Genomic DNA, 64,150 nt, shown 5'->3' with positions numbered 1-64,150 from the left:
TCCCTACTTCAACAAATTTCGCTGAAGTCTTTGTAGGATCGGTACGTAACAGATGACATCACAGGATGCAAATAAACGTGATAGATCTACAGATCTCATCCTCGAGCAGGACACTCCTCTCTGACTCCAAATCTCACCATTTGTTTAACACTTAGTATGACATTATAACATAATCAACCCCCAAAGACTTCCCAGTGCCGTTGGGAGCACTGGTGTAACATATTGAGGACTTCAGAAACAGCTTTGCTGCCCTCCAGCAACTCAGGAAAGGGTGGATTAAAACCTGAAAAAGTGATAGAGGGCTCTGATTCCCCCTACAAATGAACACTAGAAGAACTTCTGCACTCCCAAAGAGCAAGACAAAAAGCCAGTTTCCTGTTAGGTAGGCAGGAAAGGAAAATCTACATGTGCTTTGCTCTCTAAGGACACAGTGTTTTCTGGGAGTTCTTTGGATAAGACAGACAAGAAGCTGAGTAACACAACTGTATTGCAATGGCAGGCTTTGCAGGACAGCTTTAACAAATAGGAGCTTTGCTTTGTTTAGTGTTATATTATTTTGGTTATACACAGGTATCACTAGAGGTTCCCTTTTCTTTCCTTGATTTTTAACAATTGCAAAACTCCATCAGTTTTACTAGCTGTTTCTCAGTTTTGAGCAAATAACTGCTGGGAAGATGAGTACTAGCTGTGCAGGCAGAGTAACACAGGAATCTCTCCCATATCGCATAAGCAGAGGGACAGTTGGCACACTTAATGACATCAACAAATACTCCAGCTTACTTTGACTCATTCTCCCCAAGAAAATGTATCCCCAGCCTCCCATCTTAGCTTCCTCCAAAGCGTGCACAGGTTTTCTACCACACAAAATCCAGCATAGCATTTCCTCTGCTGCTATGGAACCAAGCTTGGCTCCTTCCATGGAAGCTGGTCACTTCGAGGTTAGCTGCCCCTGCTCCTTGATATCAAACTAGAAGCTACTCCAATCTACTGAATACCAATACACATCCCACATCTCCTGAGACATTTCTTTAGGGATCTGTAGCTAAAGGATCACAAGATCTGGTTCTTCCCCCATCCCTGTCTTCCATCCATCTTTGAAAACAAACGGGGGAGTTCGCCTTGCTGAGGCTTTGGACTTTTCTTCCTCATATATATATATATATATATACATGAATATAACAGGATTTGTAGAATTACATCAACAGAAACACAGATAAATGTGAAGTTGTGCTGAGCCTTGCTGTAGCCAGCAACCACATTAATACATTGCTTGCTCCAACATGCCCAAACTCCCCACAGGGTTTCTATACTGGACAACTAGTAGTGAGAGGAAGAGTAGTCAAAAGGCTAATGGGAATAAATAAATAAGAGATAGCAGCTTTAAGAAATTAAAGCCTAAATAAGAAGGCAGAGCATCCTCCTGTATGGTCCATAGGAACAGAGTGGAAGCTGAATATACCAGGGTTTTAAAGTTTCCACATGAGTATTTCTAAATAGCCATGCCAGGACTTTCGAAAATTTCTTTTCACCACTGTACAGACAGAACTGCACTTATTTTCCATACTGGAGGGAACATCACCTCTCTTTCTATACCTAGAGGTTACATGCATCTATGGGAAGACTCTGAGATGTTAACTCAGATATGGAGTTTACTTGGAACAAGGAAATAAAAATTAAACAACCTCTCCATCCCCACACATATCTCCGTATGTCTGTTCCCAGTGCAGAGACAGGTCCTTTGTCAGGAGTTTCCGTCTCTTTGAAGCATAATACTAAGCAGTCATTACTTTTTTAAATAGAACTGGGAGTTTTCAATTTATTACGCTGGTATCCAAAGAACTGAAATCCAGGGGGAAAGAGAACGGGACACCCCACAATCACTCCAAGGCCCAAAAGAAATCTTATGCCTGTTTAAGTATTCAACCATCGTTTGAATAAAACCAGTCTGCTTTCTGCTCAGTGTATGCCAAATGGGTTGCTGTCATTTCCAGTAGGATTTTTTTCTTCCAGTTCACAACTGCCTTCTATTGTCAATGCAGTGAATAGCCAACAACAATTTAAAGTAGTGAGCTCCTATCAGCATTGTTCTCCTGTTCAGAGGCACAGAGAACAAGAATACATCTATGTTTTCCATACAGTGTAGAAAAATGTAATTCTCTGTTTAGTGTCATATCAACAACTCGTGTCCCAGCTCACCGCCATGGGAAATGAATGACAGACTGAGCTGTCCATCCTAACAATGTGACCAAGATATCTGTGGTCGAGCCTGCTATATCATTCCCTCCCCGACCCCCAAAAGAATGTTGCTGGAGAAATCTATTCCTATATTTGTTTTTTTACCTCCATACAAAGTGCAGATAAAAATGAAATTGAGTTCATTAAACAAGCTGCAAATAATGTCTTGATAGCACAGGAGATGTTACATTCCCTCACATTGCAGCATGTGCTCTCAATGGAGTACAGATTTCTTTATAATACTAATAAAAAATAGCTCTAGTTCCCTTATTTCAACAAAGGCTTCCCCCCACCCCAGCAATTCAGTAGAATATATCTTATTTTCTAGTATAAAAAGAAGCCCTTTCCTCCTTTATAGGTAGCTGGCACATCACAGTTAAAAATATGTAGCTGAAGGGCGATTAACTCCAGGTAACATAGGCCCGGAACAGGCAATAAAGTGGTAGCTTGGAGCCATGCACTGAAAACAACATTTATTCAAGGGAAGGGAAGAACTGAAACAAAACTTTGACAATGTTAGAAAATATGAAGAAATAGGTTGAGGTAGCTATAGCACAGCAATGATTTACATGCCGTTAATGTACAGTGTCTGTATGTTGTGTTCAGGATAATATTTAAATAAAAGCAGTGTTAGGCTTGGCAGCCTGTGTATTAACACACTGAATTTATGTTGCCTCCAAGGTAAAGAGCATCTTCTTATTGTAACAAATACAGGAATTACAACTTGTTGAGAGCATTTTGGGCTCTATCTTCTTCCTTAAGCATAGCTTACTGGATTTGTTTCAGTTTATTGCTATTTTGCCATAATATTTTTAATGTTTTTGTTTGTTCACAATTTGTTGAGGATGATGGTAATTTTTTTTTTCTATTGTTTCAAACTTAAAAACCTCTCCAGCAGAGGAAAAAAGTAAATTTATACAAGACAATGGAAAGGGGAAGTTTCAGCTTAACAGGCAATTGGAGTTGGTGGAGTATAGGAATATGGGCTGCAGGCTTGTGGCACAAGAGTATTCCTATCCTTCAATGGTTAAATTTATATGAGCTGTGGACAGGTGCTGTGGAGAACAGAAAAAATGGTGGAGTCTCCGAAAAGGTCCTTTGACACTCTGCCAGCATCGGTGTCATCGTCTTGATCCTCCTTTGCTTCTTATGGGCCCTCCCCAAACTATCTGAGCTGCTGAGTAATGTTGGTCATAGGGGGATCTTAGCAGCTGGTTGTTTTGTGACAAATGACACAGAATCAGCAATAGTACATGACCTTTATGGATTCTGGCTGTCTCTTAGAAGTATGTGAAATATTCACAACGAAATACAAAACCTACTTGAAATTCAAGTTGCTCCTTAGACAATTACTATGGAACCAAAAGACCTAACTGCCCTGTATTGGTAAGATATTTATATTTCTATTGCCCCCATAAAGTTCTCTGCCTTGTGCATTGTTGTAGAAAATAACAAGAAGTCAGAGCTTTTTTAAGTGCAAGGCCCGTCCTAGATGACTTCCTGAAGTGCAGATGAATGACAGTGGAAGAAAAGTAATCCCACTGGCAGCAATGTGATCAGTAGGCATAGCCTTGGAGCCCAGGTGTGAAACCATTCAGACTCAGCCAGAATAAGCCACTTGCTACTGAAGGGTGGGGGGGGAAGCATGTAGAATTCAGGCATTACTTTAGAAAAGCAACCACAGTGTTTGCTACAAATTTCTAAACAAAGCACACTGAATCAACAATGCAAGAGATCATAACACATTCTTCTGCCTCCCAGAGCAAAAACGCTAATCATGTTAGGTCCCTCTGAATATCTGTCATCCTCCACAGTGTATAGAAAAAGGTGAAGTTTAGATCAACGGCCACAAATTCTGTCAGACCAAGCATAAGGAAGTCAGTGTCATACTTCAAGGGCTGACTCTTTCATGTGTTATGTCCCTTTCCAATTTAATTTAGGTTGAATTTTCCTGCCTAAATTCCTTATACTGTGATTTAGCAACACACTCTGAGGATAAAGTTTTAGGCATTAAAACGCTGTTGTTGGGAAATGAACATGTAGCTACCTTTATAAATGAAAAGCAGAAACAAGGTACAAGTATCGGAAGCAACCAGATACTGAAGTATCTTGCCTTGGGGCAGGTTTTCTTATCACCTATAATCCTTAAATCAAGATTAACCATGCAGTTTCACTAAAAGGTATTCTTTGGCTCAGGACTCACCCAAGAAAGTTCTGCAACCAGAGTTGTGTGTGACTAGAGCTATGTAGGATGTTAGACTAAGTTGTTACAATAGTCCCTCCTAGACTTAAATTCTGTAAGAATTCTGAGTTATCACATCAAACATCCTCCTCTCTCCACCTGATAAATTTCTGTAGGAGAACAACATAACATACAGTTCTAAGAGTCACCACAAACTATTGCTAGGTCACAGAAGTCTATGAAAAGGTGTAAGGTCAGGAAGAATTTGTGTAGATAAAGCAACATCTAGAGTGAAACACAAAAGTTAAGTATTTTCAGATAAACTGATGAAAGAGCACATAAAGTTAGTACATAAACACAAAGCCCATGCTGATTATAATATGATCTGATTTAAAATATTCCTTGAGGCGAGGTTTTAGTAATACTTGAAAAGACCTGACAGCTCCCTGTCATGGTAGGTCCATGTTACTAAGTTGTAAAGCAACTGTCTTGATCATAAAATAATCCAAACTTGAAAACACATGGTGGACAAAGCCAAGGACAATAGCAGAAATCAGTGTTGAACTTTGGTTTGATTATGTGTTGAGATGTGCCTCCTAAGAACCTGCATTAGCTTTGACAAGTCACATATTAATGCAATTCATCTTCATCTGGCTGAAACATGAAGAAATAAACACCAGGCAAATGGAAGCTAGGCAAGGAGCAGGTAACACTGACAAAAGCATCACTAGGACAAATTTCCCAAGTCACTCCCAGAGCTGCAGTAAGTGACAGACAAGACAACGATCTGTGAAAACCTTCTGTTGCTATGTCAAGTGAATGCTGGAGGATCATTTTATGCCTGCATTCCAGCAGTTTTCAGGGTTTTCTCCACCCTTCTCTGAGGCAAATTCTGGGTTCTGCAATTCATTTGCTGTCCTCCTCACCCATACATTAATTACATCCCCTCATTTGATCTTAGCCTGCTACTATTCTCCTACTACTTATTCTCCAGGAACTTCACCGTAGTCGTGGATTGATTTTTTTGTACTTCACAATTCAGTTCTCCATTCTTCTGTTGATTCTGTTCTTTCACACATTTCCCATCTCATTACTATTAACTCCCAGTCTTCTGGTTTTGCTCCTTGCACTTGAGCTCTATAGTGCACATATAACAGATTTTGCTTTCCATTATCTTTTCTTAGAATCATTATGATATTTGCTAAATAATTTTACTTTTCCTACTTGGTATTGTCAAAAATCTTGCATTATGCAATTTTCCATTTTCCCTAGCAAACTGGCCAAGCTTCTTAAGGTTTTACTAAATTTGGCCCGGCCAGTCATAACAAAATCCTGACTTGCTCCTTCTGTTACCTCAGCTATTGCTGGTTTACCTGAATTTAAGAGCATCATTCATCAGTAATCCATCAATCTGGTTCTTTTCTGAAGTTTCACATCTATTCTGATGGGTTGGTGTAATGTTTGAGACCCTGCAATGTGCTTAACCTTAAAGTTTTACATGAAAATACATCTTATTCACAAGTACTTAGCACCTGCACCAGCTTTCAGTCACAATGTGTTTTATAAAAAACAAATCAAAAAAAAAATCCATGGACCTTAAGCAATAACCCATTTTTAAATGCATCAGAGGTTGAAGGAACACACTGCCAGAACTCAAGACAGCTTGAATCAATTCACTAAGCCCTCCATGCTGTTATACCCAGATAGATAGGACATGTTTAAACCCAATGTTTTGCTTAGCCTGAGATGAGAGAGGGGAATCCCTTAACCTATCCTAAAAAAAAGGTGAAGAATCATTTCAGTATTCAAAGTGACTGAAGCATGTAAATTTTCCTTTATGTTCCCATCAAAGTTTGTCTTTTGTCTTGAAAATTCTGGCAAGTTCCAAGCCCCATTGAACCAAGGGCTTCATAGAGATATGGCATGTGACTCCCTCAAGGACAACTGGCAGGCAGGTAAAACCCAGCTCATTTTAAAAATCCTGTATTAAATGAACAAGACAACTTCTGGGTGCATTGCTGACTGCACAGCCATAACCTCTCAATACAGTACAATGTCTCAAGCTTCCAGGATGCTTTCTCACACATCTTTATTTTTTCCTTCCCAGTCTCCAGGATAGTACAGACCAAGATGCTGGGTACTTTTGAGAACTAGGGACAGGCTATACAGTACATACTATACTTGTACTCTGCCAATGGCTGCCAGTAGTAGTAAGAGAGTAAAGAGAGCCAAGATGATAAAAGGTTAGCCAAAATTTCTGCACATAGAAAAGGTAAACTACTTACTTTTGAAGGTCAACAAGAAAAAAAATTACACTAAAGGAATAAAACTAGGAAGATGAATATAAGCCTTCAATAATACATGGACTGGCATGACCCTGGCAACATCAACCTCCCTATAGTAGCTCTTTATCCTCTTGGATATCACTTATTTTAATAACACATTTACTGATGAGAGTAAAGCTAATGTAGCATGAAGAGAAGGATGGAACAGAAGGCATCTTATTTGTCAATACATCGTCACTGTCACTCAGCTTTGGTAATGAGGTGCAATATGAACGGCAGTCTGATTTTCAAAAACAGAAGCGTGTCTTTCCATTTTCATATGAAAGTGTGGGAGTTCAGAACTACTGAAAAATAGTTTTCATTGTTGCCATTGTTGCTTTTTTTTCCTCCTCAAACTTGTACAGGTTTTGTCAATAACTTTATCTATCTGAGATGAGCTTTAGAACCTATTAGAATAAAAGATTTCTGTAGAAACATCAAATTTTCGTGATTCTACCATTATATTTGTATTGTTGGGTTCTTTCCTTATAGTACAGCTCATGCTAACACCTCTGCTTTCATTTTTTCAGAAAGTATAAACTCTCCAATTGTAAAAAAGAGTTTGAAAGAAATGATTCCCATAAAGCTTAAGCAGGGGAAGACAGGCAGGGCAATATTTTCTTCATCTCTTGAGAGAAAAGAGATTTGATTCATGATTTTTTAAAATCTGAGGTCAGGAACAATTTGCAGATTGTTTTACTAAACCATAAAGTACTAATAACAATAATCAAAATCTTAGACGAAAGCTATTCCGTTGCTGCTACTGAAGAGAGATTTACCTCCATTTCCAAGGGATTACCAATTTAATAGTCTTTAATAACCTGAAATTGCCAGGCAAGCATGTTTTATTCCTTCACTTCAACAATACCCTAAAAGTGCCAAAACCATTATCTAACAATAGCACTGGTGTCTTACAATTGTCTTAAATATTTCAACAAAGAGATAGCTCAGTGTATGTCTCTGGCTACCAATGAGCTGCCTAAGGTCAATAACTTTACCTTTAAAACCAGACTGATATCTAACCTTTTCTTGCAGTTGAGAGATTAAGGCAGACTTTTATAAACATATTTATGAAATAAGAGCAAGGGACTTGAGCCTGACAGTTTGGAATGTAATACCATTCTGTATCTATATTATTTTTGGGATTAGAAACCATTAATTTCTAAAATTGTGCTGCGGAGCATAAGTGGCAACAGCTGCAGCTATCTGTTTGCTGTCTTTCCACATGGGCTGTTTTCTGTGCAAGATATGCGTAAAGAACACAAACAAATGGGGTGCTACCTCTTTAGACAGGGCCTGGCAAATCTAAAATAAAAAAAAACTACAAAGTATGAACCATGCTTGCCTTAAAACAATGAACTTAGGTGTTCATAAAAATGGCATCTTAAGGCATGTCCTTTACACACTTCCCATTTCTGTAATCCACTCTTTTTGGCATGCACAAACTAATAAAATGCCCCTTCTTATTATGTCACTATTGTACATGAAACATTTCATGCATAAAATATTAATCCCAGACACAGGTCTTTGATAGAATGATTGTACTGGCTAAAGGAAGAGAGAAAGGTTTCTGAACATAGCTTCATTAATGCATTCCAACGCAACTATATTCAAGGCCACAGCTTTTCAATAGCACAAAAAAAAAGCAATCCTTTGGACAGTTTAATGATGTGGACAAGATGACTGAGAGAATCAGAATGAGACACCATGTGTCCTATTAATATTTGTTCTATAAACACAAAAACAAACAAAAAAAAAAAAGCCAAACCAACCAAAATTCAGTTACTTGGGTTTCTTTGACCCTTATTTTTCACAGAACCTAGCTTTTTAAAGAACTTATTTCAAAGTGAATCTGGAAAAAAGTTGAAGTTTTTATTCTTGCCCACTAGGGAAAGAAAAAAGGGTGGGAAGTAAAGCAAAACGAATAACCTATATTAACTTCGTTTTTAAGCTTTCAGAAGCCTTTTATTGTTGGGAATTGTTACTGCTTATTTCAAAAGTTCAGCATGCAGCACTGTTAGGAAATAATTCAGTCAAGTATACAATAGCACAATGAAATATCTCAATCTAGGTATTTTAATTAGGAGAATCAGGCATGTCTGATCCTCCATTCCTTATAGATGACAAACTGTTTCCCATGCCAGGTCCCTGCTGCTCCTTCTGTAGAGATCAGGAGCTTGGCTGGAACATGCTACTTTCCTATCATGGTCGGCAGTTGATTGACATCTGAAGCCACAATGTGGGAGAGAGGGGAGAAGGGAGGAGGTATAATTTCTTATCATGATACTGAGTCAGAACATGACTGAGGTTTTACAGCAGAAGGACAATTCCAGCTCCTTTGATTCAGTCTTAATATCAGATATCCTGTTTGAGAAAGAGACTAATGAAGGTCTTCCACCCTCCACCGGAAGACCATCCTCAAGAGTTAATTACACAGGGCTTTGTCCAGACCACTTCTAAATGTCTTCCTTAGTGCAATTCATTTTCTTTTCTTGCAAGAGTGTTTTAGAGTTAAGAGGCCTGGAAACTCATATAAAGAAAGCTGTTCAAAGAAGTAGTCCATCTGCTACCAGTGGGACAGCTCACGTGAATGAAGAGTTATAGCATTAAGCATAATAGAGTTCAAAACCAGAAAATGTTTCTCAGTTGGTGTCTGCAGAGCTGCTTCTCCCACATATTCTTACTCCTCTCTCCAGCTGCAATTGCTCCTGTGAATTCCCCTACTTAAGTACATTGACCCAGAGGCACAACCACCATTACTGATAGGCTCAGTCTTGGCCAGTGGTGGGTACATTTTGGCGCTGGCTGGCATTGGCTCCATCAGCATAAGGGAAGCTGCTAGCACCTTCTCACAGAAGCCACCTGTGTCCCTCCTGCCACCAAAACCTTGCATGCAAACCCAATATCCCCTTTTTGGAGTATGCCAAGGATTCCCCCCCCCCCCTTCTCATTCCCTACAGTCTCAAAATCCTTCTGGATATTCATTTTACTTTTTTTTCTTTGTAAGTGATTCTCTCCTCCTTGCCCTTTCAATCTCTATTAGTCTCTGTTTACTGACCTTGGAGTTGATAAACTACAGTTCCAGGATGGTTTGTGGTGAAGAAGTTGTGGTCTCACCTCTGGACTGCAAGGTGCTGTTTTGTACACAGGCCACAAAAGACCACATAATAAATAGAAATAAAAGGCTGCTCTGCAATACAAATAAACTTACATTGAGAAGAGGTATATGCTGTTGGAAGAAAAACAACCACTTGCGCATGGGATTTCTTCAGTATCGGATAGCAAAAATGTCCAATTATAGGCTTTCCTTACAAAATAAATTAGAACTTCAATGGGGGTATCAAAGAATTATCTCTTAGGAAAATGACTTTAGTTTGATGCTAATAGGGATAAAAGAATATTTAGCTCTATCATTTATGTATAAAGTGGTCCTATAAGCCCTTCAGTATCAAAATGTGAAAAAGTGCTTAAATAGTAGTCATGGTCCCATACAGTAACCTTGTTACTTTTTCCCACTTTGAATGATGCAAAGAAAATTGCCAAAGCTGCATCACAGGATTAATTACAGACTCATCATGGAAATCCAAAACCACAATACTTAGGCAGCTAAGCAAGAGCAGCTCTCTAATAAATTTAATCAACTGCCAGGTAAAACCTTCAGACTAGTAGAAGATGTGACATAAAAAGAGAAAACAATGAATTTGAGTAGACAACAATACCATTCATTAGGCATCATTGAGAGAAAAATAAAAGAAAGCACTGACCCATTGCATGCATTCTTCAACAATATTCTAAAGAAAGTGTTTAACAAAATAAAAAAAAAATATTAAAAGTGACAGAAGTCATGCTTATTTTATATGAAAGACTGAAATTAAGTAGTTCCTTAACCTACTAAAGGTGATCTTCCTTGCCAGAAGGACTACTACCAGGAAATGTAAGGGTAGCTTATCTGAATGTTTTCTAACTCTTAGATGCTATAAATGTCATTCCCTATTGTTGGCACCAGCCTGTCATTTAGCTATCAGTACACAAAACAGGGAGTGTCCTTTCTTAAATTTGTTTAAACGTCTAAGGCTATTACTTTGGTCTCTCACATAGTACATTATTTTATAGAAAACACAAACAAGTGAACCAGCACAGCCAAACTCTCTTCAAAACAATTAAAAATAGATAACACCTGAACAAACTTGCTGTCAATTAGCAAGTAGTAGGTTGCTTTGATGATCACATCACAGAAGGGGGTATCCACAGAAATTCAATCTCTCAAAAAAATCAGTAGTATACCAAAGGCCAGGCAGAGAGACAAAGCAACTATGGAGCACAAGAAAGTTAGTTTTCTCCCCCTTTCAACACCCACTCCACTCCCTCAAGAAAGGGAGATAGAACCAGGCCATTTTCCCCTCTAACATGCTAAAGCTTTCAAATAGCTCCCAGGCATTTTAGAAGCAGTTGTACAGTGTTTGCTTGCCACTTTCAATTAAACATGGTACAGCAGTCTGATGTCACTAGGATCTACTAAGAGTTTAAGAGACTATCCAGACTCCAAATGAACTATTCACAGAGGTCTGCATTTTACAGATAAAGACTGAGATAGCTTATAGAGACAAGAACAGGGAGAACAACATAAAGTACTACCTTCCCTGTCTTTAAACTCTCCCAGTGTCTAGTGAATCCAGATAATTTACTGCATATGGCCAAAATGACTGACTTACAGGATTCTATAAAATCAGTGCCAGTTTTGTGCATGTCCTTAGAGGCAGTACATATCTGCAGAAGCAAAACTATTAAAAGTCTTGGAGCTCCTGGTAGATTCAGACACTATTGTATTTAAACAAATTCCTTTCTCCATATGCTTCTGTTAAATGAAAGTTTATCTAGTTGGCCACTCTTTCACATTTAAAATCATATTTTCAACTGCCTTAATACACAGAGGCCTCGGGAGAACAAAAGCTGAAAAAAAAAAAAAAACCTCACCTTTTTCTTGGGCTGTTCAAAAGGAGGTAGAATGAGGAGTTTCAAGGTGTCAATAGAGATCAGAGCAAAAGTGAGTAAGACAGGGAAAGAAAATAACGCATTCAAGGACTGAGTGGAAAAATAGAATAGAAGGAAAGAGCTAGTAGAAGGGGAACAGAAAGGCTTGATAACTAGAAAGAAGCAGTCAGGGGAAAGAGTTCTCAAAAGTCTTTGTTTTTTAAATGAATGATTCAATTAATTCAATCCATGAGAGATCTGAACTCCAGTTCTCCACAAACACTTAAAATACATTAAGGTACTCACTAGACTCAAATATGGATATTTAACAGAGTTGTTAATTTATCTAGCTGTTTTTCAAGTCCATCCACAAAGTTTAGCCCCACCATCACATACTTTGATCTATGGAACTCTGCTGCTTGGATTCAGATTGTTCCAGGATTACTTGACCTGTAACATTATGAAGACCAAACAGCAAAGCACATCTGGAAGATCTCTAGATCTTCTTGCTCAACCCAAGATAAAAGGCCTGATCAGTTCCTTCCTTTTCCAAATTGTGTCTTCAATAATTTAAAGAATTGGAGGCCAAAAATTATTTTGAATTTTAAAAATGCACAAGGATTAGAAAATAATTGCATGAAAAGTGAGGATAAAATAAGGCTTAGTAATCTTATTTATATGAAAAAGCAAAAATAAATATTGCACTCAGTTGTACTCAGAAGGCACAGGATTATCACAACAAAGTCACATCTTCCTATGTACACTGCTTATTTTTCATATATGACTCAGAGAATAATGGAAGGGAGAATCAATCTTACTTTTATTGATAGTGCCTGCTTCAAATCAGGTTCCCTGCCTGTTTTTCACACATGAAGATACAGCAATGTCTCTGTAACAAGCAACGCAGAGAAATGCTGCTTCTTTAAAATTAAAATTCCCCCAGACTTTTTTTTTTTATGTCATGGAGGCTTTTCTATTGTTAAGAGGCTTTATACATCATTGATTTACAAAACCTTGGTTTTGATATTAGACTGACTTGACAGTACCTCACACAATGAGTAAAAATTAAAAAGCGGCAATAGATTATACTCTTGTCATGCAGACCCAAGCTTGATTGGAAGCTGGAAGGAGAGAGGTGCCTCCTTCCCACATAACGGTGGCCTTTTGGGGTGTTCAACATGTGATTCTACTCAACAAAAAAAAAAAAAAAAGCCAGTAAATGCATCCTAGTCACTTCATGTAGCTACTGTCATTTCTGCTTCACAGAATTAAAAGTCTAGTGTCTTCTGCATTGATTTCTCAGTGATGTGGTGGTTTCACAGAGGCAACTAAATCCTGCAGAACTTTTGGACCTGGTAAGGACCAGAAAATAATTCAGACTTGTCTCAGATGCAGGTGAGATGGATTTGCAGTGCTCTGGGCACTGGACAAGTACTTTAATTTGGGAAAGTGAGTCTATCTGATGAAAGGCTGTCTCACTTTTGAGAGGCAATAGAAAGACGGATTTACTATTATTATTATTATCATCATAGAATCCCAGAATCCCAAGGGTTGGAAGGGACCTCAAAAGATCATCTGGTCCAACCCCCCTGCAAGAGCAGCATAACCTAGAGTACATCACACAGGAACTTGTCCAGGAGGGCCTTCAATATCTCCAATGTAGGAGACTCCACAACCCCCCTGGGCAACCTGTTTCAGTGCTCTGCCACTCTCACAGTAAAGTTTTTCCTGATGCTCACATGGAACCTCCTATGCTCCAGTTTACACCATTGCCCCTTGTCCTGTCACTGGACATCACAGAAAAAAGCCTAGCTCCATCATCCTGACACCCACCCGTTACATATTTGTAAACATTGATGAGGTCACCCCTCAGTCTCCTCTCCTCCAAGCTAAAGAGACCCAGCTCCCTCAGCCTCTCCTCATAAGGGAGATGTTCCACTCCCTTAATCATCTTTGTGGCTCTGCTCTGGACTCTTTCAAGCAATTCCCTGTCCTTCTTGAACTGAGGGGCCCAGAACTGGATGCAATATTCCAGATGCAGCCTCACCAAGGTAGAGGGGGAGGAGAACCTCTCTTGACCTACTAACCACACCCTTTCTAATACACCCCAGGTTGCCATTGGCCTTTTTGGCCACAAAGGCACATTGCTGGCTCATGTTCATCCTCCTATCCACCAGGACCCCCAGGTCCCTTTCCCCTTCACTGCTGTCCAGCAGGTCAACCCCCAAACCTGTACTGGTACATGGGGTTGTTCTTCCCCACATGCAAGACTCTACACTTGCCCTTGTTGAATTTCATCAAGTTTCTGCCCACCCAACTCTCCAGCCTGTCCAGGTCTCACTGAATGGCAGCACAGCCTTCTGGTGTGTCAGCCACTCCTCCCAGTTTAGTGTCATCAGCGAACTTGCTGAAGGTACACTCAGTTCCCTCATCCAGCTCACTGATGAAAATATTAAACAGCACTGGTCCCAGCACTGACCCCTGAGGTACTACTCCACTAGTCACAGACCTCCAGCTAGATTCTGCCCCATTGACCACAACTCTCAGCCTTCATCCCTTCAACCAGCTCTTGATCCACCTCACTACCTGATCATCAAGCCCACACTTCCTTAGCTTATCTATGAAGATGCTGTGGGAGACAGTATCACATGCCTTACTGAAATCCAGAAAAACCACATCTACCACTCTACCATCATCCATCCACCTAGTTATTTCCTCATAGAAGGCTATAAGGTTGGTCAAACATGAATTCCCCTTGGTAAAACCATGCTGGCTGCTCTTAATGACCCCCTCATCCTTAATATGTCTAGAGATGGTGTCAAGAATAAGTTGTTCCATCACCTTTCCAAGGATGGAGGTAAGGCTGACCGGTCTATAATTACCCGCGTCCTCCTTCTTGCCCTTCTTACAGACCGGTGTGACACTTGCCATCCTCCAATCCTCAGGCACCTCTCCTGTTTCCCACAACTTACAAAAGATGATGGAGAGTGGCCGAGCACTGACCTCCACCAGCTCCCTCCGCACCCGTGGGTGTATTCCATCTGGACCCATTGATTTATAGATGTCCAGACTGCTTAACTGATCCCTAACCCAATCCTCATCTACCAAAGCAAACTCCTCCTTTGTCCTGACTCCTTCTGGGGCTACAGGAATTTTCAGCCCCGGGGAAAGTCTCCAGGAGTAAAGACAGAAGCAAAAAAGACATTCAGCATCTCTGCCTTCTTTGAATCTTCTGTCTCCAGGGCACCCACCTTGTTCAACAGTGTTCCTATATTGTCTCTTGTGTTAGTTTTATCCACTATGTATTTGAAGAAGCCCTTTCTATTGTCCTTAACCCAACTTGCAAGATTAAGTTCCAAGGAGGCCTTAGCTGTCCTAACTGCCTTCCTACATCCTATAACAACTGTCCTATATTCCTCCCAAGTAGCCAGCCCCTCCTTCCATAATCCATAGATTCTCTTTTTCCACATGAGTTTGCCCAGCAATTCCTTGTTTAACCATGCTGGTCTCCTGGCTCCCTTACTTGATTTCCTACTCTCAGGACACTCTGATCCTGAGCTTGGAAGAAGAGGTCCTTAAATGCTGACCAACCATCTTGAGCACCTTTACCACCTAATACCCTTTCCCATGAAACTTCCCTTAGCAATTGATTGAAGAGGCCAAAGTTGGCCCTTCGGAAATCCAGAACTGTGGCCTTACTAGGTATTGTATTCCTCCCACACAGGATCCTAAACTCCACCATCTCATGGTCACTGCAGCCAAGGCTGCCATTGACCATCACCACTTCAACCAGACCTTCCTTGTTGGCGAGTACTAGATCCAGCAGGGCTCCTCTCCTAGTTGGTTTGTCCACCATTTGCATTAAGAAGTTATCATCAATGCACTGGAGGAACCTCCTAGACTGTGAATGATTGGCTGTGTAAGTCTTCCAGCAAATATCGTGGTAGTTAAAATCCCCCATGAGGACCAATGCATGTAGTCGTGAGGCTGCTTTCAGCTGCCTGTAGAAAGCCTCATCGACTCCTTCGTCCTGATTGGGAGGTCTATAATAGACCCCCACAACTGTATCACCTGTACCAGCCAGTCCCTTAACTCTTACCCACAGACTTTCCACTTGATCCTCATCTGCCCCTGGACAGAACTCAATACAATCCAGTTGCTCTCTCACATAAAGAGCAACTCCACCATCTCGCTTTGCTGACCTATCTTTCCTAAAAAGGACATAGCCATCCATGACCACATTCCAGTCATGTTGGCTGTCCCACTATGTCTCTGTAATTGCCACCAGATCATAACCTTTAGACCGCACACAGGCTTCTAACTCCTCCTGTTTATTCCCCATGCTGCATGCATTGGTGTACAAGCATTTCAGGGAACGAGCAGAGCACGCTAGTGGCACCCTTGGGAGGCGGGAGGCCTTACGGTCTTCATTAATACTAGAACAATGCCCCTCTAGTTCAAATCCAGCTATAACCCCCTCGCACCTTGAGTCTAACCTAAAGCTCCGTGAGCGAGCTCTGTTAACTCTCGCCCTGATATCCTTTTTCCCCTGTGGGACAGGGTCTAAACAACTATCCTTTCCCTCAAATGAAGCAATAGATTGAGATTCCTCCCTAGTATGCCATCCTTCAAGCCCTAGCATGTTTCGCTTGGGCTTGTCCCCAACAGGCCCAGTTACCTCCCCTTCCCCCTTCATATCTAGTTTAAAGCCCTGTCAATGAGCCCTGCTAACTCCTACCCCAAAAACCTTTTCCCCCTCTGGGACTGGTGTATCCCACCTGCCACCAGCAAACCAGATGTCTCATATAGCAGCCCATGATTGAAAAAGCCAAAACCCTGCCTTTGGCACCAGTCACATAGCCATATATTAACCTGCAGACTCCTCCTATTTATCTCTTCACCCTTGCTTGTAACAGGTATGGAGGCAAACACCACTTGCACTCCAGACCCTCTAACCAGCCCTGAAGTCTCTCTTCATTGCCCTTGCCCTCCATGTAATAATTTCATCACTGCCAACCTGAGAAACCAGCAGCAGATAGTAGTCAGAGGGCTGCACCAGATCAGAGTTTCCTTTTAATAGCTCTAATCTGAGCCCCAGCTAGGCAGCACACTTCCCTGTGGGATGGATCTGGTCGACAAATGGGCCCTTCTGTTCCCCTCAGAAGGGAGTCACCCACCACAATTGCTCTTCTTTTCTTCTTGGTTGAAGAAGTTCTAATGCATGAGGGTGAGTGACAAGCCCTAGGTGACTCACTAGATAGATCTACCTCTCCATCTCCATTTACCTGGCCCTGTAGTTCCAAGACCTCATCCCTGTTACTCAAGGGCAACTGGGAGGGAGGAAGGGATTGCAAGGGTTTTCACTTACCTCCCCGAGGAGGGACCTCCCTCCATACCTCCTTGTCCCTTAAGTTCACTCCTTCTACCTGATGGTGGGAGGGAAGGGGATCCACCACTTGTTCAACCACTTCCCTCTGCCCTTGCCTTAGGGTGTGGCTCCACCAATCTATTTCACTTTTGCATTCTCTGATGGCTCTCAACCTTTCTACCTCCTCTCTCAGTTCAACCACCTGCCTAAGCAGATCATTTATTCATTCACACCGCACACAAGCAGTGTCACTGGCTCCCTCCAATACAAGTGCCAGGCTCAGGCAAATTTCACTGCAGCCAGAGACCTGCACGGCCGCCTGTCTGCAGGAAGGCTCAGTCTGGGTACTCACATCATTGCTCACTACAGCTTTTGATCATGTTGTGACCATGATCTATCTGGTCGATCGGTCCGTCTACGTCTCTCCGCACAAGCAAGCAGTCCTTGCCTCCTCCTGCGCTCCAGGCGAGTCCTCTCGATGAGGTACTTACCCCGCTCGCCTGCCCTCGCAAACTGCCTCGCCGCGCTCCCAGGGCAGGTTTTTAACCACTCACAGCTGCCGCCGAGCCTCCTGGCTCCGCCCCCTGTGAGTCAGCTCCTCGGGTGAGCTGAGCTGAGCTGGGCTGCCGGCTCCTGGGCAAGTCCTGTCGAGGACTTGAGGCTCCCCCCTCGGTGGCTGTTGTTGCTCCGAGGTGAGGCTCCTGGACGCCGATCTCGCTTCACTTCGCTTCGCTCCGCTCCGGTGTTGCAGGCGTCCTCTCTCAAGCTACTCACGCCAGCAATAATAATAATAATAATTATTATTGTTATTATATTTTTAAGAATTTTAGGGCTTAACTCACAGACCTCAGAGAAAACTCATTTCATAGAAATTACTTCACATTTCACAGATGCTCAAGAATTTTTTCTCAGTTCTTTCACTAATACTTCCAAACTCTAAAGTACAAATTATTTGAATATTTCCTCAAATTCATATTTGTTTAAATAGTAAGACATTAGTAGACCTAGACAAAGAGAATTCTCTGTATGACAGGACTAAACAGACTCAGTACAAAAAGGAAAAACTAGGAAGTAGAAAGACTTATCTTTTCTGAAGGTATTCATGAACAATAGAAAGTAACATATGGTTGGTGCAACTCAGCAAAAAACTGTCTACTCCACTGCATAAAATACAGCTGCCCGGAGTGCAGCTCCATCCTGTCTCACATCCATGAAACAGACAACTGCCCTAAGGTCCTTGCTGCTTCCATACACAACCAAAACAACCTTAAAAAGACAAGAGGAGCAGCCACACACTTTACAACTGACCCTGTGGATAAAAACATAAGAACTCGCAACTGGTATTTTTTCTGACATTCCGTATACACAAGTATGTGATTTTTGAACATTATTTCTTTGAACATTATTACTTTTTATGCTAATGAGTAGGTATTTTTCTATGGTAGAAACAGAAGAGTAAGATTAAGTTCCCTACCTTGACTACATCATTCTCAGCTGCTTTGTCCACACACCATTCCAGTCAAACCATGTGCCAATTCTGAATTAGTCAGAAGCTGAACAGAACTACTTTTTGTCATCTTTCTACAAAAACCCTACAGCAAGTATGCACAGCCCTAGCAATTGCATCACTGAAAATGAAGCTCAGCTGTGAACCCAGTATATGGAGCTGACTAGGCCCTCGCACACACAAACCGAAAACTTAGTAAGAAGTGGAGCAGATGCAGTTTAATGCAGTTTAATGGTGAAATGATTGAAAATATAAAAGTTAAACACTTTACTAATTGTAAAGACACAATTTACAAATGTAAGGACAGTATTTCTTAAAGTTTTCCTTCCCCAAAGCTTTTATTGGTTTTTAATCTGGTGCATCTTTTGTGAGATCAAAACTCAACTTTTGATCAATTTTTATTTTGAGATGCCTTCCTATGTTGAATCGCATTCAACAAAATTAAGCTCATACACAGCTCACATAGCTGAAACAGAATACTTTATGTGAAAATGTTTCATCAGCTGCATCAGAATGTTTGTCCCAGCTTTAAGTTTGCATTACTTCTTGATAAACCTCAGACTTCCTTTTCTCCAAAGATTAGCACATCTCCTGTAAAATTTAGTATCCCAAAGGAGATAATTTAATTACCTGCAATTCTGGTTGGTTGGTTGGTTGGTTGGTTGGTTTTGTTTTTTGTTTTTTGTTTTTTGTTCAGATTTTGTTAATGAGCTCCTCTTTTTCACTCACAGCTCCTCCAAACTGAAAGTGTTTAAGTAGGTAGTTTAGTCATGATGTTCTGATTCCAGAACTGATTTGGGGTGGGATGGGTATAGTGGTTCTGTTCAGATGCCTTTCTTTAAGTATTAATTGTAGATAATCTACTGTAAAAAGCTCACAATTTATCACAGTTTCTGCTGTGGCATTTCTCTTTAGCCCAAGGATAAATCTTTCTAACTCTAGCAAATGTCAGGAAGGCTCCTGTGATACAGGTGATCCTACAATAATAAAAATCAACAGCTAAAAGCAGACTTTATTATAGTTATTCATTATGATACTTACAGCCTGTTATAAATTTTCATCTCATTCTTATTTAACAAAGGCTATATATTACTATCCTCTACATCACTGTGACCAATACCAGAAGACCATCTTGAGTTATGATATGCTATATACATAATCATTTTTACAGTAAAGCTAAATGCATAAGTGATGATATTGAAATCATATCTAAAACACTGAAATGGGTGCTAATATCTTTATAGCAAGACAAGGATCTGTACCACAGCAAAGTCAAAATAAACTTAAAGTCTTTAATCATACTTAGACCATTATATATCAGAATGCAACAGCCAATTAACTAAATGTTTGTAAAAATACCTCAGCAGTGTGCAACACTTCACTGTTTTACCAGAATCAGAGCCATCATCCTGATATCCATCCGATATTCACCAGCAGCACTATTTTTTTCAGTTTCTCAGGTTGCCTACAGTGATTTTGTTGAAGTCAAGCACAGCCAGTTTTCCGAAGTATACAGTCTGTCTCTTGTCTGGAACATGCTGAACAAAGCTTCAGCAAACATGGACATAATGAGGTCACATAGTGCCAGGCTAAGGAATACAGAAAATTAACACTTCTCACCTTCCCACTATCTGAGTGTATTTATTTTCTGGTACTCTTTTTGCTGGGAAGATATATCATTATTTTTGTTACCTGGAAATTACATTCAAGTAGCTGCTTAGCATGATTCTTTGAGTTTTCTGTCCCATCCTGCCATCCCTCACCTAAACAAAAAAGATCGAAAGCTTTCCTTTGGTAAAAGAGAGTGCCTTTCCCATGTTTCTCAGGACAGTTACCAATCATGTCAAGCATTGTCCTGACACCCAAGCAGAAATTATTTTTTATTTTGTTTCCCATTTTACATTCCTTAGAAACACTGCCTTTGTCTCTGCATGAAGGAAATTCTTATTTACAGTTGCAGCTCTGTTGATTTCTTTCATGACAATGTCAACCTGTTTATATATAAGAGGAGTAGCTTAGCCCACTACTTTGTCACCAATACACACTTTTTCAAGAACACAGACTATGGAAACAAAGGTTTGCATACAAAAGCTTTCTTTGATTTTTCTCATCTTTGAGCCAGTGCTTAACCATCATCACATTTTTAGATGTGTCACTGGATACTTCAGAAGTAAGGAAATCAACTGTGTTCTCCCAGTTGTTGTGTGTGCAATGTATTGTCTCCAGTCCGGAAAACCATCCTGCCAGAACAACTCCAAGGGAAGTATGCAAATCCTTTTCAGCAACACTATTCACCATAAAACATAAAAACATTATCTGAATACATCTGGGAGGTGAAAAATAATTTTGTTCTGGTCAGGCTAATCTCTAGTCTTTAAAAGTCATAGCTACATGAGTGCAATGAGAAACAGTATGCAATGAGCAAAATGCTCCTGAATGAGAACTTTCAGAAGTGTCTATATTATTCTATTAAAATCAACACTAAGGTAGAGATTACAGGGAAATTTGGATTTGGATTTTTTCCCCCATAATATTATTTATCAGAAGGCCACAGTTTATATCAATGCTGATTTTAGAATCATTGGTTTTACACTTCTATTTCACAGCAATAAATGGGCACAAAGACACCTGCTTCAGAAATCTTTGCAGTTCTGGACTTCCATCAAAAATTAGAGAAACTGATGATTGTTCAAAAGAACTATTTTTATTTTTATTTTTTTTACAGTGATCACATATTTCAGCAAGAGTTTCTTTAGAATCAGAGTATGACTAATTGCTAATGTATTTAAGGATGTCAAATAACGTGACAATTAAGACAAATGGACATTGCACAGAACACACTAAATCTTTTGAGAATTCCAGTCCTGTTGGCATTACCAGTCACTTCAACACTATAAATCCTCACCAAAGATTTCTTACCAGTTATACCACTGTCCCAAACCCTGAAAAATATTAACCCTAAGGGAAGCTGGAAACTCTTCACTCTATCATTATTGCAAAACTTGCCTTCATGTAAGCTGTACACATAATGACAACACATTAGATCTTCCCTCTTCCCACAAGAGACTTGTTACAGATAAAGCAACTAGACCATCATTGGTCTATTCTAAACATTAAGCAGAAAGCTTCTCCTGTTGATTCACTTGATATTCCAAGTACATATAGACACAAAGCACAGATTCACTCCATTACCAGTACATATGCTCTACGGTCTTAGGAAGCAGTGTTCTGTGGCTGGAAAAGGCCAGGTTCAGTGCTCAGGATGGCCACCAGCTCTCTGCATTACTTCAGGGAAGTCACTTGTTCTAAAAATATCCAATGACTTTAGAGTGTCAAACCTGGCATTTCTTCAACGTAATTTTCAGAAACCACCAATTTCAGTCAGAAATACAGGTAAGGTCCCTATCATCTGGGCAGGAGATTGGGGGGCAGCTTCAGCAGAAGGGGAAAGGTAGAAAGTCCTGGGTGACACAAGTCAGGTCCTCCAGAAACAGCAGCTGTTTTGAGGCTTTGAATTCCCTTGTCAGTCTCCTCAATCTATAAAATGGAGACAAGAACATTTCACTCGTGCCCAGGAATTGTGTGGATAAATACATTCCTGTTTGTGAGGCACTTAGATAAGGTAGCTAAGGGAGCTATGTATGTTGATAGATTTCTTGATCTTAAGGAACTGTACTCTTGAAAGAAGCAGCTTGACTGATGTCCATATTATTCACAATATGAAACTGGGAAAAGATAAAAAACATTCTAATGATATTTGAGAGCAGGAACTCCCCTTCCCCCCCATACTTTTGAGGACTCTGTCCCTTTGGAGATGGCATGTCTTTCAGTAAGGAGGATTCCCTATTGTTTTCTTCCCTATTCTTTATAATGTAAATGTAACCTCATTTATTTATTTATTTAGTCTCCCAGGCCTCTTTTCATCTGGCAAGATGGCGTGGGAGGGGGTGGAGGGAAGAGGAGCTGAAGGAGGGGGAGTATTTAATAATGTCCTATTAATCACAGTGCGCTATCGGCAGGCTTTAACCGTGTTCCAATTCTGTGATTGCTTTTTAGGGATTAGAGCAAACTTCATTGTCATCCGTTGCATTGCAAATGGGTAAATTTGAGTGATATGTACACAAAATATAGATAGCAGATAGTGCATCAGTATATGTTCAGAGTATATACATGTATTTATACAGCTAGTACACACACACACACACACACACACACACATAAAAATAAGCTACATCTCCCTGTATGCCATACGAGAAAAATCAAATCAAGGCACGGAGAAACTGAAAAAAACCTACATGTATCATTCACCTGATTTCAATTGTGACTCCCTTTGAACCTCGGCCAAATCATTTTGTACATTAAAAATTGGTCAGGGATGATAAGATTCCATTTTCATGGTTGGTAATGCAGAACCAGTGAAAGAATACAATTACAGACCCCTGAGTAAACTCTGCGAATGTCAACTTGATGTAAATGATCAAGTGTCGACAAAGAGCTGGTGGGAGGGGGGCAGGCAGAGATGAAGGGGAAAGAGAGAAGGAGAGGGAGAAACAGAGAAAGCTTCAACTTCTTCAGCAGCCTCTCACACAGCAATGTGCCAGCACTTTCCCAGTCCCAGCCCTTTGGGACTTGACCTTTCTGAGCCAACAAGATGCTCTGAGTCTCCCACGGCTACCACCGTCATTGCCCTAGGCTGGGACCTCCCTTGCCTTGTCAGGGTTGTGACACAAGTGACCTGCCCCTGCCTTCAGCAGGCCAACAAAAGCAAGCAGCCAGCACAAAGAATTCCTGAAAAACAATAGCATGCCTCCACATAAATCCTGCAAGAGCCCAACAACAAGGGTTTGCATTGAGGGACTGTCAGACCCCGACCCATGCATGAAGCAGTTGTGAGACTGCAAGTGCAAAAGCCCCCAGTGTGGCCCCCAAGGCCTCCTGCTGCCTCCCTGCCTCAGCCCCTTGGTTGCCCAGGCCCCAGGCAGCACTGCTTGCTTCTCTTCACCTTCCCTGTGAGCATCAAGTTGATGCCATAGCAACTTCTTTTTATATTGAGCTGACATAGGAATCTGAGGAAGGATGCTGTGACCAAGTGGACATACAGAGGCTCAGGGAGTGAAAAGGAGGCAGAAGTGCTCATTGCACATTATGGAAATCAATGGTTTGAAAGCTCTCAGAGCACAGTCTGTATATTCCTTACATTTTATGATTCCCAAATGAAGTGGATAAATACCTTGTCTTACAGGCAGGTAAACTGAGGCACAGAGCAATGAAGGCACTTAACTGTCTTCCCAAAATGAGTCTTCAGCTAAGGACTGAATGCTGGGCACCTGTTTCCTCCAGCTTAATGCTGACCACTAACACAAGCTGCCTTCTGGTGATAAGGAAAGAGGGTTCAAGTCCAGGTCATGGCCAAATTGCATTTGGTCCCCCATTGCAGCAAGCAGAACAACACTGCAGTGAACTCCTAGGAGGAGAACACATATCCAAAAGCCTTGTGCCATTTGTGAGCTGAAAACAGGTGTAATATTTCCATTTATCTTAGAATTATCACCTGAGCTGATTAAAGCAGTTATCAACCTCAGTTGTTCTTTACATGTCACTTTTGTTTCACATTTCCAATGTTTTTCCTGGGTGCACTGCATAAATTATTGAAACAGTATTTTATTTATCCATTCCCCTGTGACAGAAATAGGTTCTCTGAAAGCAAAACTTGCCCTAATCAGTTGTGTTTATCTTGGTTTCTCTTCTCAATATTGCCACTGCTTTGGGGTTAGTGAACACTAGTTTTCTTTTGTGGAGAACAAAAGTACTGTAGACTGATAAAGACAGTTATTCCAAAATACATCATTAGTGGCTAGAAAACAACAGGCTTGTAAAACTTTTAGCAAGTTGGGTGGGAAAAGAAGATAACATGCTGAAGTTAGGATGGGGACTGTCTTAACCCCAGCAGCCCTACTTTCCATTGAGCCCTAACCTCAGCACAAAACTTGCTTGGTTCACAACTACTTCCAGAATTGGCCATCACGAATATGAGACAGTGAAATAAGCAAGTCCCAGGGTGCCAATATATGGGCTTAGGTTTATACCTCATATAAAAATGGCAAAATAGTATTGTCCATTCCTTGCCTGTACTCAATTCTTTTTATATACTAATACATCAATAAAACCCTATCACCCTACCAAAGCACTGTTACAGAAGCACCCTTTTAAAATGTTGCCTTTTTTTCCTCCTCTTGAGTGTTGTGCATGCCATCCTAATTATAAGCAAAATAAAATTAAGCGATGGTATGTACGCAGTATCTTACTAAAAAGAAATAGCATAATCAAGTTTGATGTAAATGTGGCACAACTCGCTTAGCTGGTCTAAACTCTAGGTAACTACCTGTACTTTAAAATTAGCTCCGCACAAATTACTCAAGCAATATTATTAAAAAGCCAAGTGACGTTCAGAATGTTAGCAGGACTGTTCTGGTTTTGAAGCACAGTTTCAAATAAAATGAATTTTAAAGAGTTTAAAACGTTGAAATTTCTCACCTGCACATATGGCTTATGACAAATTTGAATACTGAGTGTTATCTGAATCTTAAACTCTGAACCACTGTACACAAATATACTTAGGGGGGTTGGGCCCTGCAGTCATATATATTTGCTTCTCAGGCTGAAATTATTTGAATGGTTATTATTTTTCTCTCTTTTGCTCCCTTGATTCTGCATTCATGGTTCCCCTAAAAGACACAAAATTCTACACTGAATTTTTCCTCCTATGTCACAAAAACATAAACTGGACTGAACCCATTAACAACGAGAGTTAAGCCAATGCACATTGCCCTTTCACAGACTTCACTCAACATTGCCAGTCTTTGCAGAACAGTACAGAAATTTATATATAGTTTATCTTTACTGAATGTAAGAAAATGAAAACATTTTTTTTCTATGTTCTACTCATATAGTAAGAAAGATCTGGATTAACATGGATTACATCTACATGGCATTCTTACAAAATACAGCACAATCTATTTCAGCAAATGCAGAAATGACCATTTTTATCTAACATTGCTGAAGCATTCTAGATTTGACATAAAAAAGACGCAGCTCTAATATTAGATTTAAATAGTGCAAATTACTGCACATGTTAAATAACTATTCCCTTGTGTATTTATAGCTTTAGGTTCTGAACTTGCTGTCTTGCATATTTTTCACACAATCATTTCAAAAAGTTTTCAGCCTCTTTGCTGATATTTTATTCTTAATAATGTTTAGCACAGTTATTGTTGTCCCACTGAAGATAATTTACAAATATTATTTTGTTAATAAACGTGGTGGACAGTTTTATTCTGTTCAAACCCTCTTATGGCAAATACTTTTTTAACCAAGTGGTTTCTTTTGGCAATTCAAATCCTTTTTTTTTTTTCTATTTTACATATTTTAAAATACACATGCTTAATTTGGAAAATAAAAAAATTAAAACTGCACCAAAATTGGGGAAGATGTCATCCTGGTCTGATTTGCCAATTACACCTTACCACAAATTTATAGGTAGTTGAAAACCTTTTTATTTGAACAATTCTGAAACAAGCTTTTTAGGGAATACTAATATTTAATAGATATTAACGGTACACCTAGCAACACAAATGCACAGCAGCAAAAAGTAGTAGTCAGCATTTCCAAATCTAAGTCTGGGAAACTTATTCAAGTTCACATAAAAAAGGGTAGCCTACCTTACACAAGTTACAGTCTAGTTCTGGCAAAGTGGATACAGCTCCAGACCCAACAGCTGGGCACCACAGGACAGCAGAGGGGACCACCATTGCAGGTGTTGTGTCCAAACTCTGACTGGCTGGACTCAGTATTCTTCTGCACTTCACCTTCAGAGATAACTTTAAAGACTTTGTAGTGATTTTTTCAGAGATGCTTTTGTTTGTCTTTACATATTCTACACCACAGAGATAAAAAACAGTGCTTTAAAAAGGCACTTAAAAAAAAAAAAACAACCCCAAACCGAGAAAACACTCAAGGTTTCACAGTTATGGCTGTTTCTGTGTATTGAGCAAACTGATTGATCTAATTACCGAAGCCCTAGAGAGCCATCCCTCGGGAAAGTCAGCATATCCATTTGCTGGCATATAGTATCTCATGGTCACTGCTGAAAAAGGGATAAGGAGCTAAGGAATCAAGCTGAAGAGCTTTCACTGTCTACCATGTGTTTCTGGGCACAAATATTCACCAGCCTTTGCCCAAGTCTACCTGCTGCTACAGAAGGAGAGAAATTTTTTGAGTCCCTGTCAGAAAGCTATGCACCTACGATAGCTAGAAGAACAGCAAGAAAAACAAGTGAGCAATAGCTGCACATACAAGAGAAAGTAACATGCAGTTCCGCCAGACTGAGGCTTTAAAGATATGGCAGTACCTGGGGAATAATGAACAAAGTTTTGTTTCTTTGGGCAAAGACTGTCTGAAATGTCAGTGGCTTGTGGGTATAATAAATTTGAGATTTTCTACAGCAATGGAAAATCTTAGGTTTTGCTTCATCAACATTTCTATTCAAGAAAGAATTCTAAAATCTAAGTAGCTAATAATTGTAAAATAGTATAAAAATTATCCTGAAGAAGTAGTTTTCTTACAGAAATGCATTTATGAATCAGGTTCTCAGTAGTTTATTTCTATGTCCTGCAGTACTATATAGAAGATCTTCTACTTTTCATATTGTAGGAACAAGTTTCTCTAGCTGGTTATAGTAAAGGGATCAATTTTTATATGTACACCTCTGCAGCTGAAATACAACAAAGACAACAGATGGGTTATACATCTTAGAAGCAATATGTTCTTAACAATTTTTCTTTACAATTTTTTTCTTAACAATTCTTGAGTCAGAGCCAGTTTTACTTGGGAAATAATTCTAAATCTTTTTTTACATGAATGATGTACAGATATGTTTTATTCCAGGCAAAATATTCACCACTATTAAGTAAACCTAGTAGGTGAGTAGCAGATGAGTTGCATGGAACTGAACACAGAGGCCCTTTTTCACTGCCCACAAGCCAGCAGCTCTGGTGCCCTGGGGTTTATCTTCCTTCTAGTACGAGCCCCTCAAAAGTAGTGAACTTACGAAGTGCAACACAAAATCCTGAAGGAAGAAACACTAGCAGAACAATTTGTCACTTCTCAAATAAAGAGAATATATAAAGGCAATGTAATGTATTTAACTTCCTAAAAAAGAGGCTGGCTTATTTGGAACACCTACAGTGAGCCACACAGTGAAGTATTTGTAATAGTCAAACACAGAGGCTTAAGGTGTTGGGAAAGGAAATGGTCCATGAAAGAGTGGTCTACAGAGTTAAATCCCTAAACTAGGCTCAACTCACAGCCAATTTTGAAAACAAATTCCAGGTCAGGAAATAGTAGGGAACAAGTTTTACGTGAATGTCAAACCCGATAGCCCTCTTCCACAAGAAAAGAAAAAGTAATTCATGGAATCAGCAAAGACTAAAAGGCAGTTTGGGTACCACTACACAGCTAAAGAAAAGCAGGTCAAAGTGTGCCTTTGGGCACTGGATCCCTGATAGTCCACACTGTTTGATGACTCATCTTTGGGTTTTGTTTTAGAGCTCCAGCTCACTATCCAGGAGGCAACCATGGCCTGGCACTAAGGATAAATCCCTACATGGGCCACCACTCCCAAAGACTATCCCAAGTTTGGCATTACCTACCCTGCGAAGTCCTCCAGAACCATTCCAGCAATCTTCATGCTTCAAAAGCCTCTTCATACTGTTTAGTCCTGCCATTCCTCCTCCTCCACAAGCACCTAGAGACCTCTCCTTGCTAGTCCACCACTCTCTTCTGAAGATACTCAAGAGAAAATAAACCACAGACTCTCTTACTAAGGCTAAAGGTTAGTCCGTATGTATGCAAGTGCTCCGTCCCCAGACCAGAATGTCCCCTCAGCAGAAAGCCCTGTGTTAACCTCTACTGCAGCTGTTGAAACAACCAAGCACTGCAATTAATAGTGGAAGTCTATTACTTTCACCCTGTGAAACTGGGCAGATACTTTCATCTTAAATGGCCATTGCATCTAAAATTATGTCTTCACTCAAGAATTAAAACTTTCAAAATTTTAACTGTTTTTCTGAGTCACCCATGCTCACCCAGTAGCATTGCTATACTGCAGCACTACACTCAAAATGACAATTTCAATACACATGTGCCTTTAGAACTGTTCCCAGGAGAAATCACTATCAAAAAGGGAAAACAGCTATCAAAAGGGAAAGGGCATTTCCCAGATAGGATCTGCGCCCTCGAATATACTTGGGTTTGGTTGAAAACAGCCTTCAGGTGTCAGTGCAAAACCAGTCTTCTCTGTATAGCTCATTGGCAATGAGATGAGCAAAGATACGGTTGGAAGGAACTCTGGTGGTGATTTGTTAGTGATTTTGATTAAATTTAGTGTAGTCACATGGTTGTTGTTGCATTTTTATCCATGGATAATTATGGAGTCTGCTCATTTTATGAGATGTATTTTTAAGAGTTTATCAGTGGCTTGGGATGAGTGCTCTTTTGTTTAGTGATGTATAAATTTGAATAATAATAAATAAAGTAAAAGAGAATGAGGGAAGGGAGGAAGCTGAAGTCTGAGAAGATGCCTCGCTATGTGTGTCTGCTGCATTTGATCACAGCATAGACAATACAGTAGTGGACATTATAGAAAGCCCTAATATAAATCAGATTATATAAATATTAATTGCCATCTACTAACTGTGCACTTTACTGGGGCATATTGATGTTTTCAGTAAAAAGCTTATGTTATGAGCGTACACTAAATGATCAGTCTCTTCCTTTTAAACAGTTCTAATATTTTGTCAAGCAGACATCAGGAAACAAGATTCTGACAGCGTACCATGACGCTGCATTACAGCAACATAAGGGTTCACTTCAGCTCTCCCCACTGCTGCACTCTGTTAGCCTCACACTGTGGGGCACAACCATGCTTCTCCACGGAGCAGACCAAGCTACAGACACCCTCCAAACAGACACTTTCCCCCCAGAGAGTATAGGGGAGCTCATTATTGCAGATGTACTATATCATCTCATTAACATCACAGCAGCTAAACGTTAGGCATCCTGTCCTTGCTGCACCAATTGTGGTGTTGAAGAGCTTTATGACTTTTTTGGAATACCGACAGAATCACCTGGGCGCTCGAAGGGTTTGCACTTGCTTTCTGGTTCAAAATCAACTGAATTCAGGACAAACTTAGAGGGAAAATCTGAGGTTAACCATCATTATTAAAATAACACCGACTTGTACAATTTTGAAATATTAAAAAAAAAATCATACAAAAATTCAAAACAAAGAAGGTATGCAAAAATGAAAAAAGTCTAAATGGATAAGTTAATGTTTAAGAAGCCACAAAGAACCTCCCCCCCCTTCTGTCAAAACGACATTAAAATAAAGACATCCTTATGTAAAGCCTGATTTTGACAAAGATCCATTTTCCACTGATATAATATCATGTAGGGGCACTTTCTTGTAATTAATAAGAAGCAGTAACAAGATGTTCTCTTTTAGATTACTGTGTTACATTTGAGATAAGTTTTATTTCTTTTACAACAGTATAAGGCAAAGTGTTTTGTGACTGTGCTGTAGTATCACTCAACAGAACTAAATTGTGCGGTAAGAAGTGCGTACGTCAGGCATTTATTCAGGTTTTACTGTGGACTTGTGCTGTGGGTCAGTGTTTTGTACCAGACGAGTGAAAGCTGCTTATCGGTGCTGTTGCCTGTGTTTCACTGCAGCTGTTTGGCTATAGGTGCTCATGTTTGGTCTGGGGTTGGTGTACACCTGTGGTGAGTTGTGCCAGGACCCTACCGTCTGTGCAGCTGAGTACAGCCTGCTTCTGCTTTTATCTATAAACATGCAACATGCCACCACACTTTGTGGCTGCACTGAATGGCTTTAATATATGTTATGACAATGCTGCATTGTGCTCAGTATTATTGCTGCTTGCTCTGTACCATAGGCATGAATTTAGCTGTGTGATCATGCTATATCACTGAGCTCAGCATTGCCCAGTTGTGCCAGCCTTACATCGTGTGCTGTGTATTAAAGTAATGTTGACAGTGCTGAGCGGCAGCATTTGGCAGTTTGCAGTTCTGCTGTATCCGTGTAAGGTGATGTCAGGGCTTTGTGCAGTGCGTTGCCAGGCTGGGCTAGGGGAGCATGGAGGGCTCCTCACTTGCCTTATGGGGACATGCAGAGCTGATGTTATGTAATCTGCACTTTGCGGTTCGTTTGCATTAGTGCTGTGTGCTCTCTACTGCTTGATTGTGGGGTATTAATGTCAGAATCCTCCATGATCTACTGCTGTGTGGTCGTGGTATAGCCTCTGATAAAACCATGGCTTGGTTTCTTAATAATGCAGAATTTTAAGAGACAGCAAAATGTATAGGAGTTGTTCTATATTAAAAATGCAACACAATTGTATAATTACATTATTTGCATCATGCTAAACAGATTGGCTGGGTTATTTCAGATTCTTTAAAGTCGGGATGGCATCAGGCCTACAGTATTTCTAAACTGTTTTGCCCGTCTGCAGTTGTGTAATGAAACACCACAAATTTTACCCAGCAATACTTGTGTTTTCTAAGTGCTGCATTACGAGCATAAAGTTACCAAATGTACTGAACACACTTACCAACACTGAACTAAAATCCCTTCTCTCTCACCCACAAATTAAGTCTCGACAGATCCTTTTTTACAATGCTGAAGTAATAAATACATATATATTTGTTTCTACAACCATTTTAAGAAATTAGAAGGAAATACACAGTTTAGCAGTTAATTCACAACTGTGCAGCCACTCAAGTAAGTATGTAAAACAAACACACATCACTTATTTCCCTCATTTGAAATCCCTGCTCCCCGACACACCGACAGACAGACTTATACACACAGATCACTACAGCCCAAATTGGACATCAGAGAAGAAACTAGGACTTCTTTGCTAGCATCAGTGATTGCCCTGAGGGTTGAGGAGTGGCCAATTTACAGCATGAATATAGTCTGGGGATACATGAATCATGAATCATGTTTGATGTATGGAAAGGCACAGTCACTCTGAAAGGCTGCAAATGCAGTCTTCTGCTTTTTAAGTGAAAAAAAAAAAAAAACAACCAACCATGCTTGCAAAACAACAACAGCAGAGAGATGAAATACCTGGGAAATATTATTTAAAAGACACCATCTTTGCCTTTTTTTTTTTTTTTTAATGGGGTTGGAAAGGGTTACTTCATTATGCAGCAAATTAGAAAATTCATAATTTATCATTGCACCCAGTCGAAATGCCACCCAACTGAGTCGCACCCCTGTGAAAACCATCACATAGTAACAAACTGTCAAAGCCTGCTGCAGCCGACGGGCAAAATTAATATGCAAATGTATGCAAGAAATTAAAAAGCAGAATTACCCAGGCAAATGAGGTAGCTATACTTGAATTGTTAGAATTATGAATAATTACTGCGAATTTTCTGCTCCTAATATAACTTGTTTTTTGATAAACAAAGACTTAATTATCGAGATGCGCTGGAGAATTTCCGTGGCGCTCATTAATCTTGCAAAAAAAACAAGTCCCTGGTGCCCAAACCGTAATGAAGAGCGCGTGCCCTGAATCTTCAGAAAGATCAGAGGCACCAGGGTGCCAGGGCTGGAGAAAAAAAATGACAGTGCCAATGTCCCCTCCTGTACCCTGGAGTGTCATAACGTCTTCCACTAACTATCAAAGGGACTTATTTATGCCAGCAGCTGAGCTATAAGTCCAATTTACGATGCCTTAAGCAGTGGTGAAATGATCTGTTGATGTGCTATGGAAATGCCATCTTGCAGTAGCTCGATTTGGTCCCAATGATACCAACACGATGAGGACCCTCCGCTCCTCTGCTAATGGATGCAGCATGACAGACCATAATACACAAGAGGGACAATCTTTTAGGACCAGTCTCAATGGTCTTCCATTAATCTTGGTTCTGCAGCACCGTGGTGTCCATGGGAACAAGGGCATTATCATAAGCACTGGTTTTAAATGTTCCCATTAGGGACTGCAATACAGAGGAGAGATGCATGGGGTGAGAGGGCTAGGGAAGACAGTCCACTATTAGTTTACATTTTTTTTTATGACCTGGATTCAAACCATAATGGGTAGTTCAGATAATTTTCTCTTCCTAAATAACATAAAGAAAACAACAAAAGGAGGAAGCAGCTAAGTGTACAGTGTGGTGCTCTGCTGCATGTTTGTCTTCTGTTTTTACAGCTAGAAAATCAACTTGGCCCTGGTGGGGCGAGATAATTTACCATGAGAAAGCAAAGGGAAAATAACCCCAGGTACTCTCAGCACAGACCAAATCGAACCCGCTGTGAGCTTATTATTACTTAAAAACTGGCATCTAAGTGGAAATGACTGACTCTCTGTCATTATCCCTATTACCACCATGATAAACCCAAGCAGATGATAAGGCAAAATTACAAAACATCAGTTCTGGAGCTCGGAGGCTACTTCAGAACCTCAAGGCAGACTGCTTTTTCAAATGCTTCCTTCTCTGCATTTAAGTCCCGAAAATTTCTGGTGCCTTGACAGAACCATTTCACTGCATAAGCAAATTGTCACCTTTTAAACCAGGGCATCTGTCATTTTTATACAAGGGTCTACCACTCAGTCACTCTAGCTCTTAATCCTCAAATTTCTCTACACACATAGAGTGGCTACAGTACTGTAACATTTGAAATTTCACTCTCACAGACTGCATTACACTCAGAAAGGGAAAGGATAGGATGACAACTGCCTCATAACTGACAGAAAGGACTCCCCTCCTGAGCTCTGGGCTTAATTTTTTTAATCAGCAGGAGGAGCGGCTTTCCTGGGGAGGAAGAGTACTTCAGAGGGAGAAGGGAGTCAATGGAGAGTACAAAAAGGTACTTTCAAGATCTTCAACCCTCCTCTCACTCTTCACATTACTAAGGCAAAGAGAAGTGCATTTCCCCCACACCTCCCTTCCGCTTCCTTCCTCAGCCTCTCCTTGCAGAAGGGTGACAGGCACATCAGCATGGAGTGCTGAGGCCTCTTCTCCAATAGCTTCTCCCTGGTGCAATAGAGCTGGAGGGGACCCAGAAAGGAAAGTGTTGCCTAGGTCTCAGCATGTTACATCTGGCTTAGCAGAATGATAATTCACCTCACCTGTTGTCTGGAAAAGAGGGGTTTATTATAAAAGGAGAAGTAATTATGCCTGACATGGTTGCCTACCTCCATGCTGCTCAGTGAGCAGGACAGCTGCTAGAGTTCTTACCAATATAAACTGTTTTTTCATCCCAGGGATAGGGGATTTTAATTTTTTCAGTGCTGCTATTGCCAAGGCAAGTTTCATACAGAGTGTTCACCACTTACATGCAGTGGTGTCACAGCCATGACACAATGACTGTTACCACCTGGGCCTCAGCCTGCCACGCATCATGCTGGAGCAGCTCCCTGGATCCCAAGACCCAGTGGTGTGATGCTACCAAAGCAGCTGCCATCTCCATCTATTTCAGAGCATGGAATAGGCAGGATCACGTATGTGTTGACACTAAAACCTGTTTCTCAGCTAATGGCCACAGTGTCAGTCTAAACATTTTATGCTGATAAAACCCAGGAGGGACGATCCTGTATGGAATGAGCTTGTGAAAAAGCCTCCAAGAAACACAATTTCCTTCAAGACTCGTTTCTCGTTTTACAAAAAACTTCAGTACAAATCACTGCGTCTTTCCTACACCTCCTTCATGAGCGTGCATTTAATTGTTTATAATAGAAGAAAAATATGAGGTTTGAAATTAAATTTCTTTTTATCTTATTGAAGAGTTGGGAAAACCAACAAAAAAACTACTGAGCATGTTGGTAGAGGCAATTTACCTGTCCAAGGAGTTAAGAAGCAGCTTCAAGAAACAAACAATTCGCTCATAGCGAAGCACTTGTGACAACATGAAAATCACCCTTACTGCACAGTTCATCCAGCTGCTGCAGGAAAATGAAGCTGGAGTATGGAGCTGGCCAACAGCTGGACAGCTGGCCAATGGGCTGGCCAACAGCTACTACTACAAGGAACACAATAAATCCTAGTTCAGACTCCACCTATGCCTAATAATACTTTGCATTTGCAATTGTTTACTACCATTAGCCAAATTTTGCACAACATAAAATTACATGATGAAAGGATTCAGTAATTCACTCAAAGTCACTGTCACAACTATTATTTGGCCCTTTATTAGAGGGTCCAGCCTCAGGGTGACTCTGTCCCAAGCATTAGTCCAAAAAAAGGGAAGGGATCCAAGTGAGCAAGACGGAAATAATTATTATCTGTAGCCAAAGACTGTGTGATTTAGATTTTTCATACCCAGCCCTTGGTCTTAGTAAACTGGAAAGAGGATATAAGCATATCTTCTTCAAAGGCCTGGGACACCAGTTGCAAAGAGAACTTCCCTCCTATTTCCCACCATTACCACATCTAGGCAACACACCCAGAAAAAGATCTACATAGATATGTATGTGTGTATTCACATAAATATGTATGAATGTATGTATGTTCCTGAGACAAATGGGTGCATAAGGGAGGGTGGGCATGAAAGACAGAAGAGGGTTTCTCAAAATGCTTGTGTCACGTTTGCAAGCTGTTGCAACAGGACCTGGCTGATAAATCAGATGAATTAGTTTCCAGTAGAAGAGACTGAGATCATGAGAAGGTAAGCAAAAATTTCAGGTCCATATGAATATGTTGCCACTTGGGTTTATGCAACCCCAAGCCTCTTTTAAGCAAATGTAAATGTTTTCAATCCAGGTCAGTGTGCTACCATGGCAGAGCAGCACACACACCATGTGCACCTTTCTGACACAACAGTTGTTCAGCTTGCTACAGAAATCCCAAAGGAGGCTAACAATCTACTGAATTTAAATAACAAATAGTTTTGGGGTAGAAGTGCTGTGCTTCTAGTTGTCAGCTTCAGGGTCTTTACAGTGCTGGAAAAAAAAAAAAAAAAAAAAAGACTTCAATTTAAATTATTCCTAGTGACCCACATACCGCAAAACATCTGCTGACAACATGGCTGGCTTCCTGCCCAAGTTCAACTGTGAGCTGTCTCCAGCTGATCATCTTTGCCCTCACCATAATCCAGAGAATCCACAACAATCAAAGGCAATAGTCAGGGATGCAAAAAGCAATTTGACCAGTTGAATAAGCACAAACTTCCATAAACATGCACACACATACCTCTAGCATAAACCTGACCTTAAAAAAAAAAAAAGGAAAAAAGAAAAAAATGCTATCGTAAATATAAATCATCAGATTAATCTTCTTCATTAGAAGTAAGAGCTCACTCGTGTTTAGCATGATCCTTTGTGTTTGCAAAACTTAGGTTGTTTAAAATTTTAGGTCTTAAAGATATGCATGCACAATATGATTAGACAAAGCACTGGAAACAAATAAAAAAACACAAGAAATACCTTTTGTACTGTCAAGTTCCACCATTGTATTAAGCACAGTATTATTCTGTTTATAGAGATAGAAACAGTATTTCTAGCAGCATTTGTGTTCCGTCCTTCTTTTTACATCTGAAATGGTGTTACCCTGTCATACAAATACATTGATGTAACTTGACTGTCAACCTCCCCTTTCATTGTTTGTGGTTATTACTTTTTTGTTATTATTTTTATTCACATCAGTAATTACTCCTAACTTCCAAGATTCTTCAGCTTTCTTTGTTCCTGCATTTAAGTATTCATCCTCTTTTTTAAATGCATCTGACTGCTTAGAACACAGCCATAATCATACCTGATACTGTTCAAATTAATAGTAACTCATTTCTGATCATAAGGTTTTTTTGCACCTTGTATTACGGATCTAAGAAACCTTGTGATGCAACTCAAAAAGCTATACAGCAGTCTCTCATCTTAGTGTTACTACCAGAGAGTACTTGTTATTCTGCTGTACTTTTTATGAGTATCAGTATGATTATTGTTTCTGCTCAGTAAAGGCCAAAGGATACTGTGTTTCAAGGGGAGGAAAAGGTGCTCAGCCACCTCTCATTAGTTTCTTCTAGCCCAGCAAAAAGCCTTTCAGATTCCCCTGAAATTCCTTAACAAACAGTGCCCATACTTTGGTGAGGGCTTGTTACACACAAACTATTTGGATGATTTAAAATACAAGTATATAGAAATGCAACAGAAAAATGTAACAGCAAGCGACAGAAAACATGATCCCTTAGGTGCCGTAGCTGGAGGCTTAGTGACAGATGATGCTACAAAATGGCTTCAAGATGGGATATTTACAAAATTGCTTTATGAGAATTTTACACTGCTAGTCACAGGGCTCTAATAATAAGTCTTCCTTTATTAATTGAAATCTAAGAACTAGCTCACATTCTCAGACATTGTTAAAGCACGTTAGAAACGTCTAATATTCATTTTCCTTTTCCAATCCTGATTTCATACCTGACAGTTTCAGGATTGCCTTAGCCCTTCTGAATATACTAGAAACATCACTCGTCATTTGATTAATTCTAACAATTTTTAGTCATTATTACTTTTTAACATATATTGGTATTGCAGATTAAATATTATTTATAGCTTTAATTTGTGTCCTGTTTGGATTGTATAATCACAGGGCTAACTTGGCTATCATTATTATCATATTGGTTTATACTGCTCCTAAAATTAAAATCCATTCTTGTCTTTAAATGTTTTATTGTACTTGTCTTTCTTGTTTTGCATTGCATAGTCCATGATTAATTCTGTTAGCCAAGTGCATATGGCCTGCTTGGCTATCATCCATTATCTTCATCATTGGTGCCTCAAAATGAGTACTTTATTATTACCTTTTTCATCTTTCCAATTACCAGATGTGCTTTAGCATTCCCAAACTTTTCTTACTCAACTGAGAACTACAGCTCACTAGTCATTGAAGATTAAATTAATTTTCCCTGGATAAATACAGAAAAATCTGAGGGTCAGTTCCAGGTAACTTTTTTGAAAAACAGAATCCAGAATGGTTACTTCTCTCTCTAGTAAGAAAGCTTCATTTGTTGTCAAAAATTTGGTAATTTGGTAGAGGATCAGATTTAGATAAAAGGAAAATCTCCTCTGCAAATCCTGTAACAACATTTCATACAAATATCTTTCTGAAGTATCAGAAATCTTATCTAAGCTGAGGTTTGCCTTTACTTGCTTATTCTATAACTGTGATTTCCTGGAATGGCAAACCCCCACCCTGACCTCTTTTCACACCCCATCCCCCTCAAACCCACCCCCCCAAAAAAAAACAAACAAACAAAAAACCCAAAAAAAATTAAAAGGTTTTTAAAATTTTAAGAAGTTGTGTTAAATGCCCACAAAGGGCTGGCAGCATCACCACTCATTGTGAAAAGCCTCTAGCAAGGTTTCCATCCTCATTTTTCAGGTTCAGGCACTGTAGTCTGGTTCAGTGTGCCAACACCTGAACCCTTCCCTGACTGCTTTCAAACTCCTAACCATACAATGTTCACTTAACCACAGGGTTAGCTGAGCTAAATGTGGCATACACTAAAAGTCCTTGACAGAGGAATTTTTTTTCTTAATTTTATTCATATAATCTAAAGAAAAATACCTATCTATCCACCTAACAACTCAGTTCACTCCAGTATTATTTCTCTAAGTGTCTTCAATACAGATAGACTATTATTTTTATATATATTTCATAGCCCAATTATTGAACATTTTAAAAAAATCACTAGAGAAATATTTCATATAATGCCACAAACTCTTCTTATGACAGATATTTCTAAATGCGCATGAATACTTTCTCTATAAAGTCATTTGATTAAAAAAAAAAATGAAATAAGGGAATATATCTCTGTCTCAAATTTTTGTGCTGTAAATAAGTTTCTAGGCAAGAACTTACCGATTGCCCCACAAAGCAATGATGGAACCAGACCTGTTCATAACCCGGGTTTACATAAGGGAAATGTTACATGATAACTAAGGGAGGAAGCTGGCAGATAAAATAACACACTAGCTTCTGTTTTCTGACCTAAGCATGCTGCTTTGGGCACTTTAGAAAAATCTGTTAATAATCACTGTGAAGGAGGAAGAAATCTACAACAGAAAAAAATCCCATATAGGGGTGAGAGAGAGAATGTAGGCTAAAATGTTCAGAAGTGACTAGGGTGACAAGTTTCAAACCTCCCCTAATACTATGATTTTCAAAAGACAGGCATCAATTTCCCAAAGTTCAGGTGCCCAATAATAGCACACAGAGAACCAAAAAACAGAGGTCCTGGGATCACCTTTAAAAGCTGTATGGTCCAGGAGAAGACTGCTGAAGTGCTGCCAACTACAAGAAAAGTCACATGGCTCTCTAGTGCTCTGCACTTAGGCCAAGTTTTTAAAAGTGTTTTGGTGTACTTAATCCTTTACTTCATTCTTCAAGTAGCACTTTCTAATTAGTCCTTGTGCTGACCACAGCCTCTGAAAACAAGTCATTAAATTGTCCCTTTCTGAGTATCTCAGAGTTAAAGCTCCCTTCTTACCCTAAAGAAAAAGGTTTGCTCCTCAGGCAAATTCTTGTCCTTGATCTCTCTAGATCTGATGTTTATACCTTTATGCCTCTCTATAGCCTCTTACTTCAGGCATAGTGACATTTACTTCAACAGAGATCTGCCCAAGTGTTGTGCCGTAGTGACATATCCAGACTTGGTTCTTCTGTGCCTGCAGAAGTAAAAGATGTCCCATATGTATCAAGATGACAGGGCAATGTGTTGAGAACTTTTTCATATGAACAGTCTTAAGATACCAGATCAGAAGAGACTGCAGAAGTGATAAATGTCATTTATACACTGGCAGATTAACATCATGGCAACGTCTGGATTTTAATCTACACATCACTGGGAAAATTTTGAGAAGTCTGGGATAGTATGGCATGGCTATTTCTCTCATTTGGGCTGATATTTGCTTGATCTGCTCATATCTTAGTAAGTTTGCTCTGAGCAGAAGAGCAACTCATCTTCCCTCCTGGCAAAAGTTACACAAAATACCTTTTTATCTCAAAGAACAGTTTGCATTCTTCTGCAGGAATTCAGAAACTTACTATAGGTAAAATATCCTCTCGATCTTTTGGTAATGTCGTTATATTAGCAATAGCAGATTGCCTTTGGAAGTCCTTTGTTCTGAAGTTTTAGTAATGAAATGTCTGGATACAAAACTTTGTCATATTATGTTTTGAAGGTTTTGTAGCAGCAGAAAGCGGTGTGCATCTATGAGCATTTATAATGGAGAAAAGCTAAGTGATAAAGTGCACCTTTAACATAATGACAGTAATTCAGTCTCAGACAGTGAATGCTATTATACCCTCTTTTAAAGACTAAAATCAGTCAATTGAAATGACAATTATGATAATCCTCATGTAATGAAGATTATTTTAAAACAAAAATCTTTTTTTGTGTGTGTGCCTGTGAATGTGTGTGTGTTTATTGTACCTAAGTACAGTCTTGATGTTCTGCTTGGCTGGAAATGCTATACAAATACACCAGTATTTTCTAACTGTTCGCTGGTTTCAGTTGATATTTAGTGTAAACTGATTTCTTAAAAAAAAAAGAAACCACAAAACCCCCACAACCAGAAAGAAACCCACACCAAAATAACCTCCCTCTTTAAAAACAAGCTGTATATGTTTTGGCAAAATACTCTGAGCATACAGCTTGGAGAAATGGGCAGCCTTATAGAAGTGGCTAGCTTGATCAATCTTAGCATATGACACGATAACTCCTCACCAAAGCACCCAGTGCATTTACCCTGTGTTTTATCTTAACTTCCTAAAGGAAGCTTCTGTGAGCTTCCAAGAAACCACATGGATAGTTAATAGTGAGCAATATAGTTTCAGCAAATGTTATTCTAAGTAGGAGTCATTCCATTATAGGTGGCCTGTCACAGTTATCTGAGTTGGAAGGGAACATATGGATCATCTGAATTCAGTTTTTCTATTGCCTAAGATTTTCAAAGAATTCTGAGGGAACTAGGTAACTAATCCTACAAAACTACAACTAAAATTATGTTTTTTCTTGGGTTCCTTTGAAAAACTTGCTCTTTTTAACAAATCAAGGTACTCATAAACATTGTACAGCAGAAGTAAAATGCCACAAAAGCCACAATGAAGACACTCGGGCAGTTTAAGTGAAAAGGAAGATAAGGAAAGGATCTGCTGGGGCAAAGGGGGTGAAAAAGCAGGCAATAAATACAAGATGATCACAGGCAACTTGCCTTCATGGCCTGACATGAGTGTTAGAGCTCCTGCCCTCTGAAACGGTTCTGACATAAAAGCAGTAAGTATTAGTATTATGATTACAAAACACATTGGAGAGCTATAGGAACAGTTTAGTCAAATAAAGGAGATGCTTGTTAGCAAAATGTACCTACATATTTTGTATATTACGGGTTGCCTCAGTTGTTCTGAATCTTATAATGATACTCCTTGCCCACTTCTACAAAACGCTTTTTAGGAAAATCTATATGTAAATATTGCTAAATGTTTTTTCTTCAAGATTTTGTACCTTCCATTTCTCAGTTGATTTCAAAGTAAAGAACTGATGATGAACTCACAGATAATCCCCAAGAGATTCCTTTAGGTCGGGTGGCAGTTTACCTGTAGTGTTTAGGAATCATACAGGAAGCATTCCTTCTTTGTTGAGGGATGGCAATTAGGATCAGGTGAATTGTATTTTGCTTGCAGAGCACTTTTAGGGTAGTTCACATTAATAAAGATGGTTATTTCTGATTGATAAAGATGGTTATTTCTTCTTAGACTTGACCTAGTTCAAATAATTTCCCATTCAAAAGATATAAGACTTAGATCTTTGCAGGAAGTTGTTACAATTCACTGTGAGCAGTGGCCTAAAAGGGTTGCCGTATGCAGTCAAATACATTGGCACAGTAGGGAAATGTGATCTTTTCTAAGGCTATTATTCTAATCATTCATCTAGTCCCTTGTCCAAATATAATATGCATTGGCACAAAGTTAATTTAAATTTTTTTTTAATCCCTGCAACAGTACAAAAACCCATGAAAAAGCAGGGTGTCGAACATGTGCTTTCAGGAAGTCCTTCATTGCCTGTTAATTGTACAATGCAATTGTGTCAAAGTGGTCTAGATGACATTGCTCTGCTGACTGTTTTGTGGCTATGTTTAATAGCTGGCTGAAGTAGCAGGCATTCAGTTTCTGTATGCCTCAGTTACTGAGCATTGTTTCACATGTACACATTTCAGTCATGAATAGTTGATTGTACCCTTCCACACACACTTTTTCTGAGGCTTTTAAACTGTCTCGGCCCTGATCCTGCCAGCAAACTTCATCCTGTCTCTGCATGAGTCCCTGATGCACTAGCTAGGACTTGCTGAAAAGCTTGCCAGGGTGCCATCTTAGGTTTGTATCCCCTGCAGCACAACAGCCCCAGGATCAGCTAACAAAATTGTTGGGCAGATTTTAAAAGCAGTGCTTAAATCTTACAGGCCAAAATCTGCCCTGGTCTTAACATCACCAATCATACAAGAGAACCCAACTGGCTTTCCTTCTCCTCTTCTCTCCACTATTTGTGAAGAAAAGAAACAAAGCTTTAGTCTTTTTGCCACTCCAGAAAGCTGCATAGCACCTGAAGGTCTGTCATAAGAGATCCACGGGAAAAGACTGAATCAGTTCTCTTTTTTTTCCGTCCTTAGCTGGTGACTAATGCTGAAGCAGTTGCTTCAGTGCGAGTCAGGCACAAAAAGTCACCAGCAATCCAGGCCCACATACTCACCCAACATTTTGTCTTCAAGGCTCCTTGCAAACGTTAACTAATTCTCACAACATTCCTGAGAGGTATCCCTGTCCTTATTGTCCTGAAAGGAAAACTGAGGGAGATAATTAGAGCCTCATAATTAAGTAACATCTGATGACCTGGAGCCCAATCTGCTATATGGGTCAACAGACAGATTATGTCCTTGGACTGACTAATTGTATTAACACACAAAAGCAGCAATTCACACCGCAGCAAAGAAATAATCACCCCCCCAGCAGTTCTTGCCTCTTGGAAAATTATGTCACCTCAGGGCTCAGATTCATGATCCTTGCCAAATTTAGCTGTGGCAACTAAGGAAACTGCTGCCTCTACTCCTGTTACAGTTAAATCTGAATGCCCAACTGAGGAATGAGACAGCAAATATTTTCCCTTATTAAGGATAAAATATAGCATTGCACATTATCTTGGCAAAAACACTGTAAGTCCAGGACTGAAAGTGGATAATATCTTACCCTCAGCATGTGCAAAAAGATGGCACAAGTCACTGCCCATTTTTGCCTCAGTTTCTCTCTTTATATTTGCTGTCAATAAAGTACAAACTTCCTCTAATTCATATCCTTAAATTTTGCCACCTTCAACATTATGAAGAAATTGTTAGGACAGGACTCTAATGAGGAACTAACTGTCCAACTCCACCCTGAGTCAGTGGACTTAACATTGGCTGATCACACAGAGCAGCTTTGAAATTCCAGCCCTGAAGTCAGTAAATATTTTGGAGAAACAAAAAAGGATGCACCACTGTCACACTGCAGACTGACCACAGGTAGAGGTGGCCTAAATTTCAGCTGATGTAAGTGGGTCTTGATGTAGGAATTCTATCAGAGTTTATTTCTTTGCTGATATTTTTGACTGAAACCCCTAATTTTTCAATGGAAAAGCAGTAATAATTCCATGGCAAATATAGGCAAATTTAAATGTTGAGCAAAAGAGAATGCCCCAAAATTGAATTCTGCAGAAATATGTATTCTGATTTTTTGAATCACTGTGTTGTGTGTAGAAAGATTGCAATTGCCTGAAGGACCAAAATTCACCAAATAGTTCTTACAGAAAACTAAATGCATTGTCCTATAGGGGATATTGGTTGCATTATTGTACATATTTAAAGTTGCAAAAAATATTTCCACCCTGAAGTGTTTAGGCTTGTTGGGTTTTTTTTAATTATTTCCACCCCCCCTCCCCATGTTACTGATGTCTTAGAAGATCATGTATATTTTGCTGACATCGAAACAATGTTTAGGGACACTCCGAAGGAAAAAAAAAAAAAAAAAAAAAAAGAATAAAGAAAAAAAAACTAACCCAAAACTCAGCTATTACTTACTCCCTGTCTCATATGCCAAAATGCAAAGCAATTGCATTTCATCAAAAATACACTCTCCCCCTATTACAGACACTCCTCAGTATAAAAATTCTATCTGAAAATTTAGACAAGCACTACGTTCTGTAGTCATGAGATTTAACAGAGCAACACAGTGAATTTCAGAAGCATCAGCACAAACAGATTGCAGATTGCCGGGGTTTGTATGCAGCTATATTCATCCTTCAAATTTTTTTAAACCTACCTTGTGGCTAATGACCTCAGGTGGGAATATGAGAGTATTGCATTTACAAAGCAGGAAACTTATAAGCAGAAGGCAATTGTAGGTTTTCTGCTGTTCTATGTGCTCTGAAGAGACAGTCCAAAATCAGAAACTTAATCAGAACACCTTCAATTTATTTTTGTTACAGTTGGACTCAACAAAACAACAACTGCTTTTTGATTTCCCATCACGGAAGTCTGACAAAAGCAAAACACAGTGTTGGACATCGACTTCTAAAACACTGCAGAAACAGAGCATTGTGCGATTGATCTGTGCTCTTTAAGAGAGGGCTTTTCTTTGTTGTTTGGCTTGACACCACAGCCCAGAAGGAGCCGACTAGAGAAGGATCCTGTTCTAGCAGCATCTCCCATCCCAGGGGCCAGCAATTACACCAATCTCAGGGGGCCCCAAAGCCTCTAAAGAATACCAGCTCCCGCCAGCAAGCTCACAGCCAACATCTTCTACTGGTCAGCTTCACCTGCTTTTCTTCTGCTAAACTCTGACAACCCAAGAAACTGTGGCTTTCAGGTTGCTCTAAGGCCAGATGGCATTTAGGCATTGGGAAATAACTCCCTGATTGAGAATCCCCATTAAAGATGGTAAATTGGTATTGTATTAAAAATAGTAATAAAAGCCACTTACATAATTTTGCATTTCCATACACTTAAATAATGTCAATTTATTGAAAAAAATAACAGTCCACTTACATCCAGCAGACTCAGCCAATAATAATGATGTATTTTACAATGTATGAACTTTGCCATGTGCTGTAAAGGTATCAAAAAATCAATACTACTAAGTTGACAAGTTTATCAATGATTGAAATTAATTTCCTTTTTTCTGATACTTCACTAAACTGAATTCCATAGTGCCATATTAATTAACATCCCATTTGTTCTGTGTAGCTGGAAAACAACTATGTTATCTCTGTGTGCATTTAGGGAAAGTTTTTTATTATAAGCAGATTAAGACAGTGGATAGTATTAATATGTAGCCACAAATTATTTACTTAGTAATTTAACTGCAAAGATTCTTTGAAGTTATACAGGTTAAAATTTCCAAAAGATAGCAGTCATGCTGGATTCTCAACAGGACTCTCAGGACCCAGTGTTCTTGAAAATGTGTATTTATGGTTTTCCAGAAAATCTGGGACTATCAGACGCACTATTTGACCAGAAGCAGGCCATAAGACCCATTAACTCATTTAGAAAGTAACTAACACACTGGCTAAACTGGGTAGTTGTGTCTCATGGAACTTGGAGAAATCAAAAAACAGGAACAAAACTTAAACAGGGTCATAGGGGAAAGGCCGTCATAATTTCTAGGATATGGAGTTCTGGAGATGCTCGATTTAAGAGTAAACGTGTAAGATGAAGTTTAGACGGCTGGACTACAAATGTTACCTCTTACAAAGGTGAAAGGGGTCAGGACTTGCAGGTGTGATGCAGCTATCTTGCCTTTCTAGTCTTGTTTGGGGGGAGTTGGTGAATTTAATTTGAAAGACCTTTTGGCTTTGTTTTTTTTTTCCTATTTATATTCCAGACAACATGGAGTATGGGGGTTTTCATAAAAAACATTTTCTTACTTGCAATTATGTTTCTGCAGCTGAAATCAAGCAGCTAGATCAGAGAGATTCTCTGGGATGGGTGCTAAGGACCATGTTTTTCACCTTGGTATTTTCAGCCATGACCTTAATTGGAGTTTAGTGTCCCATTAAAAGTTATGCCTCCTGGGATTTCTATGACCATTTCAGAACTGGAGTTTCTGCCTAATGTACTGCTGAACAACAAAAAGTCCTTGTAGTCATATCCCAAAGGCCCCCTATTAAATATACAGCAGTTCTCAATTAACCTGATGTTTAAAAACCACAATAGCTCTAAAGGCTATCTGCTTAGCAAAGTCCCTGATCTAAACTGACATCATTTAATTGTACCCTCATGCAATTTTGGCCATACGCAAAACCATGTTGCATGTGACACTAATAGTTGACTTCATGCTCTGTTGTGACCAGGCTAACAGATTTATGTACCCATAAGTATCAGTTTCAAGGCATTAGGATACTAAAATTAACTTTGTCTCTCAGAGTTCACAGTATCTGCAAGTTTAAGAAGAACAAATTCCTATGAAATTTAACCCACTGCAGGAATAACATGTCACTGCTCTTTCTGTGAGATCAGGAGTGTAAGTTTGCAGAAAGAAGATGATAAATTCACTAATCTCAGCAGCAGCATGGAAAGACAGTGCTGGCATGTTTCTGTGCCCTGGAAAGTGAATTCCACCACCTTCATGAAACACCTGTGACAAGCCAGATCTTAAAAAAGATAACCAATTCTTTAACCACAAAAATACACAGACAACTATGTTATAAAGTCAACTTGTCAAGGTAAAATCATTTTCAAGAAAGGAAGCTTATGCAAGCTTATACATGCTCACAAAAGGCATTTTGTGACCTTACTAACATATTTGCTCCAACCTCAGTTTCAAAAAGGGATGGCAACATAGACACAAAGAAGTGTATTTAGCTGCTGTTCCTCTAAATTTATTCAAGTGAGTAGAGAGAAAGTATGTAAGGCATATATAAGACCAAAGAAAACGGCTCAGCACCAGACATATACTTGCATGTGTTTAGTAAAGGAAATTAAAAGCTTTCCCTTATTTCTGACCTGAATTTCTGAGCTTTAGGCTCCTAGCATGCTGTTGAGAATGCCTTGATTGCTGGGTGATTATGGGTGCTGTCCTATTTCAATTGGAAAAACATATGAGTGCAAAGAAAAATCTGGTTCCCCACAAAAAAAAGCAGCACAGAGAAATGTTTGCAAAGTTATGGGAGGGTTATTTAAAAAAAAAAAAAAACAAAAAAAACCCAAAACAACAAACTAAAAACACAAAGGAAAAACTAAGACATGAAAGCAAACAGCAAGGTGCCCATGCTTCACCCACAACCCTATTATTAACCGATACCTGGGATTTCTCTTTCTACCTACTATGAAAAACTTCCTCTGAGCTTCGAAAGATCAGGGCAAAAGTTTTAAAACTGTGAAAGTTTCAGTAAAAACGGAACAAACAACACCCACCCCTCCCCCCCTCTGAAAATTATCCTCTGGAAATGCAATTTGTTTTGAGAGTTTTTACTTTAGGAAAACAACAACTACCAACTACTCTGCTGAGGGAGAGACAGGCCTAGTGGCCAGGGAACTGTTTTAAGTCTCTCGAGATCCTAGTTCAGAGCCAGAGATTTCTTGTGTGAGCCCAATGCCAGAAACACCAGCTGCTAAAATAACATGAGGATGAGAATCTTTGATTTCCTTAAAAATATAATTTTAGCTCTTGTTAGCAAAGATGTATGCTAAGAGAAACAGATACTGGGGGGGGGATGGGGGTGAGAGGGAGCAGAAATGACATGAGTTCTGAGCTGTGATCTGGTACATTTCTATGAATAGATTAATTCTGAAATTCACTCCTCTAAATAATTCCTTTCAGACCATGGTTCAGGAGTATTGATTCATCATCCCAAATCTTTAACAAACGATAAGGCTAATGTGAGGTCCTTTCCCATAAATAAGGTCCAGCTGAGCACAAAGAGGTGTAATTTGTCCTACTGAAGACCTAGGCTGACCATAGAGAATGGGAAGTTACTCATTGCTGATAGCTAGAAAGTGCCTCTTAATGAGAAGGGGAGTCCAGGTAAAGGTTATTGGAAAAATTTCCTAGGATATCTCTGGGATCTCAAGAATGCTTTGATCTGGCTCCTGAACTGTCCTTTGAGTCCTTTTCCAATTAAAAAATATTACTAACTTACAGGAATTAAGGAAGAGGGGAAGACATATGGAATCACTGCTGTGCTCTCCCCAGGGGACATCAGGGAATCGGAGGAGTGGATTTCTGTTCTACTCTCACCTAATTTGCCTCCACCGCCCTCTTTCTTCTCCTTTCCCCCCCTCCTTTTACTACAACTCATCTAACATCTGTTTACAGCTTGCTGATCATAAATTCATCAACCTGGAAAGGTGATATCTACCTCTTTTTGCTGAAAAGCTTTTTGGTTTTCTGATGTTTTACTTATTGGATCTCCTTCCCATATAGTCAAATTAGGTGAACAGCAGAGACATATAGCCAGGGGAAGGAAAAATGATCTCCAAGTACCACGTATGGTAAACTTTTAGTCTAGTCCACAGTGATGCACAAACCTATGCCTAACAGCTCACTCCTATTGAAAAGAGGAGGGCTTGCTCCCTCTTTTGGGTCAGTGACTCTGGTGTCAGTGTGAGTCAATTATAACTCAACAGAGAAATATCTTCCTGTTGTTGATGTTGTTCTTTCCTGGTCTAGTTTCTGTAGACAACTTAAATTGACTAACTGAAGCACTCAAAAGGAGCCAGATTCATCACAAAGTGAACAACAGACATGCAGAGCTGGGACTAACTAGGAGTTAGGATATAGGAGAGTTAAGCTCCACTCCTTGACAGTGATAATCTGGTAAATTGACTCAGATGGTTCTGGAAAAATTACTTGGGACACAGAAAAGTGAAATGACTCGAAGTTAATTCTAGAAAAAATTTTGATGAAGCTATAGCTCATCATTACCAAAACAAGGAGGTCCCACTAAGCCAGCTAACTTGCTAAATCAACAGGAACCGGGAAAAAGTATATGGTTTTAACTGGCTTAAAGAGATTATTTAGCCCAACAAAGCACTCAGTAATTGCCAAATTAGTCCATGGAAGAGGCCCAGAGTGCACAGATCAGTATGGGAAAAACAGAGGACAAAAAAAAAGACAAAAAATATTAGTCATAGTTTACAACACCTGGTGCTTTGCAGGTTCACCCACCTCTTATCTCAACACCTGGAGCATTTCAGTGCATTTCCATTAACTTCTCTGTGAGGTAGCTAAGGTTACCCATGCCTTGCAGATGGGGAATTGAAACAAAGAGTACTCAAGTAATTCACATTAAGTCCCAGGGAAAACAGGGATCTGCCTGAACCCAAGATTTATTTACCAGGTTCGCTGGTTTTAACGAAGGAGGACAAGTTGCTCCTGATTCTGAAAACACCAATGAAGGCAATGAGTGAAGGAGACAGATGATAGAACTTATATAAAAAATCCACCCTTACCACACTCTTCACACAAGTGCTGATTATTCAGTATGCACTGTCTTCCTTTGCATGTTTGTATTATTAAACAAAATTTGTATTGTTAAAGATTTTAAATAAAGAAACTTCAATGAGCATACTGAGAAAGCAGCAAATGCCCTTAAAACAGAAAGCTGCCTTTATCATTATAATAATAGCATGGAAGAGCTTTATAAAAAATAATAAATGAAGTGTACAAATTATACGACATTCATTGCATGACATCCTGACAGCTATGTTAGTCCTGTTAAAAATATCCAGGAGGACGGCACATTGCAGATGGTACTTCATAATGTGTTCACTTAAAAGCAGTCATTCTCTACCTCAGGGAGAGAGCAGCTTGATGAAGGCCATAGGACACTTGGTTCAGCCAGTAAAAGCTGCTTGATGAGGGCGTCTTTATTTAGTTAGTTAGTAACTTATTCATTCATTCATTTTATGCAGGAAAATCTGAAAAAAAACTTGAAGGAAAAATCACAGCTTTGTGCCTTCTTTGTGAAATTCACAATCTAGTTCAAATAATGTCTGCCTCACTGAGAATTATAAGTGTGAAGAATGGGTTAAAATGCCCTAGATTTTCACCTCTGGAAAGATGAGCTCAAACCTGACTTCTTATAGGTTACCAGCTAAATGATTGACCATTTGTCAGTGACACAAAGCCAATAAATTACTGGGAAACCTGATAGGATTGATTGTCAAAAGATGCCCAGGAGTGGAATATCCTGCCCAGGATGAGGTGTCTAAGCAGAACCCTACAAGTGACCTTCAGGAACAGTCCATCTCACAGCTCACCCTGCACTTATCCCCATTCTGCTTTACAACAAAAAAAATATATTTGCCTAGAATATCACACAGAATAATATTTTAATAAATATCAAGTAGAGAAATATCATTTCCTTAACAAACAAGATGTCAACAGTACAAATGTCATATTTACTTTTGTTTTATTAAGATTTATACCATTTAATGTTGGGCTTTAAGAATTACACTATAATCAATATAATTTTCATATAAAAGGGATGGTATATTTTTAAATCAAGCCTGTAGAAACTCACTCATCAGTGGTTTATGAAACTTGAGTACACTGATGCTTCAGTACTCAATTAATGTCAGGCAATATGGATTTCAATCTGGCTTGAAATATATTTAAACAAATGAAGTAGATACAAATGTTGGCTCTTTGGCCAGCCAGAGCTAAAAATCCATTTTCTACCCCATTTATAATAAGAAGTAATCTGAATGTAATTTATCTAAAGCACAATATGTTTCCCTAATTTTTACATGTAACCATTACTTATAGTTTAAGTAATAGTTATATCCATGGATCTTAGAGCACTTAATTGAAAATGAATGGTATTAAAATGTAAGACTCCATCCTTCAAAAATAAAAGCATTATCCTAAGGAATAATTGAAGGGGAGGGGGGCCAGGAGAGTGAAGACTGGGAAAAGGCAAAGGAAGGGAACTTTAACAAAAATCTTTAAATGCTAACATTTCTTCTCATTTATGTTATATTAGGATTTTGTTTGAATGAAATTAGTCTCTCTCAGCCCCATATTTCAGTTCAGATTACAAAATTCTCTCATCTGATTGTCACATTTTGTGCTGAAGTCAAATCCTTCCACAGCAGAGTGACATGTCAAGGGTGACAGTGACAAATTGTCACTAAGTAAGGAATAACACATGACAGGGCGTTTGGCCATAATGAGATATATGCATGCCTCAAGAGCATTTGCAGGCATGAGGCTGAAGGGCAACTGCTCCCAGCACTCATAATGTTGCTAGGTTTCATTAAGACTTTACATGCACTGGAATAGATTTCTAGTGATTAAAAGAAAAAAGGGGAAAAAAAAAGATTTATGAATGAGTAAACCATGGCAGCAAGTTTTATTTTTATTCATGGTTACCTAGAAGTTTGTATGGGTTAGCAGGCTGGGGCAAAAGAAATGAGAAAGCATCTTTTATCCTTCTTTTAAATTTTCTATTCTACTGTCCATCACGGCAATGTACATGTTCCATCCTTATGAATAGCGTCAGTGAAACCTTTGGCCTAATGGACTTGATGGTGTTTCATGACATGTATTCATTTGTAGCCATAAACTCTACATGGTCAAGGTGATACTGTTCAAATATATAAAGATTTTATTAATGTCTCTTTTTGTTGATGTGGGTTTAGAGGTAGTACAGGGGCATGTCAAAGTTCACAGAAAGGTTTTTAACTTATCCCTTGTGATTTGATTTCTAATGACTTTTCAAACTTAGTACCTCTTAATTAATTATAAGCACAACTGCTAAATCCTGACAAGACTATCATAACATAGGGACTTTTATGAAGAAGGTCAGGCCTGTGGTTAAAGGGACGTAGGAAGTCATATATTCAGCTCAGCCAGTGTCTCTCACCACCAGGGAAGGAAGATGAGAAGATGTTTTTACAGAGTTTATTGCAGTTCTCACACTATAGATGTGTGAGAATTGCAGGTTTCAGAGCAAGATTTAGGACAGTTGTTTCTGCAGAAAAAAATTGAAGTCAGGTAAAGAGAAATGGGCAGAGCTTATGGTCCCTCACCAGCAAGAGCAAGTTAGCTGACCTTTCTATGCCTCAGGTTCCTTGATTAGGAAAGGCTGCAATGAAATTTAATTTCTTCACCATTTGTAGAGCACACAGAACTTTTGGGGCTGAGAATAGTCTCAATTCAGAATGCAAAGCTTCTTGGTATTAATTTCAATGTATGAGAATTTTGCCACCAAAATCCATAGTAGTCAATGACTTTCTCCCATTCAAGTGAAAAAAAAAAAAAAAAAAGCTTCTAATTTTAGTCTAAAAGTGAAAGCCAAAGTCTCATCAACATGTACTATATCATTTTGCTTTAAAAATACCAGCAACATTGTTCATGTTGTTGATCAGGTGCACCCAGAAACTGTAGTGATATTCACAGAAAATTCTACCATGGAAGAAAGCTAGTTTGTCATAGTGTGTTTTCTCTTTTGTCCAACCCACAGAGCATTAGGAGCACCTTCTCTTAAACAGAACTCCTTCATCTCTCTGAAAGAGGGCGAAAAAACTATCATGACACAGAGTAAAATGGAAGAAAGGGTGGGTGCTTTGGAAGAGAGAGGAAATCAAGGAATGTCCCAAAGTCCAGAAGCTGGGACTGTGTCCCTGGCTTGGATGCCTGACATGAGAGCACTTCCTTGTTAAAACAAATTTTAGTAGGAAGTCATTTTATTAGTCACAGTAATACTTATTATTTCTATAGTATCTCTCATTTAAGAGCTTCACAGATCCTTTACAGAAAAAAAAACCTTCTTCAATTTTGCTACCAGATATTCATAAGCCACAGGGAAGTTACAGGCTCAGCTCAATCCATGACAGAGCAGAAACAGGGAAAACACATTTCCGAGACATAAAGGATTTTTCCAGCATGATATTCTTGTGGATATCCTGAATTTATTTCCCAAATCTCAATGATGCATAAAATCAGAACTGATCTTGAAAGCCTTTCTGCTTGGATTTGAAATAAAAAAAAAGCATTGGTGGGTGCTACCACATTGCTAGGAATGGAGCGAATCAGAGACACTTCCCATTATAGAAAATAGAGGCTATCATATTGGCCTGAGGCCTCAGATTCAAACCGTTACGTAAATGACTCCCACTGAGATATTTTAATTTCTGCCAAGGAGAGCAGTTTGTGCCCTTACCTCTCATCCAGCATGTCCCCAGCCATACATCCCAGACTCTAAACAGCACCAGCCTCAGCTCTCCCATTCAAACAATAAAGTCACAGGCCTCTTGGATCAGGGAACAACCCCTATGGCTGGATCTGACAACCTTGGATTCATCACTCTCACGGCAATAAATGTGTTATTCAAGTACATAAATTTCAATTACTCACTGCTTTGGAAAGGGATTTCTGGATTGTATTATCGGCAGTTATATCCTTGGCAGTGTGGCCACCCAGGCATTTTTCGAACAAGAGCGACACCTGGGTTGTGGCATTCACTTGAATGGTCTGTTTTATGCTTGCAATCCTTAACTGTCCCACAGAAATATGTTTCACAGATGGGATGGTCATTGAAACAAACTGGTAAGTGAACACTATGAAGGCAGTTTTATGCATTGGCAACTTGTCTGATTTAATTTTAGACTTTCTTGATGGCTGTGTTGGCCTTTGACAGCCATGGCCTCTGGATATTGCAGCACAGGACTTTTTTTTTTTTTCCTAGATAGTATCATTTCTACTTATTATATCATAGCCCTCTACAAAGCAATGCATTTTCTGCTACTATTGATGGAGAAAAATGATGACGAGCCTAATTGTCAACTTGCACCCAGGAACTCTAATCAGCTTTAGTATAATCTTGTCATTTGCTTGTGCCAGTGCAAATATAAAGGGGTAAGAGTATGAAGCCATGCCCCAAAGATACATGGAAACACCCAAGTTTTGGGGGAGTGTCCTATCTCCCTGACATGAGCGCCTTGCACCCCAAGGAGAAAATGTCTTTCTGTGGGTCACAGGGGGCACATCAGCCTCCATAAATTGTCCAGGTCTCTTGGGAAGTCACATGAATGGTCAGGGAGGTCTTCGGATTCAAACAAATGAAGCTGCGGTAGCCAGAGAATTTTGAAACTGAGGAGGCTGTGGATCTCTTCTCAAAGGAATGAGCAAAGAGAAAAGTGTGAGGAAAAAGCAAACTGGAAGGACAACAGGAATGTGCACGGATGACCCGAAAGTGTGTATAGATTAGTGTATTTTGAATACATTTGGATACCAAAATGTACTGAACAAATGCCATTTGATTTTGATTATTGAACGTTCCTTTGTGTTGCAAAATATAATGGAAGATTTCTTTGATTTTTCCTGTTCATATAGGGAATACAGAGACAAGTCTTAGTTAAGGTACGCATTAAACACAAAGAAGGTGGAAAAGACCAATATCCTGAAATTAAAATGTTTTGCTTTTGCTGAGTGACTTTAAAACATGGCTGGAAAGTAGATCCTAGCCACTTTCAACCTGATGTCATAATTATCCTTTTTTAAAGTCTGTGATAATTGTATAAAGCTTATACTGAGGTGAGAAAAGGATTAAAGAAATGTTCAACAAGTTCCTAAAACCTCTTCTCCAAGGAATATTTCTCTAAGTGATACTGCTGTGTTCACTCCATCCTCATTTCCAGACATAAATACAGGCACCTAGGGAGAGTGAGTAAGGAAAAGGACATTCTGCATAGCTGAAGTTCACAGGAGATTTACCAGTTGTGAAACTGAAGGTTGAAGTTAAAAAATTTGGCTTGTACAAAGGAGGAGACTGGTCAAGTAGAGTGATTGCATTGTGGAGCTCTAAAGAAGAATCAGGCATGCAAAGCCATGCTATACCTTGTCCATCATCTGTGCAGTACCTATCTGCCTGCCAGATCTCACCTGTCACTCTGCCTAGTGTTTGCTAGCTCAGCACTGTGAAGCAGGCAGCAAGGGGAGAAAGAAGCATAGGAAAGGACACAGCAGACTAGATGGTGCTGCATTTGAGCTTCGAAGTTCAGCAATACTCAGGGAGCTATGTCATTCCCTGTGACAGGAGGAAGCCTGCAGGCTTTTTACAACAGTGCTTTCAGTCAGACCAAGTCCGGGAACAGGAAAAATGGCATGAAGTGACTCCCGCACCACCTCCAGCCAAGCTTAAAAATCTGTTCAAATGGGAATTAAGTCCTAAGCCTTTAGACGGAAACCTCTCTGAGCTGAGAGTAAACCAGAAACAGTTCTAGGGCTGTCTCTTTTTTTAGTTTGGATGTGTTGCTAACACAGTATAACGCTACAGTCAGCTACACATCATCCCAACTGTAAAAATTAAAAAGAGCTGTTGAATGTCAAGTGATGAAGCACTAAGTGTCACAACTTCAAAAGTCCTGTTTTTCTGGCAATATTTACTTATTCACATGACACATTAACATATGTAATAAGTACATAAAAGAACAAATGTCATATGGAGAAGAGAAGCCAATGTGTACCCATAATATAGTGAACAGTATCAGAAAAACCTTAGATAGTTTTAATTTCTTGACTCATATACCTGAAACACAACCTCTATGCTGTAGAAAAGTGAAAAAGTATAGCTTTTTTCTTTTGTGACTACTGAGGTTCACAACTATTGCTCCCTTTTTTTTTTGCCTCAACACACCTAACAGAGAAGTTTCCTTTTCACTGAATTTCTTCTAGAGGAGTTTATAAAAAATTAAAAAAAAAAAAAGAATAAAAAAATAATTAAAAAAAAAGGAAAAAATAGGTAAAGCTATAAAGAACAGATGCTCTCTAGGAAGATATTTCAAGCATCCTTACCTCTAACTTTGCTAGTAAAGGCTTATCCCATCAGTCATTAACTAATACAAACAGGCACATTATTAAGCCATGAGGCTGCCACAGGATTATTATGTAAGATTATGACCAGATCTTGAAAGTTCGGTTTGTCTCAGCTTTTCAACTGGCATACGCTTAACTGCTTTGCTTGCTTCCAAATTACGTCTAATGTCCATTGCATGTGTCGTATGGCAAACATCAGCCAGCTCTGCAAAAGCTGTTTCTAAACATGTTTGGTTAGACTTTTTTTAAGGCAAGTTCATTTCCTCTGCCAAATTTAAAGAATAGACAGCCTGACATGTATGCAGCATTTCAGCTTCACGGTCAATAGTCTTCATTCATTATTTGGGTGTGAAAATAAAGTGTAAGAAATGAAATGCTGCTACAGCCTTCCCTACATCTGATACTAGTAATTGGTTCCTCCAATGAGAATATTATGTGTTTGGTACATACACTAGGAAAATAGAAACACAAAGGGGAATGATGAAAATGTATGAACCAGACACAGAAAAAAATAAAATTGCATTATCTTTTAGGCTAGTACATTCCAGACCTAAATTCTTTTCTTCTCCAAAAGAATAAAGATTGTATTGATATTCAGCTACTAAGAACAGATACGTATTGCCATTTTAGACTTCTGAAGAGTGTGGAGATCTGTGGCCAAATAAATCTCCCCCATTTTTAAACTAGCAGAACAGTAGCAAAGATGCTGACTATGTGCTATTCATTATATAAACTAATATATTTGACAGATGAACTGAGACTCTCACTGTTACCTTCAAACTTGAACTTCGACTTGACCTAATCCCATATCAAATGATAACAGTTTACCATCTGTCCTTGGTCAGCCCAGTGGAAGACTTCAAAGGATAGATTTAATAGCATATAGTTTGGCTTTGACATAGAGACTGTATCTGTTCTTACTTAAAGAACAATAAAACCTTGTATTTCATTTCTTCTTTATTTTTTTTTTTTTAACAGATGGAGAGCTGGTGTCTTATTCCATTCTGTCACCCCATCTGGACGCCTTAAATGTGATACTAAGGGAAGCATGGGGTGAGCCCACCAAAAGCTGAGATACAGTGAGAAAGGAAAAAAAAAATAGACTGATACCTATCTTGCTGCATGGCAAATTAAAGGCATTTAAGGCTGCCATAGGGGAGTGTGGAGAAGAAATCAGTACTTGCTTCTGAACTAAGGATGGCAGAGAATAACAATGCAGCACTGGAGTGCATTGCAAGCTCTTAAAGAAGTACAGATGCTTCATCAGTGACACCTAATTGAAAACAAACATTTTTGTCAGTCAGTTTATGTGGCACATTGCGAAGCAGCAAACCACAGGTCTAAACATCACAGAAATCACTTTCTGCTTACTGTTCCTCCTGAGATCTCACCTGGATGAGTTTACCACAGGAAAACATTCTTTGGGGAATTCAGAAAATGTGTTTTACTCTCACTGCAAAATTAACTGTTTTGCTCTTTTCTGAATGAACTCTTCATTATAACCAGAAGTTCTCTTTTAAATTCTGAGTAGTGGATTCAGTTAACATATTAATGGATGAAAGACCACTAAATTCATTTAGTCTGAGCCATTATCTCTTTTACCATAGGGCAAATGACTGAACCCAGTAATTCCTAAAGGAGAATGTATTTGCCTTACTATGAAAATATAGTAGAGTTTGGTCATTACAGATATACCAGTGCATACTGATTCCTTTGTCTGTAGCTGCTCTGCAGAGACTAAGGATGAGGTCTTCTCTTTTGGCATCTCTGAAGTATCTACAATATTCAGCAGTGCTATAAAATAATAAGTAGCAAATGGGTTTATTTTTAGTGGTTACTCAGAGTTTACTCTGGTCATTTACATATGTGGACTTCAAAATTCCCTTGAATTACAAAACAGTGAAGCAAAACCTTACCAATGGTGGCATGCTTTCATATTAAGATAATGCCCCTGATCCTACAAACAAGAGCTTCAGTCCCCAGTTATCTTTAACCTAATAATTTTTCTTTTGGCATTAAGAAACTTGGGCGGGGGGGGAGCGAAATTAAGGTTGGCACTCACAGGCAAATGATTAACAAATATTAGGTATCTATCCCTATCCCTTCCTGGAGTCTATACACCTCTGTGGATATGAAAAAGCACTGTAATTCCCTTTTCTCCTACCAAAGGAATTTGAATCATTCACCATGGACAAAAATGCATCATAATGTTGGCATGTCAATCAAAGCTTTGACAGAAAATGCCAAATCCAGTGACCAAGGCTTTGTATAAGTATGAACAAGTTTCTGTTCAACAAATCTCTGCATAGATCCCTCTAATCATATTTGAGAATGTTATTTACCAAGTGAACCAAAATAAAAGAAGAAAGGGAAAAAAAATAGATTGATCCTGACCAAATATATTTTTGTGTTTTCTGTGAGAAAGAACCCCACTTTTTTTTTTTTAATTGTCAGCAAAAATACAAGTCTAAATTGTTACAAAACTGCTGATGCCAACCTCCCCCGTTTTCACCTCTGACTTTTATTCACAAACTGCAATGCTTAGGTAGATCACTTGAACAGAACAGCCCTGTTTTGAGTCTCCCAGGACAGCACCCCAGCCCTGAAGCAATAAAGCTATTTGAGGTATGAATCTCTCCTATTGACACTCTTCCACATTGGAAAATAAGCATTTCCTAGATCAAAGACTGAAACTTAAGTGGATATTTTAAACACATGACTGCATAATTACTTTATATAAAATATATCTAGCTTGAAAGAGCCAGTGTAATCTCAGTTTCAAAATGTACTCGGGCTGGGGAGTTGTGCACTCTTCTGACACACAGGAAGGGCTTGATTTAAATCCCTGTCATCAGCTCCTCTCTGAGAGACCACAGGACAGCACTTCCTATGGAGAGCAGCTCCAAGAAGCCAATTTTTCAGGAAATAATAAAGGAACATACATCTGTATATGTGCTGCAACTTCTGTGCAGTTGAGAACTGGGAAAGGAATATTTGAACATGAAAACATCTGTCCTCTACCAGTACCTCAGGCACTCAGCATGAGGCAAGCCAGCCAGCACCAAAACACCCAAATCCCCAGTCCCCATGAGGGAATGGCACCTGTCAGCATTACAAAGTGGAAATCTCCAGACATGTATTTGTTCGTTGTTAAGAAATGTTTCAACCTTGTTTCCTCTAACAGATATTTATTCCATTCACAAGCATACTTTTACTGGTATTCTTGTGGAAGTAACCAAAGCAGCCTGTCTGCTTTGAGACAAAACCAGCACCAAACTGGGGCAGAAGGAAGCATTTTAAAGCCCCTTAGCAAAGACCTTGGTAGGTCTCAGAGACTCAGTCTGCAGCCCTTCCAAAGGAGCCAGCCTGGGCTATCCCTTTGAAGGCTCCAATAAGGTAGCAAGCCTGTTTTCTTAACAATCTGTCCTTTCTCATCTGCAGAGGGAAAGCAAGTCAAGTGTGCCCTTATAAACTACTTTAGTAAAATGGATGTGCAGTACACACTTCATTACAACCGCCACGGGGATTAAAAGTAACTTGAGCAAATGGCCCCAGCTCCTCCTAATTATCTTTTCAAGATACTAGACCACAAAAGAGAAAAAAAAATAAAAATAAAAATAAAAACCGAACCTGCTTAAGAGCACCTGAGTCTGCCGAGGGACCAGAGCAGCTACCACAGGCTGTGGGCCCAGCCCCCAGAGCCTGGCTCTCCTGCACAATGTCCCACCTGCTGGCAGGTGCAGTGGGCCCCAGGAGACAAGGGGAGTGCGTAAGATCCTCAGAGAAGAAGCCCTGCCACGGATGTGTGCAGGACCTAACCGAAAAGCGTCCGGCTTTGTGTCTGAGCAATGCTGCCCTCCTATGGCATGTTGCTCAGCCCACTCCCTTCTCCGCTGACACCCTTCTGTCTGAAATGCTCCAACAGGCCCCTAATCCCACCAAAACAGCAAAAGGAAGGGGTACGTGACGATCAGTCGGTTACTCTTCCTGGCTCAGGGCCTCTGAAACATATTCCCAGATGACTGATCCAGCTGGCAGAGCCCCATACTCTGTCCAGGCCTTTGTGCTTGGCCACAGCCTTTCCCAGCCTTGGGGTCCTGTTTCCTTCTGAAGTCGTTTGGCTGTGCAGCTCATTCCTCCATTAACCCTTTCAGAGGTAATGCAACAGAGGAGCAAGAAGCTGAGAAGTTTAACCTAGAGCACAAACAGTCTTTTAAAAACAAACCTTCACATCATGAGAAGTACCGGCTGTAAGAAGCTCCTGACTTACAGTCATGTATTCCCCTACTGCACTGTCCGGGGTGATTGCAGCTGAAGTCCTTAGGGTAACCCAGTACTGAGTCTTCTTCCTTGTGACTGACCTCTCCTCCTTATGAGATTTTTCTTTTGAAAACAGTTTCTAGCTGCATTCTTACCTACTTACTAGGAAAGCTCCTCTTACTGCCACAAAGTGGCTGCAAATGGCTGTGGAGTTGTCTCTGCACACCCTGCTCACAGCAGATCTTTACAGCATTATGTGGACTCCCTTCAATACAACTCAGCACTGGCCCAATCTGGGGTTTTCACAGCTTACTAAAATGTCTTTACATTCCACCACCAGTCGAGTCAGTAGAGGCCTCTTGTTTATTGGTGGGACCTGGGTGTAAGTCCTGAATACGTGTGAAGATTTATTCAATAAACACACCACTTGTATGAAATGTGGCACAGGAGACTGAAAGGTCAGTGAGTAGTTCAGCAACAACAGAGGCACCAACACCTGAAATGACTTTAAGTGGACGAAGGCCCCCAGCTACATTTTTGTGAACGTTTTTTTTCTCTTTGTAGGGAAGGACACTTGAACCAGCTACACCTCATGGGTTTACAAGCAGCTGCAGAATATAAATGTATAAGGGAAAAAATACTATAAATTGAAGAGAATTATCATAGGAAGAGAAAAGGGTAATCCACGGACTCTGCTCAGATCCAGTTGGTGCCCTGGATAACCGAATATTTTGAGCACTAACTGAAGTTGGTTGCATAAAGCGCTCAGATACATGGAACCACTTTTAGCTTACAGGGAATACTCTTCTACCACTCCCTCAAATCCCCCCAAAACCTGTGAAATCAGTTCTCCAACAAGAAATAGATCTGCCTTATGCCATGCCAGCCAGCTTTCCAGATTCATTGTGGTCAGAGCTCTGCAGTTTTGAGGCAAACCTGTAGCTTTTATGTAATAAAAAAGTAACTGACTTTGTGTTTACCACGTGCCTTCTCAGATGCTTCTCACATCTGGATTGCTTCCAGTGTATGTATATAGTTTATATATGTTTATAACCTTATAAAGTTTTTAAAGCTTTGGCAGTCTCTCAGCCACAGCTGTGATGTAGGTCTAATGTGTGTTTATGGGCCTGAGCTGAGTATGAAAATGCTGGAAAGTTTCAAGTGTCTTTATGGACTTGCAGGTGGAGCTAAATAGAAGCTGTAACCTAAGTGAGGAAGACATCTCTTGTGTGTAAAACCCGAAGTATTTCCTACAACAATTCCTGGCTCACTGTAATCGTTTAAATCAGACGATCCCAGGCAGTGCATTCCTCCCAGGGACCTGCAGAGCCGTACAGCTGTCTGCATGGACACACAGGCTCTCATCTCCCAGTGCCCCCCCAGGTCTCACAAACCCCCTGACCCACTGCTGTCCACACTGCTTTGCACATGACAACAAGCCTGAGCTACAGGTCTGGCCTGCACTCCAGCCTCCAGCATGCCTCGTGTGCCATGGCCAAGGTCTTCCTCTGCCAGGTGGGAGGGCACTTTGCAAGACTTTACCCTGGAGTTGCTTTGTCTGAATTGCACAGACCCGACTGGGGAGTGGAAGAAGGGAGCAACAGCAAGTGCCCATCTACTCTAGAATTTATCTTTAGTCCCAGGCTTTGTTTCCACATCCCACCCCAAAACTTTCCCTGAGCTACTCCTCAGTGTGTCCTCCTGCTTCGACCTTTGCTCTCTCCTTGAGGTCTGATGGTTTTACCACTCCACTACGACATGCTCTTGAAGCCTGATAAATAGCTTTTGATGGTAGGCCATAGCTGGCTTCAAGCAGGCAATCTACCAAGCAGTGGAGATTTTGCATATAAAGCTATTAAAACACAAGGTAACATGAAGGGTCAACTTGTTTCCACACTGCTATAGCAAGCAGTAAGATAAAGACAGCACACATTTCTGTAATGAGCTAACTACACTTCATACAAAAGACCATGGGGTATCTGCTCAGAGGCTGTATTCAACAGTGATGGATCTAGGAATGCTGGACATTATAGTTTGCATTCCTTATAATACCTGAGCATCTGTTTCAAACCATTTCCTGACAATCTAATCTCCTCCTTGAAATTTCAGAAGATGTAGGCACCAGTTTTGTCTCCCCTCACTACCCTCGGAAAGTGAAGCATGGCTATTTTTACTAGTGTTACAAGACATCTTCCATTTAAACCAAACCTGTATAAAAAAATGGAATACTTTTACAGCTTTTATACATTATGCTGAGCATTGTTATTTCCATTTTTGAGAAAACACCCTCTATGTATATTTAGAATTCTTCCTATAAGCTGATGAACTGATTGTAGTCATAGAAATACCAGAAAACTGACAAATTGGAAATAATTATTTCAAAAGGTAAGTACTTGTCTTCTACTACTGATGTACTAGCAGCTTCCTATAAAATAATAGCTATCATTTTGAAAATACCAGATCCTCAAACAAAAAGAAAATATATACCAGTTCAATGTCCCTACTCTAGAAAGTGGAGTACATTACAGGAATGTAATGGAGGAGATTGTTGCAATTAATCGAGCAACCAGAATTTGCTTTTGCATAGGGTTCTTTGTCTATGAATTGCAAAGAATTTCTGAGCAGCAGGCTATGAGTTTTTCATTTTTCTTAAGGAGAGGTAAGAAAGGCTCCAAAACAAATCCTGTCTCAGCCACAGACAGTGAACCCAGCAGCATGCTCTGTCCCAGCACCCTGCTGTGAGCACTACAAAGTTTCCCTCAGAAAAAGAGGCAGAAATGTGCCAGCTTCTGCCCTCAGTAACACCACTGGAATCCTAGCATTATAATTACAATGATGACACAACCTAGTCAGTCAACCGTTTCATGTCTGCCCAGCTAATTATATTTTAACTGTTGCATCAGCTTGGATAACCAGTTGGCTGCCATGTGAATGCTTGGTTGGTGCAGCACATATATTTCCCATCTTAAGGTGATTAATGTAATTCCCAGCACAGGAGAGGCCAGATGATGAGTTCAGTGCAATCCCTGGTATTTAAAAGCAACTGACCAAGAGAAATAATCCAGGGCATATCCATACTACTCCTCATTTGTGCAGATAAAGAAACTAGAGAAGAACCTGTGTAACTTCCACTACAGACAGCTCCTCAGACCAGACTGAATGGACTGAGGCAGTTTTACTCCTGAGCCCCCCCACAGGACATTAACATTGTACCTAAAACAATTTAGTTGGACAATGAATCAAGAATAAACACTTTTCAGGACTTGTATGAAGAACCAGGAGGTGAAATACCATGTGCTGGCTGGGGAATTTATATGCAGTTTAGCACTTGACTTAGCACGTGATACTGAGCAAGATGAACAATGTTTCCTGTCCTGTTTCCCTGTCTTTAAAATGAGGAGGGTACTTAGTTCCTAGGTGAGCTCCTCCTACTGAGGCTGTAAGACTTAATGTTTGTAAGAATAGCTTGGGATCATTGGAAGAAAGATGTACAAAATCAGTATTGATCCCAAATGTTTTGTATACTCTGTTGCTGCACTCAATAAACAATCAAGTATAGAACACGTTTCTGCAAAGCCAACATGTAGAAAATTCTCTATTGTCTCTTTCCACTTTAGCAAGCAGCCCATGGAAATCTTTAGAATCCCTAGTCAATACTATTTAAAACATCATGACTGATTTTACACTCCACATTCTTTGTAATTTCTCTTTCTCTCAAATAGGTAGTATTCTTGTGGGAAGAATGTCTTCCCTTCATAATTATTACAAACAAAGCTTCAGACATGCAAGTTTTCACATATCAGGTGAAGGCCTAAAATTTTGGAGACTTTCATTATCCTTTCAATACAAAAACACTTCCATGGGGATTTTCCTGCTTTTGCTTGAAGGGAAGTGTATTTTGTTTCCTTTCAGTGTTATAGTGAAAGATAATGTCACGACCACCTCATAGACTTACTGGTAATCCATTTCATGAAAAATCAAATCCACCTGTTGTATAAGCATAGCCTTATTATAATACAATAATGCATACCAGTAGCCTAGGAGCAAATTTGTTCCCACTTGTCCCTTCCAATCATTCATCTTGCACTGCATGTCTCTTGGAGTCATAGGGCTAGCCTGTGCATCTTGACAGCCCTGGAAATTATTCTAAATCAGTTCATTGTATTCCAACTCAACACTTCTTTTGATTACAAAGTTAATAGCCTAAAATGGACATTCTAGAGTTAACACTGTGAACTGCTTAATTGGTCACAGGAAGAGCAAAATGCAAGTGCCAGGCTGAGCATGACAACGCCTGGCATTGCTTGAGGCTCCACTATTAGAAGAATGATGTAAAATTATATATAGGTTTTTAATTTCTTCTTTTGGCCTGCAAA

General features: G+C 39.6%; 1 long non-coding RNA gene across 1 annotated transcript; it reads right to left on the bottom strand.

Moving 5' to 3' along the window:
* Nucleotides 1-38,896: 38,896 nt before the first annotated feature.
* Nucleotides 38,897-62,438, bottom strand: LOC133209923 (uncharacterized). The gene is made up of 4 exons (XR_009724803.1): nt 62,262-62,438; nt 42,415-42,508; nt 39,661-39,879; nt 38,897-39,334 (listed from the first exon to the last, which is right to left on the bottom strand). It is a non-coding gene; the product is annotated as an uncharacterized LOC133209923 (long non-coding RNA).
* Nucleotides 62,439-64,150: the final 1,712 nt, after the last annotated feature.

This window comes from Neopsephotus bourkii, unplaced genomic scaffold (assembly GCF_033783945.1).
Source record: "Neopsephotus bourkii isolate Nb327-2 ecotype Australia unplaced genomic scaffold, CSIRO-AGI_Nbou_v1 NB_372, whole genome shotgun sequence".
Lineage (NCBI taxonomy): Eukaryota > Metazoa > Chordata > Aves > Psittaciformes > Psittacidae > Neopsephotus > Neopsephotus bourkii.
This window is presented reverse-complemented; position numbering and strand designations above follow the sequence as displayed.